The sequence below is a fragment of the Pyxicephalus adspersus genome, chromosome 12 (assembly GCF_032062135.1).
Source record: "Pyxicephalus adspersus chromosome 12, UCB_Pads_2.0, whole genome shotgun sequence".
Classification (NCBI taxonomy): Eukaryota; Metazoa; Chordata; class Amphibia; order Anura; family Pyxicephalidae; genus Pyxicephalus; species Pyxicephalus adspersus.
The window spans coordinates 29,176,312-29,238,338 of record NC_092869.1 but is presented as its reverse complement, the minus strand read 5'-3'; the positions used below and the strand labels follow the sequence as shown (position 1 = coordinate 29,238,338).

General features: G+C 37.6%; 1 long non-coding RNA gene across 1 annotated transcript; it reads right to left on the bottom strand.

Moving 5' to 3' along the window:
- Positions 1–2,626: 2,626 nt before the first annotated feature.
- Positions 2,627–12,258, bottom strand: LOC140342031 (uncharacterized). Its single transcript, XR_011922978.1, has 3 exons — positions 12,082–12,258; positions 11,502–11,714; positions 2,627–3,828 (listed from the first exon to the last, which is right to left on the bottom strand). It is a non-coding gene; the product is annotated as an uncharacterized lncRNA (long non-coding RNA).
- Between the last annotated feature and the right edge of the window lie 49,769 nt (positions 12,259–62,027).

Genomic DNA, 62,027 nt, shown 5'->3' with positions numbered 1-62,027 from the left:
GTCAAAGCACATGCTCTCCAACAAGACAAAAGTTAAAGAAGCATGTTTTTCCGTAAATCAAAGTTATAGACGGAAGGGGGGAATTAATTTGTCTTGGAATTTGAGTCATAATTATCATAATACTTCCATTCACAATTGTTTTTTGTCCTATGTCAATCAGAAATTTTCTTTCATTTATTTACAACTTACTCGGAAAACCTGATGCATTTTAGAGTAGTTGCAGCTTAGGGGAAACACTGTAACAGTTAATAAAAATAATTCAAATAACATGGTTGAAATCTGTTAAAGGTATAGGTGTTATTTTTATATAAAAAAAAATAAGTGTGTGGGCTTCTCCCTAATAATAAAATCACCCCCATACAGGTAAGGAACCTAATTGGCCAGAAAGTGAGGAGGCTTGGAGTGTGTAGCACCCTTCTGGGCCATACCCGGCTCTTGCCTTCTCCCAACAATGGGGAAATCATTTAGTTGGAGGATGGGGCCCCATCCCCAGAGCCTGTCCTCTAACTCGTTGGTTAGTTGCCCCCATAGTACCCCTTACCCATACCCAGAATGAGTTAAATAAAAGACTTAGAAATATGGACACAAAAAAGACAATAAAAAAACAATACCATTAAAAACAAAAATAGAGCGTATTTTATATATAGATCATAACATCCCTATAAAATCCTTTGTAAAAAAAAACAAAAAAAATAAACATAAAAAGAAGGATAGAGGGTATTGGCAAATTTTTTTTACAACAGTTCAATTCAACATATGTTACACAAAATTGTATTGATTATTATCCTTTCCCCACTTTAATGAGGGATATATAAATATTATATAAATATTTTAGGATATATGATTAAACAAATTCTCCTGTATGTAGTACGTTAAACTTCTTATTTACCCATGAGGGAATAGACTGCTTGAAACACTTTTACCTAATTCCTCAGTCCCTAATCTCCTAATCCTGATGCGTTTCACCTAACTGGCTTCCTCAGGGGAGCTTGAGTCAGGTAGTTGATAATGTTTTAGGAACGCTTAGTACTGGACCTCTTATTACAGGATCTTATATTTCAAGATTAAGTACCAAGATGGCAATGCGTATCCAGGAGGAACTGGGACAGAACTTGTATAACAATTATGATGACAACATGAAGGAGGAATAATCTCCACCTCAAGGGATGGTTAAAAGTGATTAAAAGTAATGAAAGAGACAAAATCTATCTTGTGTAGTAGCAGCAAGCTTATACCCTTTAATACCTTTTAATGTCCCCAAAAATAACCTTCTGCTTCATCCTTCCTACATTAGCTAGTTCTTAGTAGAGGGAAGGTTCGGGTCACCATAGGTTAGCAAACTTTTAGCTGAAAACTGTGCAGGATTATTGCCAAAATAAAAAAACAACCTATATTGCAGTGCACAGCCTTTTCTCCAGGTTAACCGAATTACATGAATTACAAGAATTTATAGGAATGGATAATCTAGCCCTCATTTTAATAAAGGGTGGGTTCACAGGAGCCATATTGTCAGTCAGTGTGTTAGAGCTGTTGGGAGAGCTGACCTTTGTGGGATATATACTTTTACTGAATTTCACATTGGTACATTTGCCTTATAAAAGGTCAATTTACCATGATTATTGGTTGACAACTGGTTTCCTATTAGAATAGAAATACAATGGGGAAAAAATTTACTAGATTTGTATCCCTAAGACATCACTGGGGTACACCATAGTGTTTGTGAAAATTTTCATAACAAACAAGTGAGATTCCCTCTTCCATTTTTGCTTACTACATACCAGCCATGCCTTCCATCTAAATGTCCACCTTAGTAGAATAATATTTTTAAAAAGAGGTTTACATTGAAAGATTGTGCATGCACCTTGTTCTGGCAGTTTTCACTCAAATGCTGGGTCATGGGAAACATGAATTATGTGGCCTACTTACTATGTGTTTTTTAAAAGACATCAAAGTGCCATTACACATTTGCAATGTGATTTATAACACCTTTAATACTTTGAAATTGATACGGTATCCATTTATCATTGCCTTTTGGCAGTTACATCATGACTATACCACCTCTCAAACTTGTACTTATTTGTCCTATTTCCTGCGCAGCAGTCAGTTTCTGTCTTCAAAGCCTGACCTCTTGTTCTGGAAACACTTTTACAAGTATGCTGCCTAAAAAAATGCAGAACATACCTGTCAACTGACATCTTTTCAAGGCAATGTTTTTGTTCTTTTACAAGATCTATGTAAATTCGTTGATCCCTTAAGTTATGTTCTAATGCCTTAAATCTAAAAATATGCAATCTCAAAATCTTATATGAGCAAGAATGAGAAACATCTATGCCTCCAGGAGATGCAGACTGAAAGTGTGAAAAGACATAACTAGCCGTGATGTGGAAGTTATGGATCAAAATATGGTGGTACAATTATTTGGACAGATACAGACCATCAGGGGCAGTTGTGTGGCCTCTCGCAGCCTTTTTTGTTTATCTTTTTACCTCTTTAAATAGCTTTTAGGTCCTCAGGAAAGCCTGTTATGATTACTATGATTACTATATCCACAGTAAATTTACTTGGCGGTCAACTGGAAGAATGCCTCTTTTATTGCTGGCCAGTGGGAAGAATGCCACCCTTCCAGATAGCCCAAAACACAATTAGTGTCACTTAAACTGACCTGAGAGATCCAAATTGCCCATTGTTCAAGGAACCCAAAGCAACATTTGTAGGATCCCTATGGTTCCATGGAACCCTTATTGAAAAACACTGGCGTAGTATATGAGGGGGTGCTGAGAAGTTTCTGGCTTTGCATATAAAGAAGAGAGCCAAAGTTATGACATAACACATTTATTCCACATATTCCCCCCTGAGACTGATGCACTTGGTACAGCGTAGTTGCAGCTTTTCTAGATTGTTCAAAAAAAAGTCCTTTGGTTGGGCCGCAAACCAGCTCTCAGCAGCATCTTTGACGTCAGAAATGTCTTCAAAACGTTGCCCCTTCAGGTTTTTCTTCAAATTCGGGAACAGATATTAGTCCGAAGGAGCCAGGTCAGGTGAGAAGGGGGGATGGTGGACCCAGGGTGTGCAATTTGGCAGCCACAACATTGGAACATTGGCACAGGTGCATTGTCCTACAAAAAAAGGATCTCTTTGGTCAACTTTTCATGGCGTTTCATCCTAATTGCCTCCTTCAGCTGGTCCAGGAGGTTAGCATAATACTTTCCGGGGATACTAGAGCCCTGAGGTAGGTAGTCCACCAACAAAATACTGTCTTTGTCCCAAAAAACAAATGCCATGACTTTTTTGGCTGATTTCTGGGTTCGGAACTTCCTTGGTTTCAGGATCATAGATGTGGAGCCAGGTTCCATCCTGTGCAGCTTTAAAATGGGCCAGAATGGCTTTGGATGCTTCAACTCGTTCCTTCTTCTGATCACAGTTCAAACATTTTGTCACCCACTTCGCTGAAAGCTTACGCATGTCTAGGATAGTGGTGATAACAAACCCAACACGCTCCCGTGAGATGTCAAGTATCTGGGCTATCTCTTTTGTGGATTTTCGCCGGTCCTCAATAATCAGCTCATGGATAGCATCGCAGGTTGCCGGGTCAGTTGAGGTTGGGGGGTGCCCACTGTGGGGCTCATCTTCAATGGTGAAATGGCCAGTCTTGAAACAAGATATCCAGGTTTTCACAGTGCTGTAGGAAGGACACTTCTCCCCCAGTGTTTGTGACTTCTCAGTGTGAATGTCCTTTGCTGACTTTCCCTGGAGAAACAAGAACTTCATGACGGCCCGTAACTCCAAGGACATGAAACTTGCTTGTGTCTCTGCCATCACAGTTTGTCACTAAAAGAAAAAACAGTTTTAAGGATCGCAAAAACAGTTAAATACTAAGATATTAGGCTGTCATATGCCCCCACACTAATTTTTCTATTTCATCTCAGCACCCCCCCTATACAATAGGGATCAAAAAGGTACGGGTAAAACATCAGGTGGCAAGAAGACCTTCAATGTATGGGATCAAACAATATTAGAGAGAAATTCTTTACTGATTGTCAAGGTAAGGTGGCACTACTTACCTCCAATATTTGGAAGCATTTCACCACCAACATATGAAGGCAATGCACATACTAAAATGGGGGTATGTCTCTACTGCCCTCCAATACAAGGGAACAATTTAACACCAATCAGCATTGTTAGGGGACACCTCTTTAGCTTATTCACTGTACACAGATTTAGGAGTACACTACTTTAATACCCACTGTAAGGGACCAATTTCCAATGACCTTCAATGTAAGAGGGTGCTTTACTGAGCACCAACATAGGGGAAATTACACTGACTATCAATATAAGAGGCCTCTTTTCCTATGACCACCAATTTTAAAAGGACATAACAGTGACCATTGTGTGCAAAACAAACCACAGACATACTCTTCAACACTAAACTAATGTATTCAAATACATAAATATTATTGTGAATCACTAAACATTGATGTTTTCACACCCTCTGACCCCAATGCACAATCAGTGAAGTGTCATTCCTAAAAAGCCTATATTCTTTTAATAAGTCAGTCCCATTGTATCAATGTAAGTGAAAATTATTATTTCATTTATTAAGAATGTTGATTTTTACACTATAATATTTGGAACAAAAAAGCTTGTGACAAATCTGTTTTACGGTTTAGGTCTAATATAAAACATGAGTCCCTCTCTAAAAGCGTAGGGGAAGGCACCGGGTAGATTTCTTTTTCTCACTTGAAGACTTTAGGCAGGAAACTGTTCTGGTTAACTTTTAGATCGACTTTGGGTTTACATGGGACATAAGGCAGTAAGTGTTAGCAGGGTGAATGGGGCAAATAAGTGAATAGTTTCTTAAATCTGTATAATAAAGCGTAAACACGTTAAGTAAAAATAATATGATCTGTACTGTATAAATAATGCAGCGTTATTCTGAATGCCAACCAAAAACATTTATTTTACATTGTGTATACATAAACTTTTCTCTATTTTGCTTATGTTCTTACAAATAATAAGTCTGAGTGATACTGACTGAGGCTTTTAGCTTATGCGCTGATCACCTGGAATAACAGAGAAACATTAATCTCAGATATCTGCCCTGCGGACTTTACTCAAAAGCTTGTCCCTCCCAGCTGTCCTGACAACCGGTCTCATTAGAAAAACATGTCCTTAAATGAAGAGCCTCTTACAGACACCATGACATGCAAAATCTGAGCTGACACTGACATTTAAATTTAATGTAACATTTGGAAGCTAAAATAAATTCTTTAACTCTTTTTCATTTGCCTGTACTTTACAATGCCTTTGTTTGTCTCATTACTGATATTATTTACTTTAATATTATTATTTTATATAGGAGGACACAGATGAGGTTCTACACTGTTGTGTGCACTGTAACAAAAAACTATCTAGTGCATAATTATTGTTTGCAGGAGTTATGTCTTATACATATGGATTTCATTTTGTCTTTTAAAGTCTAGCCTGTGGAGAATCAGAATCTACAAAGCAACAGAGCTATTGTTTAAATTCTTATTTCACATAAATAATGAGGTACATGTCAGCAATACTAAATAATGTTGTTTCTAAAAAGAAAGGACTTCTAGCTTACCATGATCAAAAAGCATAAGCTAACTGGTATAACTGATATCTTACACTGGTTATTAATATTAATAATAATAATAATAATAATATTAATATTATTAATAATAATTATAATAAACAGTATTAATAAAGCACTAATATATTATGCAGCGCTGTACAATAAATAGGGGTTGCAAATGACAGACAGACACAGAAAGTGAAACACGAGTAGGAGAGGACCCTGCCCCAAAGAGCTTACAATCTAACAGTTGTTCACATGGTCTTTGGCTACCAAGTCATTAGAAATCAGATCATAGTTAGAATCATTAAATCTGAGACTGCAGATCATCTATTTATTTATTATTCAGACAGACCTTATCTGATAGATAAGTGGGATAAAAGAACTATACCTAAAAACCAAAACCTGAAAGTTATAAGCAAATTGTACAAAAGGAACTATGCACAGAAAGAAGGTTTTATTAAGATCAATAATTGATTAAAGTACTAAATGTCGCTGGCCATCTACTGATTATGAATAGGTAGTGTTAATATTACCAAGCCTTACAAAGCCTTTCCTGTCCAATGATTGGACTCAGTATCATAGAGAAAAAGAAGGAAAGCAAAGTAGGCTTTTGAAGGCATTAGGAGACTTATTGTGTATTATGTATAAAATATGTATATATTATGTAAAAAATGACTATAATTTATTGTTTAAGTACAAAACCTTTAAAAATTTATTAAATTGATAATCAATTTACATACAATGAAAGTATTGTCTTTCCACACTAATTTTGGTCAGTAGGGAAAGTTACAAACTTGCATATAGTTAACAGATTAGAAAGTGGGATCTCACTCGCCGCGTTTCGCCCATGAGGGCTTCCTTAGGGGATACAGAGACCCTGAACTTGCAGTAATAATGTAATTACAATTATAGTTCAAATACATGTATAATATACAAGGTAGTAACAGAAAGGGAGATACAGCAATACCTGCGACACTTAGAATCTTCTACAATAAAGAGTAAGAGTATAACTTACTAATATGAAGTACTGGAATGGTGTCAGGTAGTGATGGTTTATTAAATGATTGGGATACCAATACCAAAGACCAAGATCTTTTTAAGATGTTTGACAATAATAAAGAGGACTATAGTCTTTTGATGTTTTATTTTTTAAGAAGCATTTTAAAAGGACCTGCTAAATGTAGAACAAGGACAGCAAACCAAACATCTGTCCTGACCCATCTGGTTGGATACATAGAAACTGCATAGGTCAGACAATGTTTTATGGTTTTCAGTCTTTCCACACCAATTGGAAGAGGTCTGTCCCTCCTTAGGTTTCACACTGTAACATAAGCCAGTTGAATTTGGCAATGGTCAGCTCATGACTATATCATAGACATGAGTCTAATATTTCCAACCTATTAGCCTGCCTTGGTGGGATGAGTTTACACCTAAACCTCTGTGTGGTCTAGTACCTATTGATATATAGTGTATATTTCTTGTGTTATATGTTTTAATGTGTTAAAACATTAAAACAAGCTTGTATCACCAGAAATGAATTTTGTATGGCTGATTTAATCTGTGACATCCTTATTCAGCAGATGAAATGTCTGTAAATGTAAAATACACACACTTTGCAGAGGTGATAAACATGCAAATTAAAAACTTGAAATAGAAGCCTCCAGGGCACTTTTTCTTCTCTTGTTTCTATATTCGCCATCTGCAGAGGCAAAAAAAAAATAAGAAACAGATTGTTGGAGGACCTATGCTTATCTGATAGTAAAACTATGCAGCATTAGGACGGCTCAATCCCAGATGGAACATATGGGCGCATATGTTAGTATGTTTCTAGAAACCATCCTTATTATGTTATCAACATACAGTGTTTTCTATAAATGTTTGCCTTTGTAACCTTATTATTTGTACATGTATTAAGCCAACATTGAAATGTAAATCCAACAGCAGATAATACAGTATTTGCATTGTTTGTAAGACATTTTCTGGTATGGGAAACAAATGGAGGCTTCATCTTGCTATATTGATCTTTCAAACTTACAAAAAACAATAAGTTATCAGAAGTAGTTTGGCAATGCCAGAGCCAACAGTCTTTATTGAGCACAGACTGATGGCTTTTCTCTAATCAACCCCTGGGCAAGTTGTGATAGATTTAGGTCATAGAACCAGACCACAAAGGAACTTTCCTATTGCATCCAAAATATACGTTAAACCAATTCCCAATACAGCTATTGGCTTAGCCAGTGCCTACCCTGAACTAGAGCACAAGAATTTTGTTATTGCCTCTGACAAATACATTTATTCAATCCCCTATTCAACTAATGCCATAGCCAGTGCATAACTGCTTTCTAGTCGGGCCTGAATTTAGCATTTAGGCTTTCTTTATTCTCAGCAGTTTACGTGATGTCCCAATATGACCTTTCAAACTTCCAAAACTGTGAACCAATATTATGTAAACCAATGACCAGCAGCAATTCTGCACTGTGGGTATAATGCCAACAGAGTCTTCATTGAACATTGACCGAAGAAACTGCTCTGGTCAGCCTCAGGGCAACCTGTTGTGACATTAGGTCCAAACTAGAACAGAAATTTCATATTGTATTGTTGACATATATATTTATTCATTTCTCTATACAACTAATGGCCCTACTAGTGGTTACTTGGTTCCTGCTGGGACCTAAATTTGGCATTTGAGATGTTCTTTATTCTTAGCAGTTAATATGACTGCTCAATATGATCTTTCAAACTTCCATGGCCAAGAGCAGTTCTTTATTATGGGGGCTGATACCAACAGAGTCTTCAATGAACTTTGACTGACAACTTTGCTTTAGTCAGCTCCAGGTCAACCTACTGTGGCATTAAGTCAAAGAACCTCAAACTGAGGCACAAGAACTTTCTTTTTGCATCTGGCACATACATTTATTTAAGAATCGATTCAACTATTGCCAAAGCCAGTGCTTAATTGTTTTCTTGTTGGATCTGAACTCATTTTCTTTTTCATTTCTGCAGTTTATATGATGGCCAAATATCATATTTGAATTATACAAAATTATAAACCGGTATTTGAAATCATATGACCATGGCTGCAGTTCTGCATTGTGGGTGCTGCAGAGTCTTCATGGAATGTTGACTGATGACCTTGCTCCTCAGCCCCCAGAAAACTTGCTGCAGGTTTAGGTTAAAGAACTGGAACACAACTGAACTTTCCTATTGCATCTCCCCAGCCAGTCTTTGATTACTTTATAGTTGACCTTAGAGATGGCATTTAGACTTTTCTTAAGGTCAGTATATTATCTGATGGTCCAATATGATCTTCAGAGAGCCATGCAGAAGGGGCAGATGGTATTCACTGTTCCGTCAGGCTGTAGAACTTATTAACAAAAACAATCTAGTACTGGATCAAGCCCTGGTTAACTCTTCTCCTAGTATATCTGGAACTAATAACTAAAGTCATATTTAATGATCATTAGGCAATGTTAAAAATATCCACTACATGGAACACGCGCTTGTTTTCTGCCATCACATACTTTGTATCTATCACATCACAAAACCATTCTCTGTTACTTTTTTGTGTCTTGTTGGCATTAAATCAAACTCCCAGTTGGATAACATAAAAAAACCTGCTCTGCTGCCTTCTATCCCCTCTGAACAACAGCAATGTAATTGCTCATACTCTGTCAGATTCCTCCACCATGGGACCTCCATTCCCCTGTTTAGTTTACACCTCCCCTTCCTACAGAACACTCTTGAGCATTACATATATCCTGACCCTTCCAGTCACACATTCTTATCTTGACATGGCTGATCTGCACACAGGCCCTCTGTACTTAGCGTCCTCCTGGGAATTGTATATGTCTGAATGATACCTCTATGTATAAATTGCTAGACATAACCATGGTCTACCTGTCTAGCACATGGAAATGGAAAAAGACAGTTCATTATATGAGCAAGAATAAACTAAAACAAAGTCACAGCATAAAATATAATCTAGTAAAACTGAAAATGTGACATTTAAAGTGTATGTAAACTTCAACAATAAAATAATTTCTTTTAGATCATTTTATTATATCATTGTACACATTTTGTTATATCTGTTCATACCGTTTATCTAACCTCAAATCTAGTAAACTGGTAACTTGCTATGCTATCCAGAACTTTCGACTTTTATCAGTTTGCATTGTTCCCAATCTTCTCTTGGGGCTAAAATATTATCCCATGTTATGGAAAGAGAGTGATAATATTGTTCCCACTCCATTGTATAACCCATAAGCTGCGTACACACGTGCAATTATTGTCGTTGGAAAGGATCTTTTACGATCCTTTCCAACGACTAAGGACTGAACGACTAAGGACTGCACGATGCATGAACGAGTGCTGTACTTACAGCACCGTACTGCTCAATGGAGAGGGGTGGGGGAGAATGACGTAGCGGCACCCTGCTGTGCTCTCTCCCCCTTCCCTTGCATTACGATCGTTCGTTGTCCATGGATCCGCCAGGACGATCGTTCAGACGATGGATGACAGGCGCTGTACACACGCCCGATTCTTGCCCGACATCGGCCCTGAGACGATTATCGGGCGAGAACCATTGGATGTGTGTACGTAGCTTTAGACTTTATTCATGCTTTACCAGATGTGCTTTTCATGCAATTTACTGCTACGCATAGTAAAGCACAGTCATCTGAATTGCTGTTCTTTGTAACGGTGACTGCTTTCGGTACATTGAAGTGCACAAAAACAGGCAGTGCCTTGTAGCAAAGTACTTCACTGCATTGCATCATATACAGAACACCAGGGTAAAAAATGAAAAAGAAAACTGAAGCAGCCACCACTAGAAGTTGCATGTATTACACTTTTTGTTCTAGGGGTTCTATAAGTTTTTACCATTCTTAGCCCATTACCAATGATCATTTTCTTCTCATCTTCCTAAATGTCTTCTGTTGTCCTGAATAGTGTGTTGTTAGGCTATTTACATTTCCTTACTGAATTCAGTTCATTTAGACCTACACAAAACATAACAATGAGAAGGAGGTTGTATATCTGTGAACCATGTAACAAGAAACTGCAAATTTACTCAAAGGCAAAGCAAGAATCCTTAGGAACACTGCAGCAACAGGCACTGTAAGATTTTGGTATGTGGGTATAAGTGGCTTGCATTTGAGATCCCTTTGCGTTGTTTGAGTTACTTTTACATTTATATTGACCAAACATATACCCTTTATATCAAACTGACATTGTTAAATGGAATGAAATACTCAGGGCCTGAAAGCAATGCAGAGAGATTTACAGGCAATAATATAATTTCTGTTCACAAAAAGTTCATAGTTTATACCTTCATGCAGTAATATTAGGTAGAGAGAATAATATTATTATTATTATTATTATTATTAGGTTGTGGTCAAGGTTACGGATATCTCTCTGCCATTGACCAAGTCTGGGATGTGGCAAGGGAGGGCAAGGGTTTGATAGGTTGAAAGTGATAAGGTTATGATCAGAGAGGGGGAATGGTGAGTTGTCAAGGAGGGTGAGGTTGCAGAGTTTGGAAAATACTAATATAAGATGCTTTAAAAGTGTGAAAAGTCCTTTCTTTATCGGAGGACACCATATTTTTCAGGTAGAATTTTTAGACATACTAATATGCATGCTCTTGGGCCAATTTTATTTAAAGACGAGTTAACTAACCTGATGAACGTTGTTGAATTGTGCAAAGAAATTGAAGCACTTGGAGGTTTCTTAAAAATGGAAAAGCAGGCAATGGCCATCCAAAATACATTTTGTATGGTTGGGATTGATCCTTGTACAATGACTACCATGCTGACCAATGTACCTGTAACTATATGTTGCATCTTTAGCTTCATGGAACTTTATCTCTCCAAGACTAGATTTACATGACAGTCTCACTTACCTCTTGAGAATGAACTATGTGTAATGTAAAAGGTCAAGAGCTGTCAATGTTATCTGTCAATCAACCTTTACTTTGCACCTCCATGATTCTAGTTCAAAACCTTTAAGGTGGTATAGCACTTGTACTTATTTCTATCCATTAACAAATCCTCAGGTCTTCCCCTGCCCTTTATGACTGATTTGGAAGTTCATCAACATCCTCATCTTCATCCACCTACATAGAAAGAAAAAGGACAATTAGTTATTTCTCATATTGCGTCTAATTTATTAAAGCTCTCCAAGGCTGGAGAGGATACACTTCCATCAGTGAATCTGGGTGATCCAAGAAAACCTGGAATGGATTTGGAAACCTGGAAAGTAATTTGCTATTTGTTAGCAAATGTTTTCAATCCAGGACCAGATCTATTCCAGGTTTCCTGGATCACCCAAGTTCCCACATCAGATCAATGATGCCTGGTAAAGCTGCAAAAATCTTCCAACACCTAAACTTCCTTACACTTTCATATTAGCTATCCCCCTCCTACAGATATTCACCTTTGCTGTCCTACCTACCAATCCTTTACTCTTGAAACCCTCAGTACCTGGCTATTTTGGATATGGAGAAGGATGAAAGTCTCAGATATCCATGGCCAACCACCAAACTTGGCCACTGCCACATGAGGGCATGCACCTGTAAAAACATAAGAAATAGTCATCAGATCACATTTTTCCATATACATACAGTAATTCAGCATGAAGCAAATTCTATACTTTGTTTTTTCACAGTTCGTATCACAAGACCAGTCCCTGCTGCTCACTCTCCTTGTGCAGGGTGTTTGGTCTTGTATCCGGCCCCTGTAGCTTTCAGGGAACATGTAGTAAATAGACCTACTAACCCCTTTCACAGCTTTACTCTCAGCTTACTCAATGTACAACAAAGATATAATGTCACATTTACTTTTACAAGGAAATATTCATGTTTTTAAAGCATTTGGTGCCCATAAAGTGTATTTTTAACCATTGCAGCTATTGAAGAAATTAATTTTTTTGTGACATGATTTCAGGTTTAAGGCCCACACTGGCAGTTATATTCCAAATGCAGTAGGTTCTGCGCTTTCTCAGTTCATTCAAAGTTCGCAACTATCTGTTAGCCTTATGGAAGGCTGCAACCTATTGTAGATCATTAGCTTTTCTTTCCTTGTTACTTCATCCAAAAACAAAACATAGACACCTGAAAGCAATTGTTCTGATGGCACGGTACTGGAATGTTTCTATTTATCCGAAGCTCCGCTCTGGACTATTTTTAAGTGTATCTAAGTAGTATGGTTCCCCCTGCACTGCATGGTTTAAATATTTGTTTAGCTACAGGGTAAAGGAATAATTCCTCGCTCCTGCAGATTTGCTGCCTGACCCTGTGATCTCATCATACAGGACCTATGTTTAGATCACTGCCAAGGCTAGAGTTACATAGGTTGCAAATTTACTTATTTATTTGCTTAGAACAGACAAATTCCAAACTCAACTCAGATAGCCTTCTAGGTGAACCCTAAGGGTCCATTTCCTTCCTTGCGGTGAGTATTAATCATGTGAGTCAATGTCATTATGTCATTTGTTATTGTGGGGTTGCAGGCAATGAATGCTGTCAATGCACCCCTACGTGCCAAAGATCACACAGGCCCTTGTTTTGCGATGCAACACACAGAATGTGCATCTGCACTTTAAGCGGAACTAAACTTAAATTTTAACAAATCACACTTACCTTTACTTCCGCAGATCGCTCGATCCTTCCTGAGCTTTCTATGATTTTGTCCTGATTTCTTCTTTTTTCCTGCTTCTTTTGCTACCCAATCTTGCACTGTGCAGGCACGAAATCAGGTGACGCATGATGCTGTCACATGGGTGACATTGGCACTTCCTTTTTCAATGACTGAAAAGCCCCTTCTGCGCATGCACAAGTTCAGGCATACGCAAAAGGAGCAGCCCAAAAATTCTCATTGGTAGGCATATTTTAATATGGTTTTTGATAAAATACTTCTTCTTGTACCTCTGCATTGCTGCACAATCCTGCAGTGCTTCTAAGATTCAATCAGAGATTCCAAACTCATGTAGGCTGTGGGGGGGAAGATGTTACAGGAGGCCTGGTTATCAGTATCACCACCACTAATGTATAGGCTTGTAGCTTGTCAATCAGCCGCTGGCCACACCCAGACCCGCCCACTGCTTTCTGGATTGACAGCACCGCCTCTGTTGCTCAGACACTCCCACTGTGATCTGCAGTGTCTGGGAAGAGGAGCTTGTGAGACATAACTGAAGGAGAATTTTGCTCATTCAGGGAGGTTTAAGCTTGGACTTCCCATAGTAACTGAAGTTGGCACTTGTATTAGACATTGAGACAGGAGCCTTTAGTTGTATTTTAGGTTTCCCTGTAAAATGCTTGAATATTGAAATTCCAGCAGTTCTAAAAACTCCGTTTAAAGGCTCCTATGAACTTATAATACTCTTAAAATGAAGGGGAAAAAATGAAACACACATCTGTATGTGATGAAATAAAAAAAAAAAAACATATCCAATTGCAAGTCTACTCCGCACAGCCTATACATTCAAACAGAAACCCTTCTCAGTGACTCTGCCCCCTCCTACAGTTCCCATGGGGACACATTCCAACCTCCTCTAATAAAATTCAGGTCATGTAAGGGGAAAAAAAACAGACCCGTGCTTAAATGGAGGGATCAAACAAAAAAATACTCTAAAAAGCTTCACTTCAGAATGTGAGTATAGCCAAGACAAACTCACCTTCCTTGCTCTATAAAATTTCATTTAATGCTGTTTGAAAAGTGTCGCTAGGTGCCGTGCAATGTGACAAATATATTTAAGTGTTGACTTATGTAATTATAAAAATGTTTGAGAAGTGACTTTCCCAAAGGGTATATATTTCTCCTATATTTAAGTAGAGTTTGTTTTTCCTTTTAAAATACAGGAACATTCTCTGTTTGCCTGCATGAATAAAAAGCTTCACCAGGAAAATCTATTGTAGGCTTTATAGGAACAACAACATTTTTTGGGTAACATTTTGGTTAGTGCAAAATGTCCAATTTTATATCCCATAAATTTTTTTGAAAGTCTATTTAAATTGTGATAGTTACACACCCCTGGATATTCTGAGGTTAGGAAAAAAGTCAAATCCTTACCCCTTTTCTGTGATTGGTTAAAGAAGAGAAGCACTCTGATGTCATCTTTTGTCATCATGTTCCTTCCCAATCCGTACATCTGATTGGATTGTGCCACCCCTCCAAATTGTGCTTTGCTTTACAGGCGAATCTTTGGTGACATATTCAATTAGTTACAAAAGCTATACGTGAAATGAAACATACCCCTTGAAAATTTGCAATCAGCCTTTATTACAGAAGGGACAGGCAATGTCTCTTCTTATACAATAAAATACATATACCTGCCTGACCCCTATTTTTTCTGGATTGGTTGGACTGGGATGAAGCATGCGCATATGCTGAGTTGCATACGCATGCTTTTTTCAAAAGAAGATAATTTGAGATTAGCACCTATTGTTTTAATGACTGAATAGCCCTTTCTGTGCATACCTGATTTCAGGCATGCACAGAAGAAGCAGCCCGAAGACTCCTGCGATAGGTGTCCTAAGGCATTTTATGCTTAGCTGCACATACACATGCTTTTTTTAAAACAAGGCAGGTAAGTATGTTTTCTTGCAGAAATAGCTTTGCCTTCTGTATCAATGAACCTCATCAAAGACTTTTTGTGGACTATAGTTCTGCTTTAAACTTTTTTGTGTGTGTGGTTTCAGCTATTTCTCCAATTCCTGTTATGTCTGCTTGCAGTACAGCTTTTTTGCACATGTTTCCATCCCCGAAAATGTAAAACATTACAAAGAACAAAATACTGAACAAATTCTGCCATGCAAAGGTCACATCATCAGTAGGAAACGTAACTCATCAGCTCAGAACATGCGATAGGTTCAGAAACACAGAATTCCAACATACTGATCATTATCCTTTGAAGCAAATATTTTGTTAAAAGTATGTCAATTATAGAATTACTGGTAGATTTCTGTGATTAATAGAAGCAATTTAGATTGTTAAACAATTAGACAACCTCTTTCCAATCAGCGTAATATGCAAAGCTCATTATAGACTAATTGGACTCTTTGCTGGAGAAGATTTCTGCTGCACACGAGTTGTCTAATGGCAGGCATGAACCATGAGATTTTTCTGCTTATGTCAATATCTATATTGCGATCATGATTATGTACAGCTCAGTGTAATATGTTGGAGCTTTATAAAAAAAGGTTAATAAGTATAATTATAGATACAATAATTAAAAACCCATCCTTGTGATCATCTAAAAGTATTTAACATACCGTCTCATTGTCCAATGATAGATCTGGAATCCAATTGATTTTACCACTGAATTGAATTAAAAAGCTAAAATGTTGACCATAACAAAAAAGTTGTTTTAATATCTTGTTTAAGTTAAACAAATATTTCAAAAAATGCAAGCAATTATCCTGATAGAAAAACTGGTATCTATTAATTAAATCTTAATTTCATGGTGTTAAAGTAAAGATAAAGAATGACTATTTGGGTAAATATAGATAATATTAAAGGAAGAAAGTTTGAGAATTGTTTCCCCCCTCCGTATGCATTCTAAGGTCACAAAGAAATAAGATGGTTATATACACATTGTCACTGGGATGAAAAGTTTTATATTTTTTATTTATTCATTTATTTATTTTTTCCACAAGAATAAAAGTTAACACTATTAACTTGGTTACACGTGTGTCTAGGGAAAAGGGAAAAAATCCCTCTTTTTTTTTTTGGTTATTTTCACTATTTTTATATTGTACAAGATTGATAAGGGATGTACACTAGGACAAGATAAAGTAAAGGGGAATTAACAAGGGGTCAAAGAGGGGAGTTAACAATTAAAATCGATTAAGGAAAATGGGGCTAATAATAAGCACTTATGGTTAGAGAATTAGTAGAATTCATGGGTTTGGTAGGTCGAATAGATGGATAATGAAAGGAGGTGACAGTTGTATTACAACGTTGTTATCATGGATTTATTGTAGTCCTCTAGAATTTATTTTGATATGGCTTGAGATATATATGTTTGTTCAATTTGTTTGTGAAACTAAATGAAAATGAATAAAGAAATTGAAACAGAAAAACTGGTATCATAATGTTTCAGGTGTGTGCATATAAAACTTTAAAAAAAAAAATGGAGAGTAAGGGAGACCTCTGTTGTGTTTAGTTTACCATCTGTATCCCATTAGGAAGAATCACCTTTAGGGCTCTTTTAGAACTATGGTTTAAAACAACATGGCTGGTAGCTCCTGGCCGCACAGCAGCTACTGTACCACAGGCAAAAGGATTTGCATGCATTTACGATCCTAGTGCTTCTTCAGCCAACAACCACAAAGCCAAAAGCACGTTGGTGTTCTGACATTCTGACACATTTGCATGCATGAAAAAACAATTTCAGTCTATCCCGTTCACTTAAATCATTATTATTATTATTATTATTATTATTATTATTAATAATAATAATAATAATAATAATAAACAGGATTTATATATCGCCAACATATTATGCAGCGCTGTATAATAAATAAATAATAAATAGGGGTTGCAAATGACAGACAGATACAGGGAGTGACACAGGAGGAGGCGAGGACCCTGCCTCGAAGAGCAGGTTGGGGCATGGGTAGACCAGCAGCAAATCACTGTGGCTCACTGTTGGGTCTGAAATGGCCCTTACTCCCTGCTTTCTATAAACAGGAAGTGGGAGAAAATTTCTCTAAATGACTCTCCTTTTTGACAGAATAAAGAGGGTAGTTCTTCTAAAGGGGTGAGTGGTTATAACCTTTAACTTGCAGCATTGGATTCCTGGGTTCAGCTCCCACTAAGGACAGTGCATGCAGTTGGCACATCTTCCCTCTGTCTATTATTTTTTTATTAAACTGCATTTATATAGCGCCAAAATAATATGTAGCGCTGTACATTAAATAAGGGTTGCAAATGACAGACAGATCCAAACAATGACACAGGAGCTAACAATCTTTACACTGATTCCCTCCCACAGTCCAGAAACAAATCTAGGTTAAATGACCTACACCCAAACTGGCTCCAATATGTGTGGACAGTAGTAGTAGTAGGGGCATTGGATTGTAAGGATTTTTGGGCATGAACTAGCCACTTACATAGTAATGATATATGTTTGTGATGATTTGCTTTATTATTAAAAAATTTGCATTTATATTTTGTTTAACATGTTTTCTTTTGTATCGGTTTTATTATTTTATTGTACTGTTTTATTGTTACTGTTATTGTACTGTTTAAAAAAAGTAAAAACCTTTAATAAAAGTTTGAATTGAAAAAAAAAATTCATTAACACAGTCTTAGGCCAATTTTGTGGGGAAGCAATTTAACTCAACTGCATGTTTTTAGGATGTGAGAGAAACGTGTCCTTGTCAAGATCCGAACTGAGAAATAGTGCTACAAAGGCCAGAGTGCTAGCCACTGAGCCACCCTTTTATCTCTTTACCTCTGCATTGAACGTGCAAGTGAATTGATTCAACAGAGCCAAAGTATGACTTTCAATTGGTCTGCACATATGTGTGGTCATTTGTAAGCAAATGTGATTATTAATAATACATATTTGGGTCAATTTAAAACATATAAATATATATCTATTTAAATTTCTATATTTGTGTAATCTCATTTCAACATGCAAAGTTTACCCTTCCATTAGTTTGCAACGTACAAAATAAATTTTGTGCATAAATACTTATAAACCTTTTTCCGAATAGGGAATATACTTAGATTATACATTAATTTTATTTGTATTGTAACCCTAAAACATTTTTAACCTTAAAGAAGGTCTGATAATGATGTTGGCTTCCCGCCGCTTTGCCTTTTCCAATGTGTCCTATGAAAAGACAGTTTAGGCTGAAGCTTTCCCTTTCCCCAGGAAATAAAAAGCTTTGCAGGCACCTATTATGGGTGAACCAAACGAAGCAGCCATGCTTTTATCTGGCAGCATCCTAATGATGTCATGAGGCCATCTTTAGCTTTGGGGATGTCCTCTTTGTGTTATCTACAATATTCTATGGGCTGTAAAAAGAGGCACTTAAAACATGAAAGGTGGCCCTTGTGCACAGGATGGAGAGCATGGCACATTTCCACCAGAGAAGGCATCAAGCGTCTGCCATGGGGTGATGTATGAGGCTTAAAGGTCAAAAGTTCTGCTTTACAATCAGAGAGAATAGGGAGGGGGGGATAATGAAGGCTGATTTGTGACCATTTTTCTCACTTGTCATTATCATAGATGGCCCTTTATTTCTTTGGTTTAAACATTTTTATTTGTAAAGTCCGGGCATTTCATCATTGTAGAGCCACCCTGCCATACTTTAGTGGTCATGGAAAAGGTCGCATTTTAACGATACAAAAAATGGACAGAGTTTCTTAAAGCAAAGAAATGTAATCATTACTGCTCGGGTGATATATATACGCCATTATTAGGAGATAGCTTGACCAAGGGCCAAATTCACAGACAAATGTGTTCCTGGAGCCCAGTACTTCCTAAAATATATCCAAACACAAGTTTACAATGTGGTGGCTGAATTGCTCCTTGAGATTTTTTTACCCTTTATTTTAACCTTGTAATCCTGCCAGTAACACACATTCTGTCCTAGGGTGACCATGCTCATTCACCCTCAGAGTTGAAAGTCATTGTAGACAGAGCTACAAAAATTCCCTATCTCCTCTTCTGCATAATATAGAGAAAAGAGGTCCTGAAATCCTCAGAGATAACAATGTAACTGCAGCGTGCCCAGGTGTTATCAGATTTCTGGAAGGATCAAATAGAATTATTTTCCACTTATCAAACAGCCTTAACAAAATGATAATAATAGTATATTAAAAAGACAAAAAAAGAACACATGACAGTTCAATACTTGGGTTTACATACCCTTAGAGCTAAATACAGATTAGCTGTAAAAATGTAGCTTTTACCACTCCCAGGTGCCCACTTGCAACTACTTGGAGTTGGGGAGTGGGTCCAGGGGGTAACCGCTAGGAGTCTGCAAATCCTTTGTGCAGGCAATTTGTTATGGTTGGGAGTGCAGTGCAGAAAGTGTAGTTTTATTTCTAACTTTCTACTAGCAGATTTTTCCTAAAATATGCAGATATATATTTATAAAGAAGCTAAATAAATTTGTAAAGCATTAAAGATGAAATTTGTTTTTTGTGTCTACAATTTTAGGAGGGGATGGGAATAAAGTTCCATTTTTAAAAAGCTCATTATTGCACAAAAGGGATAGGCAAAATCCCTTCTGAAAAAAACCCTCCTACCTGCCTGATTGCTCCAGGAAACGCACATGCACAGCTGAGCTTTGGCTGCCAGGATACCCTGCATTCCCAGGTTCCCCTGTCCTTGCTGCGGATGAATTTATTCCTGCGCATTGCAAAAGTTATATTGTCCCAGCTCAGCCCAGCCGAGATGTCTGAATATCGTGTCTAGGAAGAGAAAAACAAAGAAGATGATGGCACCCTAAGTTGGATATGGGACAGGTGAGTATTGCGGGTTTGGTTCCGCTTTAAGGGCAATAATTGATGTGTGCTTTCTTATTACGGAATTTTTACCCTCACTACCTGCTCAAATACCATTTATTGGTCCCTCTAGGCACAAAGTGAGGGCAAATCTTCCTAGTGAGGACATAGTAATAAATAGTAATAAATCCCGACTAATACTAAAACTTAAAAAAAAATGTCATTGCCCCCTGCTTCCCTTATGAAAAACTGATGAGCATTGAGAGCATTGGTGTAATGCTCACTGAGTTTCTCAGTTGCTTAAAGACTCAATGCCCCCTCATTCTGCTAATCGCTTGGTGTTAGAGGGGTTTTTATAGTTGTGAATGGGTACAGGGTGTAAAAGGAAGGACTGAGGGGGATTGTTTTTGCTTGAAGTGGGATTTGAAATCACTTGCTCAGGGTAAAGTAAATCTTAAACCTTGTACTATTGGGGACACTTAAGATGCATTGTCTATGGATGATATATGCATTGTCTGGTATAATAAGTAGAGAGAGAAAGAAAGATGGGCTTTACGGCAAACATTTTTAACCAAACAAACCAAAATTTAATAAACAAAATATTGTCCTAGGCCTAACATAGATCAACTAAGCTAAAGCCTAGACTATACAAAGTTCTCCTGTACACTCTTGGTACTAATGGTACTTGGTTCTAATTTCTGATATTAACAGAATATTGTCTGTCCCGGAGTTCTAAAGGTTCAATACTTTTAATATCAGAAATTAGAAGAACGACTACCTATCAATAAAATACCCAAATAACCCAATAGCAAATGAAACCCATTTTCTAGTCAGAGAGATGGACAACCAGAAAAGATCCTTTGTCCTGTATTGGACAACTAAATTTTATCACACTTTGTGTCTCTTCTTCTTGCACTTCACTCAACATGTTACGATTATTCCTACACATCCTTGGTGAGCAATACACAATCTCAAGGAATCCCCTGAGGAAGCTCTTGTGAGCGAAACGTGTCAGCATATGAGATACTCATTGCTATATATTCCTATAACCCCATGTGCATTCCCTAACATGGGGGAAACCAACAGTGTATGTACCAAGAGTGTATAGGAGAACTTTGTATAGTCTAGGCTTTAGCTTGGTTGATCTATGTTAGGCCCAGGACAAAATTTTGTTTCTTAAATTTATGTTTGCTTGGTTAAAAATCTTAGCCATAAAGCTCATCTTTCTTTCTCTCTCTACTCTTTCTATACCATTTGAAATAAGGGCTAGGCAAAACATACATAATTTTTACTTTTTGTTTGTGACTCTGGGGTAAGAACAAATAAATATCAATCATGTCTATGGATGAATATTTGGAACTAATCAGAGGATGGCAACCACAAAGGAAATAAATCTAAAATGGCAATGTGGATCATTGAAGTTGGTTCCAGTAAAGACGGGTCAAAAATATGGCCAAATATTACAGAATATATTCTAAAATTATTAGGATATTTTACATCATCCTTTGCATGCCAAGTTCCACTGAAAAATAAATATCCCATTCTTTTGGTGGATGCATTCAAGGTATCAAAAACACACACACAGCCTAAAATAAAAAAGTTTTGTGTTTGTTATCTATCTTATCTGATGGAATTTGTCACTAGGCACAGCTTTGATCTTCTGTTATCAAATGTCCTTGCTGTAGAAGCCATATCTGTTTTGGATCTACACAAGGATTCACATACACTGGAAAATATATTCATGCCGCCTTATTTCTTGAAATACTCTTGACTGTTATGATTGGTGACTGTCTTACATTTCTTAGAAGAATATGGACAAGAGGCCAACATAAGCATGCAGTAAAGACAGAACAAAGTTGGAAATCACATCAATGACTCACAATAATGAACGTAAAGGTAACGTAAAACGTAATGTCACAGCAGTGTCACCATGATTGCCGGAGAACTAGAATTGTCAGAAGGAGATTCCTTCATGGGTTAAATATTGTGGGAGCGGGTATTATTTTTTGGGTTCAGACCACATTGGGCTATTTTCTGATTTGATTTACAATCTAATAAAATGATCAGATCAGAAGTGTATCTGAAGCTAGATCAATAGCAAATTGTAAGTTTGGAGACAAATTGGAAATGTTGGTACATATCAATAAAAGTTGTTTAATGTGCACAAGTAAATAGGAAAATCTTATTAGGAGCTTCCATCTGTCCTATGTTTTATCCCATACCCACCCCACAATTCATTATATTGCTATATATACCACAGAAGAGAACTGGTTTGGGTGGAAGGCGTTTGCCCCCTGGGTAAGTATAATGTGTTGGGCTTTATAATTCAAACCTTAATCAGAGTGGGACCTACAGTCAAAGAAACAATCTAGGTATTGTCCTTATTAAGACTGGGGATCCACAGCATCATTCAGCACCAATTGTCTCTGCAGCTCTAAGATATCATTTGACCAAATTCAAAGCTCTCCAAAGGAAGCTCATTAATGAGGCACCATGGTACACTTTGCATGGTAGACTTTCTTTACCCTGCAGCATTATTTTCCTACTCTTCAAAAAAGGTCTTTTTATTAGTGTTACCCTCCAGGCTATGGGTTGCCACTCCTTTCCATTATACATAGACAGCATAGTGGCTAAGGTATTAGTGTTGTGTATATCTCCAGGAACATTGCCTTTATGGAGGTTGTATGTGGTCACCATATTTTTCTATGTTACCTCTATATGTTCTGGTTTTCTGGGTAGTGCGCCAGTTGGGTGTAGTATGTTCAGGCTTCAACAAAACTTCCATGTTAGAACACTTTTCTAAAACTTTATTCCCAAGTATTCAATGTGTTTTGTATTGGTGTAGGTGAATTAGTGAATCAAAGGACTGCTTGGGGTGTGTTTATGACTTCCTAGGCTAGAGGAAGAGATTGTTTGACACTGGAAGACATCTAACCAGAAAGTGAGGCCGTGCCTAATGTACAACGGGGACAATAGAAGGAACACAGTGGTGCGGCGATGATAAACATGTTCCAAGAATCATATCCTTGGGTAAGTAGCAAATTCACTGCAGAAAAAATTTCTTCTAGAAGAAAGTCAGATACTTACTGTTTTTCCATACATTGATTCTTTGATAAGTCAGAAGAGTCTGATCAATCTGCACAAAACAAACATGCATGTTGAGTGTATGCAAACTCCAATGACATAACTGTCCTATGTACTCCCTTTTGTTCTGTTAAAATTTCAGTTAAAGCCATTTTGTTATTTCTGCTGGATAAATGCAAAAAATTCTGGCAAAGATGTCACAAGTTGATATCCTCCTGTGCATTCTGCTACTATTGCATTCCTATTAGTTACTAAACTCCTCTGTTAACTACAGACCCCCCCCCCCCCCCCCACACACACTATGCAGAACAGGGGAAGATATTTCTAAATACTAAAATACTTTGTGTTCTGGGATGACAATACTTATACAGTACAGTGAGTTAGGTTATGTATAGACCTTAAGCTATGTACACTTGTGCAATGGATCTTGTCCGATAATCGGCTCAGGACTGATATCGGATGAGAATCTTGCGTGTGTACAGCTCATTGTCCATCGTCCAAACGACCGTCCTGGCGAATCCACAGACGATGAACTAAAAACGATCATAATTCAAGTAAAGGGAAGAGAGAGCAGTGGGGAGCCGTGCCGTTATTCCGCCCTTCCCCCTCTCCATAGAGCAGAATGGCGTTGTATGTACAATACTCGTTCATGCATCGTGCAGTTGTTGCTGTGCTCTCCTCCATAAGGAGATACAGTGGTTATCCCCACTTCGTTTATCATTGAATATAGTATCTTTTCTACAATAAATTTCATCCTTGTTAATTTCAGCTTACTGAAACTTGTCAGTTAGCCTGAGTGATAGAAGTATTGTGTACTTTGATCTAGTTCTGTTTTATCTTCTTTTTTTTTGTCTGTCGTGTTTTGTATTGAATCTTCAATTTATATATAAAGAATGTTTAAAATAAAAAATAGAAAAACTCCAAAAATGTACAAAAAAGGGTCAAAAGCATACAGAAATTAAAAAAAAGGCACAAAAAAGATCAAAAGTTTAAAAAGCTTACAAAAAAAGAACAAAAATCCACAAAAGCCTAAAAAGACAACAAAAGTTGCCACCACATGAGCTGATAAGCTGTATGCTATATTTTTGATCTTACTATTAAATACACCTATATATAAAAATCAGTTGCATTTCTGTCTATCCGTTCACAAATTCTATGGATCTTTGTCTATACTTTATCTTAATTTTTTCCCAGAAGCTTTCTTATCTTTAAAGATCTGCACCCCACCCACCTCTTTCAAGCCAACTCCAACCAGACTGATATGTTTACCTTAAGACCCTCAACTTGTTTCCTAATGCAGAGATTCGAGGGAACCGGCATTCACATAAACAGTTGTCCCAGGACCGCCATAAATCATCTTCTTTCACAAATATGTGAACTGTGTTTATTGTTCGTCTTGGCAATGGTATTTAAAACATTCATCCTAACATATGTATCCTTACAGAAACACGAAAGTTGACGCCAAAATATCTCAGGATACATTTGACTCTTCATTTGGGTTATGTTTTACTATATACATAAGGGAAGTGTCTGTAAATAATGCTGAGAATATCCATAAAAAAAAAAGAAAACTCCATTATGTGGAAGGCGTGAGTATCTTTTGCGGAATGTAGTCACATCAAGTCATTAGAAGGACCAGTTAGGTCCTTAATGACATTTTCTAATCCCCCAATTAATCATCAGCATGACGTATGTTTTGAAGCTTTCCCAATTATAATTACAGTTAAAATATTTCATGCTGGTGTTAAATCGCCCTCATTAATTTTAAAGCAAGAAAGTTTGCGGCTTGCAGAAAAAACATTGAAAGTTTTCAAAGAAGCATTTTTTTAAAAAGTTTGGAGGTTTCAAACTAAACATTGATGAAAGGAGTTAACACCCCAAATTAAATATGTGTTAAAACATCATTTGACAAAGTCAGCAAGTGATTTTCTGGGAATGTGCAGGGTAAGGAAAGTTGTATTTTTCTACTAAATCCATGCCTGCACAACAGACCTGACAAACGCAAACATCGGCCTAATACTTTTCAGCAAATCAGATGACAAATTTCTTTTTTAACAGCTCAAACAAAATATAATTTAGAACAAAATTTTAAGAGTATGTCAAGCCAAAAGTGTTTTTCTTAGGTTTGGATAAAGTGGGGGAGGTTAAGATAACAGTAAGAGCTCTGTTAGAGAGATTTGCCATTACTTCCTGTTCTGATAAAAATGTTTAATCAGACAGGAAGTGAGGGGAATTCTCCAAAAGCAACACAGCACGCATAAAAATGATTTTTGTTGGCAATGGTTAATACACAATTGTAACTACTGTTGCCTGAAATGATCATTTAAAATTGCTGATGGACTTAAGATATCACTTGGTTAAACCTAATGTGCACTTTAAGGCATGCTAACATGACATGTGATAGCACTGATTGATAGGCCACTTTAGCATACTCTAAGCGCCCATTGCAGTTTGATGAACAGAGGTCATTGTATTATAATGTCAGGCATGCTTGTGTAAGAGTATTAAGAACTCCGCAAGACCTAACGGCAAACTAAAGTGTCAGAACTACAAACCATTTATAAGAACTGCTGACCGATAAGGTTTGGGCATCACATGGAAGAATCATAAGAGAAATAAGCTTGTGATGTAAGAAAACATACTGCATGGCTTTTATAGAGGTTTTAAGAACCCCCCAGTGAGTAAAACACTTGATATGTTAATTTAGTTTGAGATGTCAACACCAGTTTTTTAAGGACCATCTGGGTGATGATTAAAGCTAAATTTGCTTTTATTGTGCATTCCCTACCCCTTTACCCCCATCCAGATGGTAAAAAAACCAGACCCAATGACATTATTAATATTAGTTATTATTTATATAGCACCAACATATTACGCAGTGTTGTACATTAAATAGGGGTATCAATTTGGTATTGTGCATCCCTATGAAATGTAGGCAGAATACAGAAAGTGGGGGTGTGCTGTACATAGTTTCCCCCAACTGGAAAGCTGTGAAAAGTGTCAAACATATGGGGGAGTACCAAATCTGGAACCAAAAAAACAATAAAAACTACCTTGTCCCAGCTTGAAATCCAACACCAAAGACAAAGTACCAGCTTAACCTCCCACTTACTCTGCTCTGATCTGATTGGTTCATACAGCTGCCCCCCTTCTCTCCTTACAATTAAGCTACATACACAAGCTAGATGAGTATTGCCCTAAAAAAATTGTCACTTTAGGTATAAATCTGAAGTGTGTACAGCAGTTCTCTAATTTCTGTGACAGGTTCATGAATGGCAAGTAGGGATGACTGCTGTACTTTCCTATGGAGTGATAGAGTGCAGAAGGCTGCTGATCTTTTGTTCTCCCCCATTGCCTCTCAGAACAGCACAGTGTGTACTGTACTCAGTCATTCTCCTGTCACTGGAAATGATCAAGAAAGTTTGTTTCCAGCTACAGTGATCTGCCATTCCTCTGATGTCTGCTTTAGTGCAGGGTATAAGGAATTAAAAGAGACCAATATATGATGCTATAAAACAAAGACTGGGGTGTACATACAAAAAGAACAGGGTAGAGTCCAGATTAGTGATATTTTCAATCCTGACAAGTTTTGCAGAATAAACACGCTTTTTCAGGGGGATATCACAAATGCAAAGAGATACAGCCAAAACAAACTTCAGAACCTTGTATTCAGAGAAAGATAAATACCCAAATCCTGAGACTCTGAAATAGAATATTTGTCAATGAGTTTGCCCACGATTTGCCCAACATTCAATAGTGAACAATAACCCTATGAATTAAACCAAAACATGTCATTTGCCAGGGGAAAATTACTTTCCTTGACTTTTAACATCTGTTCTTTATTGGGAAAAAGACTTTACCGTAGAATCGAATTTAAGAAAAGAGTGAATATTACCTTTCCTAAAAATTGACCTGACATTCCGTCAACTTATGTTTTTTTTAATTCACCTGGTTTAAGCTGCTGAATGATTCCATTTGCTTCTGCAAATATTGACCCCAAATATCTGATGCTAGTTTGACTTCAATTCAATTAATGAATCAGATTTGCAATATACTAACCTGCCTGATCACAATCTTTCTTAAAAAGTACAATGAGCTGCGTATGCCAAGTTCATTGTAGGATGCTTGGATATCCCAGCAATCCTGAACTTCATGTGCATGTCCTTCTCACCTGGGCAATCAAGGTGGCCAAGGATTTGGTAGCGGGAAGAGGACCAGATGAAGATGGCAGCACCCATGACGTAGCAAGGACAAGTGGGCGTAAATGAAAAATTGCAATAAAGCTGCTAAGTTTACTTTAATAAAGAAGAGACATTGACTGTCATGTCTACAATAAAAGATCTGTGTTATTGTACTTTTTCTTTTTTAACATTTAGTTCTGCTTTAAACTCAAAAATTTGTATTCCAACTCAGACAGTTTTTTTATTTCCTCCTGAATCTTCTCTACACACGGTTCTTATCAAAGTGATTAAAAAATATTCCATAGTGATTTCCTCAAGCATAGGGACTGCCGTAGATGGCTCTATATGCACTGTTAAAGTCTACATAATTCATCAGTGCTATAAAAAGAAATAAAAAAGTAAAATTCTGTCTTTCACAGTTGTAATAATAACATCATTGTGTAATAAATAAAACTTGTCCCTCGTTTTGTATACATGATTTACATGTTATGTAATGCATAAGAAAAAAGGTGACTAAGGATTGGCACTGCCAATTATGCTACACAAGCTTTTTTGTAAGTCACTGAAACATAATTAATAAGATCTTCTTGTATGTAACAAAGTCACTATTCATGCATAAAGCAGAGAAAAAAACAAAGAACAAATTTTCTTACCTTAATGCTTCAGGCCCTTAAGAAATAATTAACTGTTCAGTAATGCATTTTTTACGACTTGCTGCCAATGTGTTTTACGACCCTATCCACAGCTTGCTGGGATAATAAAGGTTTGCTTGTTGTGTTGCGAGGTGTATGCCCCCTGTGCTCACCATGGACCAACTTGCTCCAAGCTGTTTCTGGACAAAAAGGATCACATTCTTGTTCAGGGGCTATTGTGCTGCTCTTCAACAAGTAGGTTTTTCTGTCCAGAACTATTTTGCAGTGGCAGCTGTACAAAAGATGTATGCTGTGTGTCCTAGAACAGTACATATCAGTATTACTTTTATTGGTAAATCCCATCAGTCAGTGTTTCTCCAGAATATTATGTCTTCATTTTGGGTCTTTGCAAGGGTAGAGTCATTATTTTTTTGACTGAATCCATTCATCGTATTGTTGGTCATACTCTTCCTTTTTTTTCCTTTAAACTTTCTTTAAAGTTTCTTTCTAAAATGTCCAAAGCAATAAATCCCGACAAATACATTTTTGGTTTACATACAACAAACGTGCCTGCCTCTTTGCAATCTTCTCTTTAATTTACATTACAGAGAGCTACAGACGTGTGGGATCCTGGCATAGCTGGCATCTGGGAAGGACTGCACTTCAGTGGGCATGCATGGAAGTTATGTCATTCTGTCTTAACCAATCTAGATGGCTAAAAATCCTGAACGCAAAAGAGGACAAGGTGACGATTCCAGCACCAGCAAAGGAGAGAGGAGAGTTTAGTTGCCATTTTATCCTGGCTGAAGATCCCAAACCTAAAAGATGACTGGGTGAAGATGGCGGTACCGAAACAAGAAGAGGGGAGTTTACCTAAATCATTTTGTACAGACAGGTAAGTTTGTTTTATTGCAAAAGGGTATTGCCTGTCCCTTTTATGTACTTCTTTTACATTAATTTTAGTTCTGCTTTAAGGAGTAGGGCAATATCAGATTTTTTCATAGAATGTAACTAACAGGTTACACGAAGACCAGTTGGGAGTAAACATTTGAAAATATCTTTCTGATCTGGTTACCTTTAGGGTTTGTACACCTGTGGACTGAGCACAGTAAGCCTGTATAGACAAGGTCTTCATTTCCTTCTTGTCACGTCTCTTTTCTTGTTTTTGCTTGAAATCTATCATTTCTGCCTTCAGTTATTTATTTCTTAATATATCAATCCATCATAAATACATTTTAACAATATTAATACATATTGTGGGAAACACACAGCTGGAGAGGTATTTGAAATAATAAAAATGGAAAAAGTTAGAAACCCACAGCTCCATGTTCATGTAGCACAAGGCCGAGGAGCAGACACTTGGCTCAGAGAGCTCATCTGCAAATCTGTACATGTTGTAGGAGCACGGGGAGAAATGTATTTTCACACTTCTTCTTGTCTGTTGTAAATTAGCCTGATGTCATAAGAACAGAAGTCACAAGAACTTACCCAGGAGAAGGACCTGAGGTTATGGCTTTCCCAACCCTGTGTGTGTTCCAGACCTAGCGGCTGGGTTGTTAATGATATATCAGGTGTATGGAAAATGGAGGAACAGGACTGAACACGATCCCCTGACACCATGCTGGCTGGAAATAAAAGGGAAGAATCCGATGTCCCCCCAGCATTAGTCCTTACAGGAACTCTTAAAGGTCTAGAGAACATGCAGTAGTAGCTGCGTCTGTTCTCCTGCCTTTGTCTTGTATATGAAACTTTAAAAAAAACTTTCTGTTGCCTATGGTCAAAAAAAAATGATGACACTACCTAGGAAAAACACTGCAATAAATCATTAAATGTATCTTTATTTCATATTTTGTGTGCTTTTTTCCAGCAATAATGCTGAACAATATTCTGATTCTGAGGTCTGATTAGATACCATGTCCATCTTCATACATAAAGTTCTATTTATAAAGCAGTGAATCTGACATTCCCTGAAACATTCCCTGGGGAAGAATCAATTACTGCCACCAAAAAACATGGACCTGGAAGATTCTCCACCAAGGAATGTCAGATTCACTGCTTTATAAATAGGCTCTATAGAGGTTTGTATAGCAATATTTGGCCACCAAACACTATGGAAGGATCAGTAGAGCTAAAGACTAGTAAGCTATTAGATACCATGCAAAACAACCATATATTGGGTAAGAGGGAAGTGAACCTTTCTAAAACAGGAGCAACTAAAATTGAATATAATTAAGTTATTTGATAGGTGCAGGAAAATTGCCAGGCTCCTCACTCTTCCTATTAGTCTTTTTATCTTATAGGCAACTTCATTGGTCAATAGGGTGTCTGCAGTTAGTGAGGATGCTTGATTTTGACAACAAAACCAGACAGACGCTGGAATGCATTTAGAGACACAAGAACTGGTTGCCTACACCATTCAACTTTTTCTCCTATGGCAAATCTAAGCAAAGGGTGGCCTAGTGTACCTCAACTATACTAGGCAAGACAGGACAAAACACAAATAAAGTTCAAGTGAGTTATTTTGCATTATTAAATGTAGGGTTGTGTTTTTAGACAAGTGGGCATATCTCATACAAAAGTCATTTGGAAGTTCCAATAGTGAACCTGGTCTGACCTTTTGGCTAGATTTGCTTAGCACAATGGCTCTTGAAGGCCGTTTCTTGAAGGCTATAGGCAGTTTTACCAATGGTCCTCCATGCCAGTTTCCCCTGTAACAAAGGTAATATTCATTCATATAAAATATATTACACACACTTGCTACTTGTTTTTTGTAATGTAGCACACTTCTTATAAAGTATCATTCTTTAAAATTTTACTTAGGAGTAAGGTAATACGGTACTGAGGTCTTTTTGGTTCATCCCCCACCTACTAGATTGTACTAGCTACATACTAGATTGTAAGCTCTTCAGGGCAGGGTCCTCTCCTTCTGTATCACGGTCTGTATTAGTCTGTAATTTGCAACCCCTATTTAATGTACAGCGCTGCGTAATATGTTGGCGCTATATAAATCCTGTTTAAAAAAAAAATAATATTCACAGCTCCACCTCTTGATACATACAATCTCATTTTTATATGTGATTTGTACATCTTTTCATAGCATGCCCCACAATAAAAAAAGCCCTTTTAGCACCATACTGATCATAACCCCTTTCCTTTGGGAAACCAGGCCATGTGATACGTTATAGCTGTCACTGCTCACGACTGGTTAATATGGCAAATCACTGGACAAAGATCAATCTGGGCAGGTTTATGGCTCAGTTTCAGGAAGGAGGAAGCTTGGAGTGGAAATTCCCACAGATGTTGATTTGATCTGATCCTCTGAAGTTGCCTGATGGATGTGCTATCACTCCATCATTCTGTAAATATACAACTATTTGTGTATACAGGGCATGTTTGCTAGCACTGGATAACCCAAGTTCCTTAAAAAGAGACTTTAATAGCTAGAGCGTGTCCATTTTACAAATTTGTCAATGAAAAGTTTATTATTGTAAGATTTTTTATCTAAACGAATTTTAATTATTGTTTAGGTATTAGCCTATGTAGCCCACCTACCCTCAGTAAATGACTCTAAAGTACACAATATTTAAATTATCTATAAATTAACTGATATGCATTTACAAATAATTTGCACAGATGGTCATTTTTTGTTGCTGGAGATGATATTTTATGATCGCTTTAAGTAACACTAGAATGAATGTGTGTATACACAGTTTAGTTCTTTGGAGAGTAAAGGGGGAGGATGAGCAGGAGGTACCCCGCTGCATCCTCCCCTTTAGGAATGAAGGCAGTCGTCCCATTTCGGAGGTTTTGGTGATCCTCTGCTATAAACTGCTAAACAATGTTGGGCGACCGCTTTACCAAAGCTACCTACACTTGCATGCTAGATAATTGTCACCTGAGACAAATTAGATTACAAGCACAGCAATTAGATACAGGCACAGCAATCTCTTTGTAGCATGATCTCAATTTACTATCTTCATTAAAAAGACACATCCAGGTTTGCATATTCCCCGGCAAGTCTTTTGACCTGCATTCACATGTTCAAATTGTATAAAAAACGAGATGAAGAGGAAAAGAGAAAACAAACTTTTAAAAATATTTGTTCCGGTTATGTTATTATTATGTTATTATATTATGTTATTATGCTCATTCCAGCAGTTATGTTTCTGCCATTGCCAGGACTGTGAGAGAGTTGGAGGCACTGGTGGCCATCTGTGTGAAGGACACAGACGAGGGTGACACGAGGGCACGCACACGAGGGTGACAACTCTGCTGTTCATAAGATTGTCAATGCAATGCAAGAGCTATATTTGGATGTATGTATGTATGTATATATTATATATATACATGTGTGAATGTCATCACTAGGAAACACATGGAGGAAACGTATCAACACATTTCAACCAAACTTTCTAGACATATGACTCATGTGAGTGCACCGCTGATCTTTGTACAGTGTTGTGGTATATGTCAGAGGTATGTTTGCATGTATGTATGTGTGTATGTATTGCTCAGTGACAGTGTGTCTTTTGCTTGAATTTTTACATACTTTTTTTGGACTCTTTTACAAATTTCTGGCCTGTAATAATGCCTTTTCCTGTATAATATAAGATTGCAATAAATAAAACCCAGGGTAATCAGCTAGTATATTTATATCAGTGAAATAAGAAGCAGCAGACAGATTAACTAATCTCTCCCTCTGCTTTCCTATCCTATCATCCTGTTCCTTTCTAAAACATAAACACTGCGGAACAACTTGGCTCCTTGTTCTACTTTTTACTTTTCTACTCCAAATTCTACTGAACAAGAAACAGGCTAATACCAACTCCAATACAGTTTCTGATACTGCTTGCAATAAAAATAAATATATCAATGAATTTATGAATACAGCAGTGACATTATTTACATATAAGCTTTAAAGATACAGTAATATAATTGGACAGCTTAGATCTTCAGACGTAACCATGAAAGTGTAATTTCCTCCCTCCCTTCATCACACAGCCTTCATCAACCCATTTTTAGTGTTAGAAATGCACTGTTTACTTCCTCCTGTAAATTCAGAGAAGGCAGCTGTAGCCACACTTTACCAGAGGATGTAAAACAGGTCTCAGTTCTTACCAGTAACTCTGAAAACATTACAGCTTCAGAGGCTGCTATAACCATCAGGATCCTAGCAAAACAATGCTAGCAGGCTGTTTGCTCTTGTTGACATTTCTTTAGCAGATGCCAGAGATGAATGTGTTTGCTCCCTTTGTTTGGACGTGGACTGTCATCACCACAATTACCTTGTTCCAGGACATGAGAAACTACCCAACTTTTACTTTCTTATTATTCTTTCTACATTTGCAAAACACATTAAATAAACCACACAGCATACTTAAAGTCTTAGAAGCTCCAAGGACCAATGGGAGTGGCTGCTAATGTTTTTGTAGGCCATATTTGAGGCTTGGGTTCTATATATGGCCTGTGTTATAACTTAGAAGAAAGGATTTGTAAAAGCTTTAGCTGTCTCTGCTTATGTTGAGCAGATATAAAATAACTTCTGTATCTGACTACAATACTTCCAAAGTAGCTACAGATTACTGGTGTAACATGGCCATCGACCACTGCATTGAATACCGTGAACATCTACCGGAGCTGGCCAATTTGTAGCTTTATACAATGTCAATTGGTTAGTGAGTGATAGACAAATTACTTGAAATTCTGTAACATGGATCTTTCATTTACTATATTCGTATAATACATCTTTCGTATAAAGATGTTATCTAGCCATTATGCAATGTTGTTACTGATGACCTGATTTATTAAAGCTCTCCAAGACTAGAGAAGATAGAATATCTTGGGAGAACCTTGGATAATCCTGAAACCCCTTATAAAAATATCATATATTTATTATAATATATATTATATTTTAAAAATTTAGTAATCAGCAATGGAATTATAAAATGACTGTAAAGTGGTGATTTTTTCAGCTTTGTAGATGTGTAGGAAAAAAGTGCTGTTATGGTAAACAAATAACATCAGTTTTCCAGCACACAGGTTATATAAAGGGCTCCCGATTTTTTCCAGGACAAGTTGGTGCATTTTCAGATTTTACTTGCAGTGTCACCCAGTGGTGATATCTGGTATTGTCAGCCTCCAGCTCTCCAGGCAATGCCAGCGGCAAGAACACCAAGGACAATGTAGAACAGGGGTGTCAAACTTAAATACACAGAGGGCAAAAATTAAAAACTTAGACAATGTCGCGGGCCAACCTTGAAATTTATTGAAAAAATTGAGAACATTTTTCCTTCTCATTAGATATAAAACCTTTTCATATGCTTCACATTCAATTTGGAACAAGCCTTTATTAGAGAAAGAGGCATAATATTTTTTTTAATTTTATTTAAGAAAAAATCTTATGCCTTTCTCTATTTGTAGCCTTCTGACTTAAATTTCAGTGGTAACCTTTTTGCACAGGCTAACAATAATAATAACAATATTCTTCTATGAAAATCCAACCATTCAAGTCCATGCCTTGGAGTAGCAAGGAAAATACAGCTGAGGGGGAGTGCGGGAAATGCCAGATGCGGCCGATGCGGGGCTCAATCTTATGAATGGCCTGCCGCTGGAACTCCCTCTTCATTGAAATAGCGCCAGCATTATTTGAGTCTATAAAACAGTCCAATGCGGGGCCACACATAGGCAGAGAGCCCACTGGTCCATGGAGTGATGCCAGGAATTGTAGTAACAGCGCAATTTCAATAAAGCCGCTGGACAGCTGCAGTTCATATTTAGGATTCCTTTGGGAGCCCAAAAAAAGGATGTTGGGGGGCCAGAGTTTGACACCCCTGATGTAGAAGGTGGAATCTTTTCTTGGTTACTACACTAATAATTTTTTTATATATCTTTTATAAACAAAAACTATATTGTGTATATATCAGCCGGATTATTTCAAATATCAGGTGTATATACCTTTGTATTCTCTATGCTTACTTTGATTTCTTCAATGATCTAATGTTCCTTCCTAATGATATTCCTCTCTTCATATCCTATTCCTAATACACTTGGGAAACCTAGCACAGTATTGTCTACCACTGATGTCTATAAAGTCTATAAATAAAACAACCACAGCAGAAAAAAAATCAATGATGCAATTACTTGTTTTGTACAAGATTTTCCATGAATGTAACCAGAATAGATGGAAATAATCCAAAACATTAGGATCTAACACGTCATAGGGGTGGATTTATATGGAAGATATGGGTCTCAGAGGACACTCAGGCTTTATACATTTACCTTTCAGTGTACTGGGATGACCAGACAAAGCCACATAGATGGAACTGATGTAATGGTAAAGTATTTGGAATGTATAAGGGTTAAGCTGACTTAAATGTCAAAATAAAGCTTTGTGAAATGACCAGCTGAGATTGATGAATAAATGATTAAGCTGCTTCCTTGCCTGGAGAAAATGCTGTTGAAGGCTCAGTTCAGTTATAGTCACACACCTGAAGGCTTATCATGTGATGTCTGGCAATACTTCCAATGATGATCATGCAAAGACTTTTAGTATCATGCACATTATTATGTGGTTGTATTATCTGTCCTTTTAGGAGGCCTTTCCACCTAAGGGTTGCAGTAACATGCAGTGAACTGATGCATTTTACTGTGCTTTGCAGTGCAATACTATTCATATATATGGCACCACAATGCACAAACACAATAGGGATTGTGGATCTCTGCTGCAGCACACTGCAACAGCCATACTGTGTGATGCATTGAAATTTGCTGTAGGTCTGTTGTTTTTTTTTTACAGTTTTAGAGCTATTTAAAGCTAATTAGATGCCTTAGCACAATGCATGATAAAAACTAACACATGTTAATACAGCAGAACACTGGACTGGGTGGCCTATGAATTTGTAATGACTGCAGTTCATTAAATTTGTATCCACTTGGCAGACCTGTGCTATTAAATTATTGGTAGATATAAAGGATAGGGCAAAATCAGATTGGAACATGTGGGATCCACATAAGTCACTCACCCTTCCACACACTGCGCCAATTAAAATGAATAAATTATGTTTGTTTCCCCCTAGCTATAGTTCCCACAGACTACCAGTTCTCAGCTGCCAGCAGTTATATGCAATCATCGTGTAAAAGCTGATTTCTTAGGTTAGTTTTAAATAAATCAAAGATTTCAATTGTATGGTTTAGATTTGCATAGAATATGAAAGGGTTAAAACCTCTGTCAGATTTTATTGCTATGCCCCTGCTGGGGAGATTTGCCTTTTCTATCATTCCTCATTGCTAATCATTGTCTCCAGTACAAAGAAGTCTCTTAATCATTCTCTACTTTAATCAAAACTAAAAAAAATGAAAAAAGTTTGTCTTTGCATTTACTTTAATACTACATGATAGACAAAAAGAATGTTCATAATATTCTCATTTTGAAGAGTCCTTAGTCATTTAAATAACTCTAGAAAAAAAGATTTATCAATTCCAGAAACTGAAACCATTTGGATCTTGAAATAAGAACAAAGTCATGAGTTGGCAACAGTACACAGAACCTAAAATTGGTTGGCTTTCCTGTGATCTGAATGGAGACCAGAAGGGCGTGTTTGAATGTAATGTGACCAGACTTCATCACTGAGCCAATTATCTTAAATTTATATTGTATGTAAAGTTAATTGGCAAACTGGCATGAGTTCAATCTCACTGAATTTCTGTAAAATGAACAGAAAATGAACAATGAAAATTCTCAAATAACAAAATAAAAGACATTCTGAACGATGAGTTGAATTTTTGAGTGCCGTCTGACCTTGTCCTAAAGACGCGCTCTTCAAATTTCCAATTTTGTATCTTATGAAATTGGTCATAAAAATTACAAAAAGATTTATTTTTTACTGTAAAACAATATCTAAGCTACACCCCACCCCCCCACCCCCTTACACACACACACACTGCATTTGGCATCTATGGATATTAGAAACAAAAAGTTGCAGCTATAGGGATAACCTGCCCCTGATGTAGTAATTCTGGCAAGTTTAGGTCAATTATAACCAGGACCGCCATCGCCATACTGGGTACGTACACACTTCCAATTATTATCGTCGGAAAACGAACGACGAACGTTCCTGCACGATATATATGAACGATCGTATAGCACCGATACTGCACATAGAGGTAACGACACGATCGTTCGTAGATATTGTACACACAATAGATACGATCGTTTAAGCGATAGAGGAACTATGTGCACGACAGGAAAGTGAACGGACGTTCGTTCATCACGCATGCTCTGAACATGGACGATCAACGAACGACCGTACACACGAACGATGTTCAACGATCGTCGTCCAATCCGATCCGCCGGTCCGGTCGTTCGTTTCCAGCGACTTTCCTCGTTCGTCGGCGTCGTTGGTTACTTTTTTACGAACGATTTTTTGCCCAATCGATCGTTCGTCGTTCGATTGGAACGATAAAAATTGGAAGTGTGTACGCACCTTAAACTTTCTGGGCCCCCTTCACCATGTCTAAAAGTTTCAGCATTACAAAAGTACAACGTTTGATCAGGGCCTGGCACTAAAGTACCCCTTTGTCCTCCCCTGATGGCAGCCCTGATAATGCCCACTTTCAACCCACCTGGAATCGCAATTCCAAAGTAAAAAACTTTCCCCAACTTTCATCCACTACCAGTATTCAATTGATTGTGAAGGTAAAACTTGACAATAACGTGAAAGCTTAAATTATTATTATTATTATTATTATTATACAGTATTTATATAGCTGCATCATATTACGCGCTGTACAAAGTTGATAGTCATGTCACTAACGGTCCCTCAAAGGAGCTCACAATCTAATGTCCCTACCATAGTCATATGTCATTAATGTAGACTAAGGTCAATTTTTGAGGGGAAGCCAAATAACCTTACTGCATGTTTTTGGAATGTGGGAGGAAACCAGAGTACCCAGAAGAAATCCACGCAGGCATGGGGAGAATGTGCAAACTCCATGCAGATAGTGTCCTGGCCAACATTCGAACCTGGGGCCCAGCCCTGCAAAGGCCAGAGTGCTAGCTCTGATACATAAAGGATCGAACTAGAATGGACTCAAAATGCTAAGTTTTCCATCATGTTTGACCAGGACACATTAATCTTACCTCCTTTCAGTTTTTTTTTAAATAACCATTATGAGTCCTTGCAATTTCAACAAGAAATAGAACATTTGATCTCTCTATAAACCAACAGTCTTCCATAGTGTAAAGGGCAGGGAAAGAAACAAAGAGATATTTGGAAAGAAGACTCACATCTCCAGACTGCTTACAGGTAGAGGTCTTCTCCCTGTAATACCAACCCTTGTTGTGCCCCTTTCCCCTCGATTCTCCTAGCCTGTAGGTGCCCTTTAGAAGTTTTCTGGACTTCTGGTAATGGGGTGAACATCTCCTTTTTCTACCATGTTGTGGTATTTAAATCCAAAGCCAAGGAGGTATATGTCTTGGTCAGAAGAGACATGCAAAGACTTGTTTGCCAGAAAAAAACTCTGCCTTGATCTTTTCCCCTGCTTCTTATGGCCTTTGGCTTCTCCTAACACTGTATGGCACAAGACATGGAACCCCCTTGCAAATAAACCCAGACACCGGGACATTGTAATTCATAAGTTACATCATCAGCGACTGTCTGTTGACTGAAGAGGACCACTATGGCTCTGGAAAGGTCAAAAGCAAGATGGCAGCTTGGGGGGATGCAATGGTGACAGGTTCCTGACCTATCATTGTTGTAGGGTGCTTACAAAAGAAAAAAAGTGTGTGCCATATTTATAGCAAAAGCTCAACCACACCAATGAAAATTTAGTTCTGTTTAAAGGCCAATCACCAGGCCTGAACACCATCAAATGAAGGAAGGTTGTAGGCCACATATCTTTTCTACAAGCTCTCCAATGGAACAAACACAGAAATTAGACTAAAGCTGCATACACACGTGCAATTATTGTCATTGGAAAGGATCTTTCACAAAGGACTGCACAATGCATGAACGAGTGTTGTACATACAGCACCATTCTGCTCTATGCAGACGGAAGTGGGGGAACGATGGAGCGGCACCCTGCTTCGCACTCTCTCTGTTCCCTTGCGTTACAATCATTCATCATCCACTGCCCGTGGATCTGCTAGGACGGTCATTCAGATGATGGGCAACAGGTGCTGTACACACGCCCGATTCTCGCCCGGGATCAGCCCTGAGCCGATTATCAAGCGAGAACCATTAGACGTGTGTGCGTAGCTTTAGGGCTTGAATACACGGTTTTCCACCCAAGGAAATACTGGAGTTTTTTTTCAGTGGTGAAGACACAAGAAGGTCTGATAGCATTTTATCTACCCTGTAGACACACATTCACCATGTATTAATCATATAATGTCTATGTGAACCTTAAATAACTGCTGACAAAATAATGTTCTGTACACAGAGGCCTTCCTGTGCAAGTTTTTATGGTAGGGATATACAGGATGCACATCTTGGGCTGCAAATCAATCACTTTAGCTCTTTGGAGATAAGACGAGATAATAGTTGACATTAAGGAGATCCCTTTACACACACAGCTTTGTAAACAGTATCACAGGGATGAAGCTATTTATTTTTCACTTGTACTTTGAAACCAAAGCATGGTAACAACAGCTGATTAGGACATTTTAAGCCTAAACTGCAAAACATGGCTTCTGAAGCCTGACCAGATATTAAGTGGCCCGGGTGGTGTATATGGTTGTGTTCTATGTGATCCAGTGACCATTTAAGTCTTGTACAAACGTTGGATTTTTTTCCCCATAGATCAGTATATCCCAACCAGGGTCCTGTAGAATTTCAAGGTTCATCCAGGGATTTCTAAGGGTTCCTTAAGCAATGAGCAATTGGAACCTCTCAGATCAATTACTGCTGACCCCCAATGATCTTTTTGGGTGATCTTTCTGTAAGGATGATATTCTTCCCACTGACCACCACACTACAGTACACTCACATGTATGTACACTCACAGTACATACTGTGAGATGAGGATATAGTAATTATATCAGAGGTTCCCTAAGATCAGAAAGTTATTTCAAGGGTTCCCCTTGTTAAAATATTAAACATGTTGGGAAAGGCTGCCCTAGACGATGTTCGTGTGGGTGAAAATCTAACGTTAGTACAGCAGCCCTACAATTGCTATATAGTGAAGCACCTCCTGCGTGGACATTCTCTTTCTTAGCTGTGTTTACAGTAGTTATTTTATTGTCCCCGGAAATTATCATTAATGATCATTTCTGGGGACATTTACTAAATGTCTAACTGTGGCTTTACATATATATCTGCAAAATCTAACTGTTTACCCTTTGATGTTATCACATAGATTTTTTCCCTTGTCCCTCCCACGGTTCCTGAGACCCACTAGAAGTAGGTAATATACATCCACCAGCAACACCACCTTTTGGTGAAATCAGGTAATGTTGCACTATATAGATACTGGAATATGTTAATACTATACAGTAATTTTATACAATGTTCCTCCATGCTAAGTAAACAGCAGTAATGGGAAACACACCATTTTTCATATTAGATATACCAAACTAGAATACATAGAAACATAGAATTTTTCCATTTGAAATAAAAAATAAACTTAAAATATATATCATTCATGCTGGCAGCACATAGCAGACACATCAACATGCCAGGAAAAATATTCATTTTGCATACCATTTTGTGCTGGCTGGACATTGCAAGTGGCTCCAGTTGCCTGCACAACAGATATGTTATCCAGTTTTGCACCACATCACCCATTACTGATTCTGCCTAGCTTGTCCTCACCATCCATGGTAGGTACAGACATCTGTGGGCTAAAACAATGTACCACACAAAGCCTGCCATGGTACAACAGTGATTGCTAGGCATTGCAAAGGCTGGGTGCCTCATGCACATGGTATTTATAATGCAACTTAGCTTCAAGCATAATGTTTTCAGAATTTGGTCTTATGGCATGCAAGAGATATAATGGAAGGCAGTGCTGGAAGACTTCCTTCTCAAGACTCCATGACCCCAGATATGTAAAGGTAGTTGCATATTGGTCAACATGTGTCAATGACTTTGGATACCATTCAGATTGATGTCTGAATGTGAAGTAACTCCTCTTAGGCCCTTGTCACCAACTTAATTAAATGCAAATACAAACAAGTGTCTTACCTGCTCACTAATAGTGTTATGCTTTACAAAAATTATTTTTTATTTACTTACAATGTGCGTTTAAAACTGACAAGCACAACCCCCTTTCCTTTTGCGTGTCATAGGCTTCTCTTCTGCTGGGGGTTTCTAATTATTCTGTGCTGACCCAGCTCTTCCTTCCCTTCTTTGGCCTCTATGCATAATCTTTTGTGCTTCTGCCTTTTAACAGGGTTTTTTTAAGTTTGCTTTAAGGAATTCAAAGTCTGCATTCAATTCTACATGCAATTGGGATTTCTTTGATATAAAGAAAAGTTGACAGGTTGTTCTGACTGTGCCCTTGAGTGAACGACCCTTTCCATAAACTTTAGCATGATTCGATTTTATAATAATGCTAATTGTAGACTACGTAGCCATATTAAACATCTAGATAAACCATTTTTTGCTGGCTATTTTTAGAAAACGGCACACATTTAAGGATTAAACAAACAGCAGCCCGTTGAATGGGGTGACTGAACCAGAACCAAGAATTCTTTTTTTTCAGACATCATGTTGAGATGATGTCATGTGTCTTGTCCCACTGGAAAGAAAGTAATTACTGAAAGCAAATGAAAGCTTAATTAAAAACCAGGCTGAAAGCTAACATTTTTTAGACAATAGCCCGGCTGGCTGCGATCGCATTATATCAGCCTGTAAATGTCTTTCCTTTGCTGTAATTCTCTGTTGTAATAACACTCAGCTAGATTTCTGCTTTTTCATGGCACTGACAGCTCACAGGCTGAAGAATAGAACATATTAGTCTGACCTTCTAGGACAAATAATGCAGAGTAAGCAATGGGCTGAATCCTTTGTGCAATCATGAATGTCAGAGTCTTCATTGCCCATAGGCACATGAGGGTGGGGTGTTACTAAAGATAGAGACACACAGATACCTAATATCATCTCACATTGTAACAAATAGGTAAGGACACCTTTTAAGCTGATGATAGCAAAACAAGCACACAGTTTTATCTTTATTGCTCTAATAGGTGTTATCAGTGGTTATTCCCTAAAGCTACGTACACACGTCAGATTTTTATCGCCCGATAATCGGCATCGGCCAATTATCGGGCGAAAATCTGCCGTGTGTACAGTCGGTGTCGTCCATCGTCCGGACGACCGACCTGCCGGATCCACGGACGATGGACGACAGCCGATCCTAATGAAAGGGAAGGGGAGAGCGCGCAGCAGGGTGCCGCTCCGTCGCTCTCCCCCTCCCCTCTCCATAGAGTATGAACGGTGCTGTATGTACAGCACCGTTCATGCATCGTGCACTCCCTTGTCGTTGGAAAGGATCGTGAAAGATCCTTTCCAACGACAAAAATTGGAAGTGTGTACGCAGCTTAAAGCTACGTACACACTTCCAATTATTATCGTTGGAAAACGAACGACGAAGGATCCTGCACGATATCTACGAACGATCGTATAGCACCGATCCTGCACATACAGATAACGACACGATCGTTCGTAGATATTGTACACACAATAGATACGATCGTTTGAGCGATAGAGGAACTATGTGCATGACAGGAAGTGAACGAACGTTCGTTCATTACGCATGCTCAGACCATGGACGATCAACGAACGATCGTACACACGAACGATGGTCAACGATCGTCGTCCAATCCGATCCGCCGGTCCGGTCGTTCGTTTCAACGACTTTCCTCGTTCGTCGGCGTCGTTGGTTACTATTTTTACGAACGATTTTTGCCCAATCGATCGTTCGTCGTTCGTTCGTCGTTCATTTTGAACGATAAAAATTGGAAGTGTGTACGCACCTTAAGAGTAATGCAGAATGTTTTTTCTAAACTGCAGGCAAATGGATACTTATATGGATTAATACAATACTTATATGGGTGATGTTTTACCTTCTAAAGGATTTGTATTTCTCTCTTCATTTCTTTGGATTACAAAAGCCTTTTAAAAAGCACAGCAAGGCTGGTTGCCTGACATTTCCCTACCTATTTTTAGCAATGCAGCCCCTAGCCTGTAAGTGTGAAGGAGCAGCAGAAGACTGATTAGCAGACTGCTCTTTCCTCCTCTCTGCACGTCATTGTCAGTATAATTGCACAAAGTATACATAATAGGCTCCTAGGTGTGTCCCTTGTTCTTCTAGCAGATTATACATTACACTTCCTGCGAGTTTGCCTAAGAAAGAGGTCATTGGGCAAGTTTAGGATCCCAACTTTCGCAACGAGATGCTTCTGCATTGTCCTGGAGAAAATCCTGGAGAGATTTGGGCTCTTCAGCATTCCCAGGATTTTGGAAAGATCTCCATTAAGATAGATCTCCATTAAGATATTCATGACTTCAGGAAGTAGTTTTAAACCAACTAGATGGTTTACATGTATACTTTACAGTCTCTTTTTTTTTTGTTTTTGTTTTTTTTCCCCAGCCTTTAGCCTCTCGGGCTCTGCTTAACAAGCATGAAGAAAGGTTTTGAAGTATGTTGCTCAGGAGGTAATGTCATTCTCATAGTTTCTCTTATGACCAAGCATGTGATATTACTTGTATAATAAGAAAAGCATTTTTATTCTCCTAGAGAATGCTAAGCAGGCGATTGTATGGTGTTAATTAACATGCTTGTTTGTGTTGTGTAATGTAATACTTAAAAACAAAATAAATGATGTGCTGCGAACACTCTGCAATGTGATTCTTTTGGCAGCAAACAAAAAAACCTCTTGTTCCTCCAGAATAAATTTATAGTATACTATAAATTGTGCATCTACCAGATAAGAAAACCTTATCTCAGAACAATCCCATGCTGTGGAGTAAGATAGGCATCTTGGATTTAGGCAAACAGGCGCCAACGTAGAATGGCAGAAATGCATTTGTAATATCTTACAAATGTTCCCTGTTGCCAAATAAAGAAATAAATTATTGTAATAAGTCAAATGACCTAAAGAGAACATGTGGGTTCATTTTACCTTCTAAGGTGGCCCCAGGTCCACAAAGAAGGCACAATCACCTCTATCCTTGCTTTACTACTCTCCAAAACCAGTGTTCTTCACTGTGAAAATAACAGACTCTGAGAATGATTCCTGTCCTTTGTCCTCCTGCTTCATATGCCTTTCTATTGGTTGGAGAGGCTACCTATAATAAAGGCACAGTGATGGGAAGAGGGAGGCCAAGGACTGTCCATGATAGTTTGGTTGATATTTGCATACCAATGTTCCTTGCTTTGGGGGTACCTGAAGATAAACTGTGACTTCATCTAAATACCTCAACTTCTGTTCAGCATATGCTTGTCTATATTTTGTAAATTTTTAGGAATGTAATAATACATTCATTCTAGCCATCATCATGATGAGGGACAGTTATCTACAATTTCTATAACTTCTAAATCAGAAATTTTCTAGTCTCTAGGAAGTGTTTTAAAATGAATTGTTTCAAGAACAGTTGCAATCTAATATTACTTTGCTTATACTTATTCTAACATTAGGTTTTCATCAAGTGCTAACTTTAGATCACTGTTGGCTAGCCTAAAGATGCCCATAGATGTTAAATTGGAGCCTTCGGATCCATGACAGCTCTTTGCCCAAGGGGACCTCCTGAAAAGAATAAGGTGATTGGCCAGGCTAAAAAAACTTGTCTAAAAATGTCTAAATGCTATAGAGGCAACCCCTCTGCTTCCTGTAAAGCCCTCCCTTTCCATTCTTGCTTCATTGCTTGAACTAGAATATTTGATTGACCATAGCATTCCTGTTTAAGGAATAATCTGTCTATATAATATATATAAAAGATTAAATACTTTTACAAATCCCAGCAAAAATTCATTTTTTATCCCGAGGAGAGGGAACAATAAAAATAGCAAAAGGATTGAATATTATCTACTTTTATTTAATGTCTGATGTGTTTATTTTGATAGCCTCCTGCAGTTTCTGTGCAATGCACAATGATGATTCAGGCAGAATTTTACAGCCAAAGCAGAATTCCAAGTCCAACATGAAACCTCACAAAGACCTGGCCAAGCAAAACAGCGAGGAGCAGCAAATTCTAGATGACTCTAACACACAGTGCTTTCTTCCTTTTTCCCTCCGCCCTGTTCATCGCTTTTCCCAATACAGCAATGTTTACTTCTATGCCTTTATTATATGATAGTTTCTTTTAGTTATTGCATCTAGTCTGGCCACATCCACACAGTGGATAGATAAGAAAATCACACATCCATATCACAGGCCCTAACTTCATGAAATATTTTATTAGAAACATCTGTCCTGTTTTAATACGCATCGGTTTTTCTTTTCCAGGCCAGGCTAATTGAAATATATATGAAGGCTACAGGCATTTTTATTTATATATTTTTGAAATAGAAAGCTAAGGAAATGATTTTCTAAACAGTGCTATCTCTTTGCCGTTAGGTTAAAGGGTCCAACAAAAGGTAATATTTGAGTTACTGGACAGGACTCAAAAAAGTGAGTCATATGCTTGCATCTCTTTGCTCTTAGGCTATGTACACCCTTGCAATGGTTCTCGGTGATATTCGGCTCAGGGCCGATATCAGGCGAGAATCTGGTGTGTGTACAGCGCCCGTTGTCCATCGTCCGAACGTCCTGGCGAATCCACAGACGATGGACGATGAATGATCTTGATAGAAGTGAAGGGGGAGAGCGCGCAGCAGGGTGCCGCTCCGTTGTTCACCCCCTTCCCTCTCCTTTATGTGTATGTACAGCACTCGTTCATGCATCGTGCAGTCGTTAGTCATTGGAAAGAATCGTGAAAGATCATTTCCAACGACAATTATTGGATGTGTGTATGCAGCCTTAGACATAGCAATTTTCACTTTCAATCTCATTTACAATTTGATAAAACAATTAGACCTAAAATTAATTGAACACTTGACTGATCATAAGCAACTAATTTTCCAGACCTGGATGTGGAACAGTTGGATATGTTGGTAAATTTACGTATGCGAATCAAATGTACACACAAGTCAAAGTATGGATGATTGGTCAAATCAAATTAAATTCCAATCACTCATAATCAAGAGATACAATTGGAAGGGCAGGTTAATTTATACATGTTTGGGAACTTCCAACCATTCGACTACTGATTGGAAAATCAATCAGACTGGTTAGTCAAACACAATATCATGGAATAGAACATAGAAACTCTGATAGGATCAACATGTATTTTTTTCACTTGTAAAACATACTTTCAAACATGTTTTAAAAAAAGTCCAAATGGAAGCAAATAATAGAAGTCCCTTGTTACTAATAGGAAAGAGGGGAAGTGGATCTTCTTCTTATGCTTAAGTTGTTTCATGTGGTCTAAAATGATTTTTTATTAGTTGAAGAGGCTCAGAGAGGCCCCCTTATCAGAGCTTATTACGTTGGATTGAATAGTAATTTGGACAACTAGGTTTGAAAATTTGGAACTAAAATGAAAGAAACTGTCAATTTAGCAACCCTAATGACAGTTTATCATGGGGTCGAAGATTATCACCTGGACAGGCTTCTGAAACTTGCCTCCCCTTCCTTCCTTCCCCCTTGGGAGGTGAGTTGACAAGGTGGCGCCATCTCCTGCCACAGACATCTGGTGGTGATCATTACATTTCCATGGGAAGCTAAAATTATATAGCAAGTTCAGGTAGTGTAAAAACATCATTAATGATTACCAGAGACCTATAATGATAAGTCTTAAAAGATAACACAAACTCTTTAGATGACAAAATATATAATATTACATCATTTTAAAGAAAGAATTTTGAGACATGGCTTATCCTGGAGATAACTTAGGCAAATAGGTACACAGTGTAAAAACAATGGAGAGATAGGAGGTTACCAAGGTCCTGATTACAAACCTAACAATTTAGAGTTGCAAAGTCCCTAGATTCCCATAACTCAAATACATTAACACATAATGATGCACCTGCTATTTATGGCGGATTGTGCACACATGACTGTTTGTACAGCTTGCACAATGCTGAAGAATGGCAACATTTTCCCTTTTGCTAAAGAAGGCACACTCCAATATTTTGCCACAATTGCATTACAATTTTAACACAGGGATTATCGTGTATTTTATATATTTGCTGTTCTATATATTATTGTGTATTCAATACTTGCCCTTCTGTACTTCCTGCCTTTAATGTTAAGATCATGAATAATGACAATTAATAATTTTATGATTATTAATATTGCTGAGGGAATTTTATGATTTATGTTAAGTTTGGAAGCACATTGCACGTTTTTCATTTTAGGATTATTTGTAGGATTACATTTAGCCACTTTGTATGTTTATTTATTTGCTTGTTTCTAAATACAGTGATACCTCGGCTAACAAAGAAAATTAGTTCCAGAATCACACTTGTTAGCCAAAATCTTCATTAGCTAACTAACTGAAATACAGCTCAATACAGCTCACCGCGGCTACAGTTTGCTATCACACATCCACTAATGTATTCGTTAGCCAAGTCCATCTCCGTTAGCCGAGGCCGAAACTCAGCGGAAAAAAATTGTTAGCGGAAAAGTAAGTTCGCAGGGTCACTTATTAGCTGAGGTATCACCATTGCAAGGTACTTATTTCTATAGTTTTTTATATTATTAAATTGTAACAAGATAAAAAACTGAATTGAAATGGTTTAAATTTTTGCCAGTTCAGTCCTGAGATTCACACACTTCTCCCACACATAGCAGGGGGACCTGATTGTTCTTTGTATTATTGATTTATAACAGTTACAGGAATGGTCCATCCCCAACCTGTGACTGGACAGTGCACAGAGGAGCAAAACACTCCTGAATTCATCAATCTCTCACTCTGCTCCTTTTTACTATCTGCCTACAAAATTGTGAGCAGCCAGGGTTCTGTTTTCAGAAAAAAAAAAGGCAACATCCCTAGTCCTATAAAGCATACTTACCTGCCTGTTCAAAATTCTTTTTTCATCAGTATTTAAGTGAGGTATGCTGGGAAATGCCAAGTAACCTGACATCCCATGGGGCTACTAGAACTGAAAGTAATGTTTATTTTATAGCAGAAGGGACAGAGCTTGTTTCTTCTGCAATAACAGACTTTACTGGTTGCAATTTTTGATGGGTTAGTTCCACTTTATATGAAGAATATTGAAGTTTATTTCACACATATATTGTGATAAAGCTGCAGATTCATTTACTTATTAATTATTTATTCATTTGTTTAGTGCATTTTTTATGTTACTCACAATCTACCAAGTGTACTGTATCTATATTGCACATATTGTCCTGTATCCTTTCTGACACTCAATTCAAGTTATTACACAATGCTAGTGCCTGTGTATGGGTGTCCTATTGTTACTCTATCACCTTCCACAAAAGATAATACAGTAGGAGTTGCAAAAGCAAAGCTGATGTACTAACCTGTCCTCCTACTGGTTCCTCTAGCCTTGACTCTTTTGCAGAGCCCTGACCTCTTTAAATCAGATACATTTCCCAAAAGGTCAGCTTTATGATCCCCATTTTGTAGTACCTTCTGCTAGTACATAAGTCACTACAGGACTGATAATATTGATATTGGCTTCAGTGGAAAATACCATGGCATCTAGCAGGAGAGGAAGACATCCAATAAATACTAGTTAACAATATTACTAAACAAAAACTCTTTTGGAATAAAACAAAAAATACAAATCAAAAACATTAAACAATAATAATCCCTATTTAATTTATAGTGCTGCATAATATGTTGGCACTATATAAATCCTGCCTATTATTATTATTATTATTATTAATATTTTTAATAATATTATAATAATACTTCTGCCTATTAAGATCCTGACAGCCATAGCTTCCAAGGAAAGGGCTCTGTTTTGTTGCAAATTTTTAACAAGATACAAAGTCTCTTCAAACATTGCCTGCACTATTACAATAAAGCCTTCTCAAAAGAAGATTTACTGACAAATTTCTTTGTAACTTATTACCTACATTTGTGTTATATTAAAAGAAATAGGAACAAACCAATGTGTGCCGCCTCTATTTATTGGCTGAATCATGGAAAAATATTGCAATAAAAGCTGGTCTGTAACTCATGCAAATGTAGTGGGCTCCTGTATTGTTTGGAGTGCATGTGAAAGTAAATTTGTGTTTTGAGTTTTGGTTAATAAAGTGAAGGGATAGCCCCTGTCCTCACTTTTTATCTGTCATCAGAGCAAGGAAAACCTTCCATTGGCTTTACATACATATACACATGGAACTAAACCCTTATCCTTAAAAATTGTAATCAGGAGATGCCTCTTTTGCAATAAAATATCCTTACTTGTCTGATCATAATTTTTTATATACACTCACCTGTCACTGTTTTGTCAAGGAAGCTGTCTTTTTCTTTCTTCTCTTCTTCCTGGTTCTGATCTTTGACCATCTTTATTTGCCGGGCTGCAGCAAAATAACTGGCGCGCATGTGTGCTGGAGTTTATTCTGTCCTGGCAACCCCGGAGGATGGCAGAATACCTTGAAAATCCTAGTAGATTTTCCACTTGGAAAATCCAAGTGGAGCATGTGTTTTTTTTTTTTAAGAAAAAACACAGATTTCTTTGGGAATAATAATTTAGATTTAGGGTTTTGAGCAATGACAGACTGATGACCCATGGAACGTGCACTGATCAATGGGCACAGTTAATTCCAAATCCAGTTATAGGATATTTAACACTTTTTAGAACCAACTGATGACAGGTTACCTCCTGTTTGAGTGCTCCAAAACACATATAGAGATTTACAGACAAAACGTATGGGATATGTTTTGCACAAATATTTGCTGCTTCCGTGGGATGGAAAATTGGATCAGATGATAACTGAATGTACAGGTTTGTATGTCTATTGTGCAATGTTAACCAGAGATCCTAAATTTCCATGCCATTCACGTCTGGAATGTATTGCTAAATTTGTTGTGGCCCATTCTTTCTTGTGCCTTGTGTCCATTTACACTTTTGCCTAGTGGCAATATGAAGTCATGTGCATACCTTAATCCATGTTGGTGCATTGGCAGGCCACTCATAGTAAATGGGCTACCTAAAGCCAACACATGTAAACATGAGAAGTAATGTGCAATAGTGCACCACAACAATTTATTTGTGTCTTTTTCCAACCTGACTAACCATGTAACAACAGATCTCTAAAATATGAATTAGCCTAAAGCTTTAGGTGTTTGGCCAAGTTTGCACGTTCTGCATACAGAATGAAATATTCCCATAAATGTTATTTTGTGCTTATTTTTAGTTTAGGTTAGTAAGGTTATACTGACATCTCTGTGTAGAAGATTTATGTGTTGTCATTTTACCCCTATGACTAAAAGTATGTGAAAGTGTTTACTTAGTAATCCCTTACTTCTAGTCATACCCAGACACTGACCCATGTCTCTATCACTTCTTAGTACTTCAAATGTCTGTACCAAGGAGAGCATGGATTGTCAGCAAGATTTTCAGGCAGCTAAGTTCTACTTTAGCTGTGTACAGATGTCAGATTTCTGTCCCTGTAAAAGATCTTTTGTGATCATTTCCAGTGACAGGAGAAAGAACGAATGCTGAACATATACCACTGTTCTATGAAGCAAGAAGGGGAAGGAAGAGTCACTCGGCTGTGCTCTACTCTAGGAAATGATAGCGGTTGTCCCCTCGATGGGAGACCTCTGCATGCATGCTAGATTATCTAATGTATTTACATAGCTTTATTCTTTACTAAGACATTTTCTTTGGTTAGTTTTTAAATAATAAAGCCCATTGCAGAGGGGTTTTAAAAAAAACCTGTAAATTAAGAAGCAATCTGCTACCCCTTAAATATTCTGCCATTTTAGACCATAGGCATTGCTGCCTGACATCACATGCTGATGGAATGATTTATGGCTGGATCATTGGATAACATTTCAGGTAATATTATCAGTCACTTGTACATTATAACCTATTCTGGCCCAATGAGTGAGTGAGAAAAACAAGAGAAGTGTCAGTAAACAAAGAATCACCAGGTGTTGATTTGAAAATGCAGCTTAAACATAAGGAAAATCTAATACCTGCCTTTTACGTTTATTAATGTTACAGAGCACTATGGTGGAAGCTTTGTTTTTCCAGAAGTTTTCACTCCTATTTTGTTAAAGCAAAAGCTTACCTGAACATGCAGGGAAAGGAATGAACAACTCCGCTGGTTTATGCAGACCTGTCTAAATCTGAGTTTTTGAGCTCTGTGAACAACAGGCTTTTTCTGCAAAAAGTCAGCCTGGGAAAAAAAATTGAAAAATTAGTTCAGATCTCCACCTGGTATTTGATGAATAAAGTACAAAAAAGTAAATATTATATATATTTAATGTCGGAGTTTAATATAAAGCTTTTTGATTGCTTTTAGCTAATCCATGTGGTTATTCTGTAATTTCTTGTTGCTTCCAATGCTACTCAATAGAAACCATGCTTTTTATAAAACCTTCAGTTTTAGAAAAAGCCTTACTGCAATTTGCACTAATTAAGTATATAAGGGGTGCTTTTGACGCCTTCCTATCTGGTCTGCTAACATTTTCATATTTACCTTTTAAAAAAATAAATTGTTTTTCACACCACAATACATTTCCTTTGTTGTCTGCACAGCTTTTATGTAAGATTGAGTCAGGTTTATCCCACAATGCTTTGCAGCACATGTTGATCCATACACCATAATGACAGTCATAAACTTTGTGTCTGATTTTTTTTTTTAAGAGCAGTCGGCATTATTCCATTCTGCAGCAATTTTATATTCTGTGCCTGGGAGCTAAACATTTCATCACTTACTCGCCATACTCCCTTCTCTGTAAATCTCTCTCCGCCTCATTATCTCATGCTGTACTAATAAAAAGCGCAGGATTACATCTAGAATATCTTATTCTGAGATGCTCTTATGGGTGCATTAGTGCTGTGGCCGCCTGACGTTATCTTGTATTGTTCTTCTTTTTCTATTCATGGGAAAATCAGGTATAGTGGGTCAGGCAGACAACAAGGCTCCATAATACAAATCTCTTCCACTAGCCTGGCTTTCAGGCTTCAACACGTGGATTGTGTCAGCAGTTTGATGATTTTATTATGTCTGTAGAATAAGCTAAGTAATAGAAGGAGAACTGATGAGCAGCCTTCGGATTTTTGCTACTGTTCATTTTTTTCCTAATTGCAATGTCTGCAACACGTTTTGTTAAAGCTGAACTTCAGGAAAACAGCTAAATTTACAGTTCAAATAAAAAAAGTGGAAATCACAACGGTTTACTGCATGCTCCACTGCACTCCCAACAGCTTCCATTCAACTTATTCAATAAGAGCAATGGGGAACTATTTTATGCATGTATTTGCATAAGAGTGCATTTATGTTGCGTGGGGTTGTCTCGTCTGGACTACTACAACAACCTCCCCTCTGGTATTCCATTATCCTGACTCTCTCCTCTACAATCTATTATGAATGCTGCAACCAGACTCAACTATCTTTCCCACCTCTCCTTTTCTCCTGCCTCTCTTTGTTGTTCTCTTCATTGGTTTCCACCATTTCACCTTAGAGTCAAATTTAAGCTACTGTGCTTTGGCTTCAAATCTCTCCACAGTTCTTGACCCACTTACCTTTCTGACCTGATAGAAAAATACACCCCTAGCCATTCTCTGCGCTCCTCCAACTAATGAATTCCTCTCTCATAACCTCATCACACACACGGCTTCAAGACTTTTCTAGAGCTGCCCCAACTCTCTGGAATGGTCTTCCTCATCTTTTTCAGCTTGCTCTTACTTTCTGTTCATTTAAAAGAGCCCCATCTTTTCAAACTTGCCTGCCTGTCTTCTTCTGTCTGGTAAACCTTCACTTCTCACCATTCCATATCCCCCTTCCTAGTGTGTGCTGCTTCCCCCACCTCTTAGATTGTAAACTCTTCTGGGCACGGTCCTCTCCTATTCCTGTGTCACCGTCTGTGTCTGTCATTTGCTACTGAAAGTGCTCTATCTGCTCTTTCCTTTTGCCATAAACAGGGGCTTACAAAAAGTTGAAATTAAATGCAAAGGATAATTCACATTGCTTAGTAGATGTGGTTAAATTCACTTTGCAAAGGATATCCAGTCTTGTGTATTGAAACCTTTAAGTGAGCAGAGCTCCATCTCCTTCACTAAGCTGAGAGAAATATACTTTGCAGAATTCACTTCCGTAAGTGAACAGTGAACCCTATTGAGATGCAAAATATAATAAAAAAGGGGAAATTAGCATTGTATAAAAAAATAACTCCATAAAAGAATGGCAGTTTTAATATGCCGTGTTTAAACTAAACCTCTTCTTCAAATGTCCTGTCTCCTTTTTCTTTTTTTTGGATTTGCGAGTTTAATATTTTTTGATTTTAGAGAGCTGGGATTTGGGTATCTTTATGGGCTATTCAAGTAATAGTTAACCATGTTTTTCATGGCAAAAGGGGAAAACAGTGTGACCCAAAATATAAAAAATGTTCAGGACACCCATGTTTTCTTCAACACTCCATACATTTCCTACCCATTGTCAGAATGATTAAGCAGTAGTTATTTTGTTAGGTTGCATTTCATGTTATTTCCTTTCATTTAGGTCGCTGGCATGGGCAGAAGAAAGTCGAAGCCTAGAAAAGATGTGGAAAATAATTCTACATTATTACATGTTTCAAATGATATAGTTGGTCAGCAGAGCGCTGCAATTCTAGCTATTGCAAACCACATGTATTAGACAAAATTCATTTCCTGGTTTTACAAACAGTGCCCTCCAACCCTACCAGATGACCCGTGAACGCATTACCATAACCACGTCCGCAATACTGTACTAGTATGAAGTTTCCAAATATTAGAATGTTGGGGATATAAGCCACAATGAAAGAAACGGGTGGCACAATATGAAAGCTGCACATATAATAGAGTTATAATGTATCATTCAAAACACATCCAAGGCCCAAAGAGTTCTAATGAAAATCTTGTATAAGCATGTTTTTCTGAAATGCAATTTATGGGACTCCAGGGGGTTGTTATTTTCTGTTTCACTCTCTAGATTTAAGTCAGACAAACTGCTGTGAATTAATTCCAGTTGTGGCAGACTTTAATAACATTTAATTATGTTCTAGCTAAAAAAAAACATAATAATACAGCTTATATTGGTTCAATAAGGGAGAAGGAGAAAACATTGGTCTAGGCCTAGGCTGTAGGCTCAGTTGCCTCTGTTGCTATGACGATAGGCTGGGATGTGTGGAATGGGAGTGTTATTTTAACATATTATCACATTTTTATACTATATAACTGTTAGATGGTAATACAAATACAAACTATAAGTTAGGCAAGTGCATTGCTGTGAGTTGTCCTGTAAGAATAGGTGACAATATTATTGTGACCATTTTATTTTGCTTGCACTGAGGATCCTAAAGTATGTGGAAGTGTTAAAGTCGTATATAGTGTTTTATTTCGACACATTTGTAATATCCCTGCACTTTTTTTCAAATGAACAGCAGGGGTACTTACAACCTCCTTGTGACCACACATAAATAAAAATGTGACCGATTGGAGCGGTAACATAGGATTCCTGAACCCGCTTCCTGGCTTTGTATATCTCTTTGCTCCAGTTGACCCGTCAATGGGTCCTTCAGGTTTTTTCCCTCTACATCTGAATGGTGCATATGGAGCAATCCCACTTTGCTCTGTCCCTGTGACCCCCTTACATGACCCCTGGGTTTGATTTTTTGAAACTCCTCAATACTAGAAAAGATGGACTAGCATTGGTGAACAAGGGTGATCCAGCAAACCTGGAATAGATTTGGTTCAGGATCAAAAACATTTTCCAACTAATAGAAATTATTTTTAAGGTTTGCTGGATTACCCAGGTTCTCCCAGAATACTCTATCCTCTCCAGTCTTGGAGAGCTTTAATAAATCAGACCCAATATCCAACGTTTTAACCTATCCCCACTCTACCTAAAATGTATTTTTGTTCTTGTAGGTGTCCCCCTTGGGGAGTTTTCTATATTCTTCCTTTCCTGATGGAAAATGAGGAAAATACAAATGGGAGAACTAATTTATTAAAGAATTATTGACTAATCTATCACAAATAGTGAAACAAATCCAAATATTGAACAGAGTTACTTGCCAGCAATAGAGAAATCACTCTTAGCAGATGGTTATTAACAAGATGTCATGAATGTTAAATTCTGAAATTGCTGTAATGTCAGAAATGAATGAGCAGAAATACAAATGGTTTCCATTAAAATTTGTCAGTTGTCAGGCAGTAATCATTTGCATTTTTCTTACAGGTCTTATGTGTCACGTTCACACTCCATACAGAAGCTTTACCACCACTGATGAATTGCCTGAAGGTGTCTTTGCAGGTCTGAGAATGTTGGATGATTGTTAATATATTTGATGTAAGCTAGTTAAAGTGTAGTTTTAAGTTTTAAGGGTGGATGAAGTTGGTTTGGAACTGTCAGTTTTTTTTATACCTGTCCGTGTCCCCATTGTAGAGATTTACTCTATTAGTCTTAGGACCATTGTTTCTGGTACAGAAATAATGCAAAAATATTCAGCTTTTTGGGACTTGGCATGGGAAGTAGGGGGAAATCTTCCAATCAGGAACTTGTTCTGGAAAAAACTATCTGAGGGAGCGTTCATATGTTCAATTATTGTAGTTTGAAACAATATTTTGTGATTGTTTCCAGCGACAAAAGAGTGAAAGATGAAAGCACGAGTGCTGTACACACAGCGCCATTCTGTTCTATGAAGGGGGAAGAATGAACGAGTGGCACCTCATTGTGCTTTCATCCCTTGACTTGTTATGTGATTATTCACAATTGGTAATTCATGGATCCATCAGGTGGCCTCTGTACACATGTCTGATTCTCACCCAAGGCGAGCACGACTTTCGTATCAGGCGAGAATCCTCTGACTTGTGCCGTAGAGGGAATATCCCGTCCCTTATACCTTTTACTTCCTATTATGTCTCTAGAACAGAAAATGTTAGGAAAGCTCCATGATAAAATATAGACAGCAAAATTGGGGCTTTTACCATTCTCTATTTTATTCTAAATACAGTTTTGGCCTTACACATACTATAAGGTTGTTAAAATCAATACATGGAGTTCTGGTAACATATATCCTGTTACAATTTTTACAATCAAGTGCATAATGTTTGCTTATAATTCTCAGAGTGGACACAAAATTATTATTTTTACAGGCAGTCTTAGCACCTTCAGCATGCATACCACCATACTGTGTTCGCACATTCCATCAACTAGATAAATGTGGCTTTTGTTTTCCACCAAAGCCCTGAAATTTAGCATACATTAAACATTAAGCAAATGTATGCACTTTATTTTTACCCGCGCATGGAGATTACCTAATTTTATAGCTACTTAAACTGCAGTTTAAGGCTCCCTATGCAGAAATAAAATAAAGTATCATGTGTTTTTCAGAAATAATAGAGCACAGTTCCAAGCTAAACAAGCACATTGTTTATAAGACCAGCCTAAAGTAATAATAACAATAATTATATTCCTTTACTTGCCAATATAATAAAAAGAGAAGGGAAGGGGAAGGTGGTTATTTTTTAATATGCTTCAGTAAAAAAAAAGAATGGAAACCCCAAGGGGGCAACCGTTGTAGACAAATTAATGCACAATATAGCAATGGCACCCCTACATACCATAGTAGTAACAATTAGTAGTTATCCTCTACCTAACCAGTACAGTATAATTACTGACAAAAAGAGCAATAAACAAAGTTCTTGATTTATGCTAAGCAATGCCATAGCAACATAGAGATCCTTTCTTTGGCTTCTCCCCAATCTGAAATGGCTGACATAAATTGTTAGGTTGTGCTCTGCAACTAAGCAAATTTTACTGCATTGTGGGCTTTTTAGGGATTATCTAGGCAAGGTGTAATAAAAAGTGTGTACTTTTTTATTTTAACTAAAACTTTAATATGTGAGGCAACATATATTTTAGATTTAGTGTTTTTCCTGAATCAGGTATTTATTGTATATTTTTATTGAACACAGCCTTTCTCAACCTTTTAAATGCAAGGGAGAACCCTTGAAATAACTTGCAATTGGTGTGCTGGTCAGTGGGAACAATGCCTCCTACATTGCTGGCCATTGGGCGGCAAAATGTCACTCTTAGGCACCTGCAATAATTGTCACTGGAAAGGATCTTTCATGATCCTTTCCAACGACTAACAACTGCACAATGCATTAACGAGTGTTGTACATACAGCACCGTTCTGCTCTATGGAGAGGGGAGGGAGAGAACAATGGAGCGGCACCCTGCTGCACTCTCTCCCCTTCACTTGCATTACGAACGTTCGTTGTCCATCATCCGTGGATCCACCAGGACGGTCGTTCAGACGATGGACCACGAGCTCTGTACACATGTAAGATTCTTGTCCCATATCAGCCCTGAGCCGATTATTGGACGAGAACCATTGCACGTGTGTACCTAGCTTTACAGATATCCAGAAATATCTGCTGTAAGTGGTAATTGATTTGAGAGACACAAATTACCTCTGGAGGAACCCTAGGGTTCCACTAAACCCAGGTTGACAAGCACTGAGTTATTTGTTTGACTTTTAGTTGCATGGTGAAAGTAGTGAAGTGCAACTATTGTGCAGCACTGCAAAGCAAGAAGCAGTGCATTTAATTAGCAAGTATGGCTCCCCCATAACATATAAGTTCACAATATATACATAAAAACAATTTTAAAGCATGTACACATTTTAGTCAGTTAGATTGTGTACCCAAGTCTCCAGAGGATAAGCCACTATGAGCGCCAGAGAAGGACTGGTTTACCAAGCTCCCTCTATGTCCGGGCTTGTTACAGGCTGCACTAACTCTCTCGGCAACAATAAAGGGGATCTAGGGGAAAATACCTGCTATGCTTAACACAGAGCCTACATGTTGGCAAAACTGAGCTTGGCTTGGCACTTAGAGAGGCTTATCCTATAACGACATAGGTAGACGACACCTATGAGCAGATGTTGAAAAGGGGTTTTTACATGTTTGGCATAGTTGGCAGGATTCCCCTTGATCAAATGTTACTTTGGATCAGATTGGACGTATTTTACCTTACTTAACACCAGCCTTCACTTTCGACCTACAAAAGGTTTGGTTTATTGTCCTCTTGAAGGCACAGACATATTACTACCTATATATGGAGATAACACTGCCTAGGTTTCTCCACAGTTATAAATGGCATTTTGTCTTTTGCAAGACCATAAAAGTCTACATGATTTAGGAGTTTATTGGGTCCATAGAACAACTTAGAATTTTAGCCCTCTGCTTTAGAATCAGTGACCAGAAACATGGAGTTTGAGTCCGAGAAGCCAGAAGGATGATAAAATGGTAAAGTGAATGTACTTCCCAGGCTGGAACTGCTCTTCAGTTTACATTTTTAAAGGTTCTTTCTGTATTACCTAAGAAGAATGTAGGTTCTTCTCAATACTGTTTATTTCCTAGAGTGATTGTTGGGGGTAGTACTTTTGCCTATACTTGGCTTGGTATGAGCATGTGCAATAATTTCTATGTGGAGGAGTGTAAGGGTTTAAAAAAGGAAATATGGAGTCCCTCTTTACTTTTATGGTAGTAATCCCTTCCGTTTGCATTATGGACAGAGTTCTATTTTAAGGGCTTGTCTGGATTGTTCTGTTTTGGTGTTGAAACTGAAAAGTGTTTTTCTTCAAGCTTTGTACCAGACATCTAGTTCAAAATGTTGAAGAAATCTTTCTTCAATAAAGAAGTTTATTTTCATTGGCAGTCAGTCAGGACATTCTCCTGTTCTATAATTGGCTGAGTGAAGTTTCCTGTGGAAGATCCCGGGTGGCAGCATATTCTCTGGAGGCATGGGTGGACCACCTGACTTCTGGTGGAATGTGTTGGAAGAGAATCTTACAATTACATGGACATTTATATGTAATTAGTTGCTTTTTGCAATAATTTTCTTTAGCTTCTATAATAGTTTACCAGGGTTTTCAAATATTCTTGTTTATTGTTGTGTCCTTGCTGAAAAAAATGAATCTTTGAAACTCTAAGCATCCACATCTTTATGTGATGTAATGTTGTAGGGAAAAGTACATTTTTCTATACCTTACCTCAATGCACAATATTATTATTTATTATGCTTGCAGGTAAGTACCTGCACTGTAGAAAATTACATTGCACATTCATTACTGTTTGTTAGAATAAAAGAGTACCCTGCATGCTCCCCTGCTTATGATGAAATCTTCTTGTGGACTTGTTTTGGTATCTTCTGCCATTTGACTCTCTAGATGATGAGCTTCATGAAAGTCATCTAAAAAGGTTAGATGCCTCTTGTGCAAAACAAAATATGGCATACACATGTGTTAACACTACAAGACAATCTCATTGAACCTATGGAATATTAAACATTTTTAAAATCATTTAGCATGTCTATGGTTTACCTGATAACTAAAAATTATTATATATGACAGGAACATGCAGAATGTTGGAGATTAAAAAAAAACTCCCCTATGCACAACACCCTAGTGTTTACAGAAGTATCAACTGAAAACAATTAATTTACTTATATCTGAATCCAAGTAATTTGCCCATCTTTAGAAATGATCTCCATCCTTACCTTCAGTTTCGCACAGTTGTACAGGCTCCACTCTTATACTGATATTACTTACTATAATTTTATTCCACTTACAATTCACTGTGAGCAAAAGTTGCAACAAGTCAGATAGAGCCTCTGGTTTTGTTAGCTAAACTTCATCCAGCACCATTTAACCCCTTTCATTATATTTACCATTGCTGCTCCATCTATTTTATTCATTGAATTTCACTTATTTCAATCACAGAGGCTCAGCACTGAACGCCACCACTGGGTCATAAATATTATAATGATAACAGAAAGGTTTTGTTGAATAATTTTATTAGCATATTTATAAAGGTAAAAAGAGGAACTGGGGAAGAAAAATATAGGTAGATTAACCCAGTTTTAAAAATGTTTATAATGTGAACTGGACAGTAAAAAATGTTTAGCTTGCGTTGAACAGAGAAGCCTGCGTGTGTTTTACAAGCTATAATGGTTAGACAAGATCCTATTTAGCCATTTTGCACAATGTTATAATATAAAAACAGCAGATTCTTCAACTTTTATATGTGCTCTCTAATTATGATCCAACAAAAAGAGCTGTACCCAACAAAAAGAGCTGTACCCTCAACAGGGTGAAATTTGTCAAAGTTTGAGAACTTCAGCATAGATGTGCTGTTTTCATTTGGTTGAAGACATGCATTACTAAACACTCAAATTGCTGTGCACCTATAGTTACTTTTGTTGGATTGGAGAGCTTTAAGCATTATGCTTTGGTAGGCTGCTTGATTTTATATACAGTATACTATGTATGCCAACAAACACACAGATGCTGAGAACATTATTTAAACTTTGGGTACAGGTACATTTTTATTAGAACGTCTAGGTTCTAGGGGTATATTGCATTACTAAATAAGTGCTTCTAGTTGTGGCCCAACCAAAAAAAGGGCAGACTGTCAATGCATACAAAATTTCAAGTATCACTTTGGTCCTAAAAGAGATGCAAAGATTATTGCTAACATTATGGCACACAATCATAAATCATACCTAGTTTCTAATCGTAGGAGAATTCTACAAAAAACAAGATATTCCTTCACTTCTTTTGGTCTGAATTTAAAGCTGGTTGAATCTTCATCTTTACCCTATCCTCAGATAACCATCCAGCCCACTATTTGCTGTGTCACACCATTTACAAGTTCCTTGATGTGGTGGTCTAAGAATGTTCTGGGAAACTCTGTGTAGCTAAAAAAAAATATGGGCATGTCAGCCTAAAGGAACAACATACAACTGTGTGATCTAGCAAGCGCCAAGGCATCGATATTTGTGAAGTGTTGTATATTCAAAATTGTGCTATAACATTTGCTCCAACTCTGCTCCAATCCAGAGAAATTTTTATTTGAATCCCAAAGTGAAAATTAAGCTGCTGGGAGTGTTTCACTTGCAAGGGTCACCCATTACTCTCTCTAGTTCCTTACCCTGACCTCCAGGCCATTGCAGGATCTCAATAGCATCTAGAGGGAGGAACCAGTATGATCTATGGTGTTACCTATATGCACAACAGCAAGTGTTGGTAAGTAAAGTACCTCTTTTACAGTAGTTATTGAATTATTATTATTATACTGTATACATATAGCACTAATGTATTTTGCAGTGATTTACAAAGTTCATAGTCATATCACTAGCTGTCCCTCGAAGGAGCTCACAATTCAATGTCCCTACCATAGTTATATGTCCTTTGTAAACTTTTAGACAATTTTGGGGGTAAGCTAAATAACCTAACTGCATGTTTTGGAATGTGGGAGGAAACCAGAGTACCAGAAGAAACCCATGCAGACAAGAGGAGAACTCCCGTGCAGATAGATAGAAGCTCTGGTCGAAAACGTGGGACCTAGAGTTGCAAAGGCCAGATTACTAACCTCTGAGCCACCGTGAATAGCTGAACTCTACATAGATAAAAAATAAAGAATATTGCAGCTCTGTCATTATTACACAATTAATTGTGTAATTAAATTAATTGTAATTGTAATTGTAATAATTAAACAATGCATTTTAAAGCGAGCAGTGCAAGTACCCGAATGTGACCTGTTAGCCTCTCAAACAGCCAGGTTTGGGTGAATCCAGTATGACTCAGAGAACTGGACTCACTGGACTGGAGAAGAAGTAGGTTGAATGGGTTGAATGATGCTGGTCATCACATCAAGGATATGTAACAGCAGAACTTTTACACATAGGTAAGGGGAGCCCAGGAAGTTTACCTAGTATATGGGTTTAGACATTTCTGATGGCAGTCCTGTCTGGCAGCAGTAAAAAGTCCTATAGGGGGAATCTCTGAATTGAAAATGAATGTTGCAACAAAAATTGGTTGTTACTTTATACTATAATAGACTT